The sequence below is a fragment of the Amblyomma americanum genome, chromosome 5 (genome assembly GCF_052857255.1).
Source record: "Amblyomma americanum isolate KBUSLIRL-KWMA chromosome 5, ASM5285725v1, whole genome shotgun sequence".
Taxonomy (NCBI): Eukaryota; Metazoa; Arthropoda; class Arachnida; order Ixodida; family Ixodidae; genus Amblyomma; species Amblyomma americanum.
The window spans coordinates 108,720,718-108,792,183 of record NC_135501.1 but is presented as its reverse complement, the minus strand read 5'-3'; the positions used below and the strand labels follow the sequence as shown (position 1 = coordinate 108,792,183).

General features: G+C 49.0%; 3 protein-coding genes and 3 pseudogenes across 3 annotated transcripts in view; 3 read left to right on the top strand and 3 right to left on the bottom strand.

Annotated features, from left to right (window-relative positions):
* LOC144134092 (uncharacterized) overlaps window positions 1-4,921 on the top strand; it is a 10,130-nt gene extending 5,209 nt beyond the window's left edge. The window contains exons 3-5 of the mRNA XM_077667077.1: window positions 1,938-2,063; window positions 4,532-4,761; window positions 4,913-4,921. Coding sequence (XP_077523203.1) covers window positions 1,938-2,063; window positions 4,532-4,761; window positions 4,913-4,921 — 365 coding nt within the window. The remainder of the gene's footprint in view (window positions 1-1,937; window positions 2,064-4,531; window positions 4,762-4,912) is intronic.
* Window positions 4,922-12,470: 7,549 nt separating this feature from the next.
* On the top strand, window positions 12,471-13,575 carry LOC144134091 (uncharacterized). Its single transcript, XM_077667076.1, has 2 exons — window positions 12,471-12,674; window positions 13,160-13,575. The coding sequence occupies exons 1-2, from the start codon at window positions 12,572-12,574 to the stop codon at window positions 13,573-13,575; spliced, it is 519 nt and encodes a 172-aa protein (XP_077523202.1). The 5' UTR covers window positions 12,471-12,571.
* Window positions 13,576-23,752: 10,177 nt separating this feature from the next.
* Window positions 23,753-23,849, top strand: LOC144135589 (U6 spliceosomal RNA; annotated as a pseudogene).
* Window positions 23,850-26,772: 2,923 nt separating this feature from the next.
* Window positions 26,773-26,870, bottom strand: LOC144135564 (U2 spliceosomal RNA; annotated as a pseudogene).
* A 12,086-nt stretch (window positions 26,871-38,956) lies between these two features.
* Window positions 38,957-48,408, bottom strand: LOC144134904 (uncharacterized). Its single transcript, XM_077667714.1, has 3 exons — window positions 47,256-48,408; window positions 43,668-43,859; window positions 38,957-39,155 (listed from the first exon to the last, which is right to left on the bottom strand). The coding sequence occupies exons 1-3, from the start codon at window positions 47,464-47,466 to the stop codon at window positions 38,977-38,979; spliced, it is 582 nt and encodes a 193-aa protein (XP_077523840.1). The 5' UTR covers window positions 47,467-48,408; the 3' UTR covers window positions 38,957-38,976.
* Window positions 44,309-44,451, bottom strand: LOC144135637 (U2 spliceosomal RNA; annotated as a pseudogene).
* Window positions 48,409-71,466: the final 23,058 nt, after the last annotated feature.

The window sequence follows — 71,466 nt, the reverse complement described above, 5'->3', positions numbered from 1 at the left end:
CCAAAACCATCTATACGGACAACAATCCCAAGGATAACAAAGAAAACGCACATTCCAACAGTCGGACTGAAACAGCTGGCGCTGTCATACATTACATCTATGTATACTAACACCCAGCATGTTTTCGTGGACGGATCCGTTACGACCACTTCTTCAGCTGCAGCGGTGATAGTGCCAGGAAATGCCTAATGTCACCGTTTCAGGCTCATGCACAAAACGTCCTCTACGGCAACCGAATTGGCAACCATACGAGAAGCCGTCCTTTATATTGGTCACCAGCCAGCGCAGCAATGGACTATATTCTGCGACTCGAGATCGGCATTACAGGTCGTACAAACTTATCTAAAACCAAGAGCATGCGAGCAGCTGGTCCAACAGATTGTGCTTTTGTTAGCCGAGGCTTTCCACCGCGGCCATATCATAAAGTTTCAATGGATACCGAGCCATTGCGGCATAGCGGGAAACGAGCGTGCTGACGCCGAGGCTCGGATGGCACATAGTGATGGTGCTTTCATTGAGATAGCCTTTTGAAGATCAGACATTGGAGCCTTGTTGGCGCATTTAATGCAGGCGGCAATGCAGTCGCACTGGCATGATCCGAGTCATCAACAGGACCGCGTGTGTAAGCTTGACGCTGGCTCACGATTACATATCCCATCTGTGGTGGTGCGACGTCATGGGACTTTACTCCACCGGCTACGGCTTGGCGTTGCCTACACCAAACACTATCTTCACAAGATCGGCATCAAAAGTAACCCAAATTGCGCACAGTGCAACACACCAGAGACTATTGGACACCTTCTTTGCGCGTGCCCGAAATATACTTCTGAAAGAACAACATTGGAGGCGACCGTGAAAAACCTGGACTCTCGCCCTCTCTCTGAGGAAACTCTTCTGGGCGCAAGGACGAGACGTTCTGATTGGTGGCGTGTGACAAAAGCCCTGCTCCACTTTTTGTGTGAAACAGGCCTGGATACTCGTTTGTGACCGCCTGTGCACAACCTACATGGTTAATGACATGTGTCGGTGTTGTGTTGCAGACACCAGTTTTGAGTTTTATGTGTGTCCAGTAACCGCGATGCGAGCGCCAGCCAGTGTTGTGTGTGTGTGCGTGTGCATAGACATCACCCGTGAAACTCATTGTATTATGCCATCATCAGCCTTCATTCACACTTTCCTTTTCCTCCTCTTCCCTTTCCCCTGTGTGGAGCAGCAGGCCAGGGCCCTGTTACCACCGGCCGACCTCTCCGCCTTTCTTTCATTAAAATTCCCTTTCTTCTCTTCTCTACGACTATAGTAGACCATAGTCCGGTTCCGGATTATAATCTAGTGATTGAACGTGTGTGTAGATGGTGCCTTCTGGAGTGGACTATTTTATACTGTGAGTGAGTGCGTACATGGATGGTGACTGCGGGAGTGGAATATGTACTATTATAAGTGACTGTGTGCATAGTGGGGAAGATCCGACAGGTTTTAGGTCGTTGTTAACATAAGTGACGCTACGGTGGATCAATTGCCCGCAGAATAAGCAAGGCTAATCCCACCTGTAGCATACAACTCAACTCTGCGGTTCTCTCATTCAAGTTGTTCTTGTGCTTTCAAATTTGCAGCATGATACCAGCTGGGGCAGCATACAGCTTCGTTAAGGCTTTTTGTGTTTTTGAGGGTCCGCCAGAATAAAGGAGCAGTTTAAATTACTAAATCTGGTAGAATGAGATGACACCCTGAACAAGCATGGTCTTAATGAATGGGAGCTCATAAATGCCTAATGCTAATTCTGTACGAGGCAGTTACGGTGTATATATATGTATCATTTCAGCAGAAGTGCTGATGTAGCATTTTGGCATTATCTGTGTAGCATTACCTGTGTTATACTGAGTAATTTTTCCGTTCTTCCTGCATCAACACTAATGCTTCATGTTCGTGTCCAACTTCAGCCCTGCTTAGCAGCCACTCAATGGAGGCGGCCACAACAGCTGGTGCAAATTGCACTGCGGGCTGCCCGGCTAGTTCGGCCTCCACTGCAGGTGACCTTGAGGATGTGGAGGAAGCGACTAGCGATCGTAAGGCTTTTCGCTTTATTTACTTGTATATGAAGAGCCTGAAAAGACGAGAATGCAGTGAGAGGATAGGATGAGAATCTATTTTTTTGAAGTATGAGCCTAAACAGGCCTTGGTAGAAGTTCTCTTTTGCCTTAAAGGAGACCTAGTTGGTGGATATTTCAAAACGTGTGCTTTGAAAATGACCACTGTTTGTATAAATATGCCTGCTGCAAGTAATTCTTAATAGAAGTACTGAACCTAAGCGGTGATAAAATTTGCTACTTGACACTTCCACAGCTCTATCTCATTCCTACTAACTAGTTGCAGTGTGTTTTCCCGGCGAGTAGCAGTTTGTTTCCTTTAATTTCTTTTTTTGGTTCTGGATTGTGGTTTTGGTTCTGTTATTGTTGTTTCCCTTGGCCTATGTCACTAGAAAGCCACAACCTTTTAAAGACGGACCAATAGAAATAAAACAAACATTACAGATTGTGGCTCAGGACTGCAAAGTGGTCACTGTACTCTATACAGTTTCTCTAGTTTTTGTGCATATATTTTTTATGTGCCCAGCCTGCTGTGCTTTCTCACTACCACTGGCAGCTGTTGTCACAATGGAAGAATACACTTATGGCTGTTTCCATCCTTGCCAGGATGTGACGGCAATCAAAATGGCAACCAAGCTGAATAGAAAACTGGTGGTACATAGAAGGTACAGTATTCAGAGCAGCTATTTTTAACTAAGGCATTGTCAGTGCATGGTGCATTTGTGATATATAGATCTGCAAGGGATAGAGCAGTTGTACCGAACAAATACCTTTGTGTTTAGCTGTGCCTTGTGGTGGAATCAATAGCAATTTAGTAGCTTAATGCAGAGCATGTTGACGCCCAGTGTTGGTTTACATTACCATCGTCGATGCTGCAGTCCCACAGGGTGTTAATTGTTCTGACGTCCAGTGAAATCTTCCACAGCAGTTCATCATCCTGCAGAATCTCGCACTTCACAAACAACCTCACCATGACATCGTGCAGAACAGCCACAAATATGTTCCCTCGAGGCATCCACCACATTTGCATTACCCGTCCTGATATGTCAAACTTGCGGCCAGGTGCGCAGTTGTTCTGTGAAGGATGACAGCCATCTTGAACATATTCGTGAAGAAGCACCGATTGCTTATAGAGCATTCACTCTTGGACACTCGGCGGAGAGAGCAAGCGAAATCCTCTGCCACCGAAAAAGCTGCATCGTTCACACTTCCCAACCACCTCGTCTGCGCACATCGTCTGTGTGTCGTCTGCTCAAGGCGTACACAGATATGGCAAGAGGTCAATCCATGCTGTCTACGTACGATAACTGTATGCACGCTTACTTACGCTAAATGCAGCTTTTTTGCCAGACATTACGCCATTTCTAGCATTGTCGCTTTTAAATACATAAGATTAGCCTAGTGGCGCCATCTGGTGGTTACTCTCAAGCCTTTTTTAAAAAAAGGAAAGGATCGTCACCTAAAATAAAAAAGAACACATTTATCACTCACACTTTTTTTATGGGTGAGATGAGACAAAGCGAAAGAGCGCTGGCGCTTTTATGGGCATTGAACGCGCTCAAACAGGCAGTAACAGCGACGAATTCAGTCCCAAACGAGGCGTCCCGCACCGAAGGGCGTCGCCATGTTTGGCTCCCTATTGGCTGACGGGATTCGGCGGATTTTTTTCCGGTGGCAGAATTCGGTCCTGGACCGATCAGGCTTACCGCTTGGTATTTCGGCGCAATCTCTGCCGCGGCAGCGGATTCCGCTCGATCTCTCTGCCGAATGTCCAAGTGTGAACGCGCCATTACTTGGCTCTGAGCACAATTGATGAAGCTCCGCATTACAAACTGGTAAAATATGTAGCCAGGAGACATTACATGCATCAAACAGCCACAGAGAAACTGTGTGCGTGGCATCAGCTCTTTTGTCAGCTCAGAAGAACCAAAACAGATTGAGCTGGTGCATCAGTGAAGAACCAAAAACAGCGCTCGCCCATCTTCTAGTCTGTCTTTATGGCGCTGTTTTTAGGTTTTCATCAGGTACCGGCACTCCCTGCAAGCGTTGCTGTTCTGAGTGGCAGTTCCACTGCAATTGGAACAGTGCCCCTTTCATCAACTATCAACACTCCCAAGATTGCTGAGCATACAGCTAAAAGTAGAAAGGTAAACGAAAAATCCTTCTCAAGAACCATGCAGAAAATCCTGGGCAGAGCTGTGGAGCAAACATAAAATTTCATTTACCGCATCATCCCTGATACTAGTTTGTCTCCCCTTTATTTATGGTGCCATGCTCTGATTTTCGATTGCAAGCCAACACCCGCATTTCGGATTTTCAAATTTGAAAACAATAGGTCGACTTGCAAGCGTGTAAATGCAGTATATTGCTCATACTGCGTCCTTGAGGTGTAAATATATACATCTGCTGTGAAAGCCTGCCCTCACTGGAAACCTTGCTCGTTTCAGCGACAATGCTCAAGGTGCTGCGGCTGCTGCTAGAAATACGGCAGCAGCAGCGGGAAATCCTGCAGAGGCTGAGCCGGCTGGAGCAAGCTCGGCAGGAGCCGAGGACACGGTCGCCGTCTCCTCCCGTGAGCTCCCTCCCGCCACTGTGCCCTCAGCTGCCAGCCTTCAGTATTGAAGATTTTCAGGCGGCAGAAGCTGCTGTCAGAGATGACCGAGGAGCAGCTGCCCTGGTAATTTAATTTTTCATTCAATGTTTTATTACAGTAGTCTGTTGGGTGCTTAATGTATATAGTTGAGATATTTATTGAAAAATCTGAGCCCCAGAAGTAGATGCTTGCCATGCCTAAGCCATAATCATGCTGTTCTTGTATAACTTTTCAGCTAATATAGTGAGAATGGATGAATTTTGAAAAGTCCGCACATATTAGGGTTACTGTGACATTGTTAATAGTCTGTTTTATTACAACTGAAAATTCCGGAAACACTCGCGCCCACTTATACCGAACATGACAGTTGCATAGATTACTTTATACTAAGTCTAATTCCTGTATTACAGTTAAAAATCCAAACTCCCGTACAGAATTAACATTTGTTTCTTTTTGATTCGAAATAAGTGCCCTAATTGTTTTTGCTTCTTCAACATTCGAAATGAATGCATTGTTTCTGTTCCTTCTGAAATCGGATTGAACGTTTCTTCAAAATAGACCGTATTTAATGCACTTTCTAAGCTCCCAAGCGCAGTCGTGTGCTCCTTATCAAGATCCTTGGCTATAAGCTGACTGCAGGCACTATGCAATTAATCCCCATTGCCGCTTTCACGGCAGCTAGTGGTAGGTCAGGCCTGTTGTCATTAGCTTTCTACTAGTTCAGTGCTTGTAGTTCACATGGCATATTCGTTTAAAAGCATCAACTATAGGGTTCATGACCTCTGCAACAAAGCACACAAGATGGTACAAAGGAAAGAAATTAACACGGACAGCACAGCTGTATCGGGGTATATAGCACAATTTCAGCTGATGGAAAAGGTGCTGTGACATTCCTTGTGTGCTACGAGGTGCATTCCTTGTGTGTGCTACGAGGTACATTCCTTGTGTGTGCTGCGAGGTTCCGCGTTCCACGGCGCGGCGTGGACGGGGACCCAGATGACAGCGGCGTCATCAATTGCCCAGCCATGCACTTTGAGTGACGACCGGAACGAAGGGGTTTAAGCCCAACCGGACCCAACCGGACCCGCCGCCGCCGCCGCGGGGAAACAGGCTTTATCCTCCCTAATTGGCGTGGCGGTTCCAGGTGCGGCCCTCCAGGGCACATTCCAGGACAGGGGAGCTGTCAGCGATCCAGAGCGCGCCTTGCCTTGAGGAGCGAGTGTCAGTTGATGGATGAAGAATGGAGGCCGGTGACCTGCGGGAACTGTCAGCGGGCCAGAGCGCGCCGTACCACAGCCGACGCTATGCGCTACCGCGAAGACAACGTTCTTTCCCTCGGACTCAACACGTGAGGGGGGCGAGACAATAAGTGCGGTGGTATGTTTGTGCGCCCAAGTGAAAGACCTAGCCCCCCCTCCTTCCCCTCCGGCGTGGGCGTCCTCACCCTAGGGGGTGTGGAGAAGAGGATATAAAAATCGAGAAGCAGTACGGAAGAGACGCTCAGGACGACATCGTTCGCCAAGAGGGCCTTCACCGCCGAATCCCGATGGCGTGCAGCTTCTGCCAGCAACCGCTCGAGCCCAACTCCGGAGCCACTCCATCGCCCCCATGAAGTCGTCGGCACGTAAGCTCGGACGCCCCAGCCTCTGATGTATAATCTTAATCATGCGTAATTATTGAATATACCTGTTTGTTTAAACTGAGCCATACGGTGTCTCTTTGCCTCTCCGTCCCGTGTGGACCTGCGCATTATGGGGGTCATCACACTGGTGTCAGAAGTGGGGTCTCAAAAGCAAATGTCCTCTGAATGCTGTGACATTCATGACTTCAAAATTGTAATCAAAAGAGAATCACGGGACTGATTGTGGGACTTTTACCCCCATTTGAGAGGCTTGAGGCACTGGAGGGCTTGAGAAAAAAAAATATCTGTATCTGAGGGAGCTCCCACTCCACAGCCGTCGCTCGGAGCAAGCATGCTGGCATTAGGAAGCGTCATTCCGACGTTTACAGGAGATAAGACAGGGGTTCCAATCTGCGATTTCTTTTCCATGCTAGAAGAGATTGGGCAAATGGGGGGATGGTCCGATGCTCAAATGCTGGGAATGGCGAGGTGTAAGATGGCAGGAGCTGCTCATGATTTTGCATGGCGAGACGGAAAAGTAAAATCCACAAAATCATTTGCGGAATTTAAGAAGCTCGCGTTTGAGCATTTCGACACTGAACCACGTCACGTGCGGGTACAGATGTTCCGTGACGCCGGACAGATGGTAGGGGGGGACGTGCGAACGTTTGCGTCGCGGCTTCAGCGCTTAGCGCGAGATACGTTAAGCAGGGAGGAGGAAGGAGACCAGCTAAAGAAGAAATACGCGGAGGATATACTTAAAGAGGAAATGACCGCTTTGTTCTTGGCTGGTCTGCAAGACCCCGTGCGCCGGTTCGTGCTCTCGCGCAAGCCGAGCAATTTCGACCAAGCCGTGGAGGCCGCATTGGATGAGGAACGAAATGAGGCGTTAACGACAGCCGCAGCGAGAGTACGCGTCATAGAGAGAGCGGTGCTCAACCCTGAGGTTGCTCTCTTGACAGAGCGATTAGATCGCTTAGAACAGCTGCTATCTCAGCAGGTAGAACGCCAGGTTGAAGCGCGCGCTCAACAGCGCTCATTCGCTGGAAACCGGAGACCGCCACAAAACTACAGGCGCGGTATGCGAGATTTGGAAGAAATCGTATGCTTCGCTTGCCAGGGTCGCGGACACATCGCCAGGTTCTGCCAAAACGTGCGCCGTGGGGAGCCACAAAGAGAAGCAGGCGAGACACGCCCTAAGCAAGCCTACAGCGGGGCTCCAGATACCGAGACAAAAAACTAGTTAGTCCTCCCCAGCCTGAGGAGCGTGGGGAGGGAGCAGTGGATGATGAGGTAGTGGTAGATTGTGTGGCCGACGAGGCATGCCCTGTTGTGCGTTGCAAGTTAAATGGTTGTTGCATGGAATTGTTGATAGATACGGGGTCAAAGGTGACATTGCTTAAGGAGAGCAGTTTTAACACGCTTCGAAGGAAGGGGGACCGCGAGGTGTTGGAAGCGTCTGGTGGTATGGCAACCAAATTTGTAGGCATAACGGGGGATCCTCTTGGCATAAGTGGACTCTACCGGTTACACTTCTCTCTCGGTGGAATTGCATTGGAGCACCCCTGCTACGTATGCCCGGACACGGTGTCTCTGCCAAACGGAGTGTCAGGTATATTAGGGCAGGATTTTTTGAGAAAAGGGAAGGTAGTAGTTTCATTCTCTGAGGAAGAGGTTAATGCGGGCGGATCAAAAGTTCCGTTTTTGAACAGGAGAGGGGCTGAGATTCGCATTACCGATATTGACACCCGTCAAACAGTGGGATCATTGGAGAAGGTATATTCGCGGGTTGCCGTCAGGCTGGTCGATGAGGCGGTCGTCCTTCCTTGGTCGGAGCACATTTTGTACGCGTTTGTGCCTTCAGATGTAGAAAGCGGCGCCGTGGGAGTGCTTGAGCCGGTCGACTCTCTCAGCAATGGCCTGAAGGCAGCCGCGTGCCTCGTGACAGTTAATGACGCCCACAGAGTGCCCCCACGGGTGGTTAACTTTAGCCAGCAGCCACTGAGCCTTCCTAAGAACAAAACATTGGCTTTCTTCACCTCTGCGATAGAGAAACGTGAGCCCACCGATACGGTACTCGCAACTGTAGAGCATGCTAGTCCTTCGGCTGCTCCAAAGGTGTCGTTCGATCTTTCTCACGTAAAATCCAGGGAGAGGGAGGCTCTGGCTGGTTTGCTGAACGACTACTCGGAGGTATTCGCCGCGTCCAACCTGGATTTGGGCTGCTGTGGCGTTATAAAGCACAGGATAGAAACCGGCACTTCATCGCCCGTTTACCAGCGTGCGTACAGGATTCCTTACTCCCAACGTGAGGAGATGGAGCGGCAGGTGCAGGACCTGATTGATCGCGGCATTGTCGAACACTCAAAGTCACCCTGGGGAGCACCAGCACTATTGGTGGAAAAGCCAGATGGCTCGTATCGATTGGTAGTGGACTACCGCAAACTAAATGCCGTAACTCGCATCGATCCATACCCCATCCCCAATATACAGGAGACGCTTTCTCAGCTGGGCTCTGCCAGGTACTTCACGGTAGTAAACATGGCGGCTGGATTCTGGCAGATAGCAATGGATCCGGCAGATGCCGAGAAAACGGCATTCAACACGCCCTCTGGGCACTATGAATGGAAAAGAATGCCGATGGGTCTGGCCAACAGCCCTGCTGTCTGGCAGAGAACCGCTGATGTTATCCTGGCAGGTCTTCTGGGGAGGCTGTGCATCGTGTATATGGATGACATTATCATATACAGTGACAGTTTTGATAACCATTTGCGCGATATTGAGCAGGTTTTGGTGCGACTAAGAGCAGCGGGTCTCAAGCTGAAGCCCTCTAAGTGCCAATTCCTCAAAAACGAGGTGAAATACCTCGGGCACGTTGTTTCAGCTGACGGCGTGCGACCGGACCCTGAGAAACTAAGGTGTGTCTCGGATTTTCCATCCCCGACTAGCGTCCGCCAGGTCCGGCAGTTTCTCGGCCTGATCGGTTACTACCGAAGGCACATAGAGGAGTTCGCCAAGCTCGCTAAGCCACTCACCGCCTTAACAGCCAAAAATGTCGCCTTTCGCTGGGACGGAAACGCGGAGAATGCTTTTGGGGCCCTGAAAAGGAAGCTAATGAGTGCACCGCTGTTGCGCCACCCGGATTTTAGTTTGCCCTTCGTTATGGCCACAGATGCGTCAAAGTTCGCAGTTGGTGCCGTGCTATCTCAGGTTATCGAGGGCAAAGAACATCCCGACAGCTGCTAGCCGACAGCTGAGCCCCACAGAGCAAAAGTACGGAGCTACGGAAAGGGAGTGCCTCGCCGTTGTCTGGGCAGTAAAGCACTTCAGATGCTACCTTTACGGCCGCAAATTCAAGCTAGTCACAGACTGCCATCCTCTGAAATGGGTGATGAGTGTCAGGGACCCTAGCTCGCGACTCGCTAGATGGAATCTACACCTGCAGGAATACTGCTTTGAAGTTGAGCACAAGTCAGGAAAGACACATCTGAATGCTGATGCACTCAGCCGCACAGCTGCCGTGGCAGCTATAGATGAGTTTGCCCCCGTAGTCGACCCCGCCGAATTACGCACAGAGCAGTGCAAAGATCCTGACCTGAAGCGAATAATCGAAAGCTTAGAGGGCGCACCGTCTCACCCCGAACAGCTAGGTTATTTTATTGACAAAGACGGCACCCTGTGTCGGCGCACGAGGCCAACCAGGAAAGGGAGACCAGAGAAAACCGCTTGGGAGAGAGTCGTCATACCTCGGTCGTGGACAGAAAGGGTTCTTCGCGCGTTTCACGATGCGCCATGCGCCGGTCATTTTGGCGTAGCGAAGACACGCAGGCGTGTGGAGCGTTTTTACTTTTGGAGTGGCATGCGACGGGATGTTAGAGACTACTGTGTGAAGTGTCATTCCTGTCTCGAAAGAAAAACACCCAAGGGACGAAGACCAGCTCCAATTCAGCCGTTCCCTGAGGTTTCGGCTCCCTTCGAGCGGACAGGTATGGACATAATGGGCCCATTGCCCACGACCACTTCCGGAAACAAGTACATTTTAGTATTTGTCGACCACCTTTCGTTATCTATATTTTTGTCTGTGCCGTGATTGTGCTAGAAGTGGGAGCTCCTTTGTAACTGTGGTAAATTTATGTCGTCCAGTTTGGACTAGAAAGGAGAGGCTTGGGTGCTGAGGTTCATGTTTATCTGTAAAAGAAGATCAGTGCTGCCCCTGGAGACGCCAGTTATGACAGCGGAGGCATATGGTGTTGTGCAGTGGTGTTGAGTGCAGCGAAAAGTGTTTTGTCGGACGCACTGTGCGAGGCGATTCAGAAAGACAAGGGGAGCTGCAGGGACTCAAATGTTCGGAGAACATTCTTCTGGAGGGTGAGCGAGTGTGACATTCCTTGTGTGCTACGAGGTGCATTCCTTGTGTGTGCTACGAGGTGCATTCCTTGTGTGTGCTACGAGGTACATTCCTTGTGTGTGCTGCGAGGTTTCGCGTTCCACGCGCGGCGTGGACGGGGACCCAGATGACAGCGGCGTCATCAATTGCCCAGCCATGCACTTTGAGTGACGACCGGAACGAAGGGGTTTAAGCCCAACCGGACCCAACCGGACCCGCCGCCACCGCCGCGGGGAAACAGGCTTTATCCTCCCTAATTGGCGTGGCGGTTCCAGGTGCGGCCCTCCCGGGCACATTCCAGGACAGGGGAGCTGTCAGCGATCCAGAGCGCGCCTTGCCTTGAGGAGCGAGTGTCAGTTGATGGATGAAGAATGGAGGCCGGTGACCTGCGGGAACTGTCAGCGGGCCAGAGCGCGCCGTACCACAGCCGACGCTATGCGCTACCGCGAAGACAACATTCTTTCCCTCGGACTCAACACGTGAGGGGGGCGAGACAATAAGTGCGGTGGTATGTTTGTGCGCCCAAGTGAAAGCCCTAGCCCCCCTCCTTCCCCTCCGGCGTGGGCGTCCTCACCCTAGGGGGTGTGGAGAAGAGGATATAAAAATCGAGAAGCAGTACGGAAGAGACGCTCAGGACGACATCGTTCGCCAAGAGGGCCTTCAGCGCCGAAGCCCGACGGCGTGCAGCTTCTGCCAGCAACCGCTCGAGCCCAACTCCGGAGCCACTCCATCGCCCCCATGAAGTCGTCGGCACGTAAGCTCGGACGCCCCAGCCTCTGATGTATAATCTTAATCATGTGTAATTATTGAATATACCTGTTTGTTTAAACTGAGCCATACGGTGTCTCTTTGCCTCTCCGTCCCGTGTGGACCTGCGCATTATGGGGGTCATCACAGTGCGAAGGAAACAGGGCGAGAATTAACAAGAGTAATTAACATTTTGATTAGTAATTATATGCTGTCATTAACATATAGCACATTCTTGGCCACATGAGCAAGTTCTTCACTGATACTGATGGGGTACTAAGGCAAGGTTTACCTGCTTGGATATATGAGGGTGCAACTCTGATGATTCAGACGAAAATCTGTTACCTTGAAGTTTGAATTACAGAGTACTGTATCTGTGCTGCTAACAATGCTTTCAGGAGATATTTTAAGGCTGTCTTGATTTATTTATTCACAGGACTATGTTATGCTCTACTATACTATTTGTGGCACATTCCATCAAAGTATTGAGCCTCATGAAGCTAGTGTAGTGTAATGTTAAGCCTATTTTTTGGTATGTATTTTGTTCACAAAGTTTGGCTGAGTTAAGGTGGCACACAAATTATTTTAATTATTGGTTTGAGACGATTGACTGGGAGTGCTGTCTCGGAGCTAATTTTTTACATTATTCGTTGTTTTCCAATTAAGGAGACAGCTTTGATCAGCCTCTTGCCTGGCTATTGCTTTTTATGCCTTTCATTAATTGAAGTGCAGTACTCCACTCCAACCAGGACAGTTTCAAGAACCATAGATGCTAATTTTAGTTGCATATTTTCCCTGTAGTGATGCATAAGACATGAATCACCGTGGAGTATTCCCCTACGAGTGCTAAACAATTTAATATTGAACTTCTTGATGCTGTTACGGTGGTCAAAATGTAAGAAGTGTTTCACATGAGGTGTAAAAAAACCACTATAATTGCTGCTGTGTTATAGCAGGTATACTACGATTACTTTCGAAGCCACACCGTTGTCTTTGCTATTGCGTTCTACAAGTTAAGTGGTTATAGAATGGGATTTTTCATGTGAAATAACCGTTGGGCAACTGCAAATTTTTCCTTTCAGAAGAAGCAGCTTCTCCGCCTAGGCGGAAACAATTTAAAGGAGGTGGCGGCGAATGTCATGGGTGCTGTGATGGGGGTGGCTGTGCAGAGACTATTCAGCCTGCGGGGGAGGAAAGGAAAACGGCCATTCGTTGGCACAAAGCTGTGCAGGGTGGCAACAGGTATACCTGATTTTGAATTGCTGTAGCTTTTAATTTAGAAATATTGAGATTCCTGTTTTTAAACATGTACAAGTTTTTCCAAGCTATTTTCTTGCTGTATCTTACTGTAATTTTTTATAACAGCTGATGAATATTCTGTTGCTGTGTTTATGTGATTAGTTTGGAGGTCTTAGTCATAAAACTCCATAAAGAAGCAGCAGATGCCCTCAATCAAACCAATCATTTCCATTTGTCATATTGTAATCCGTTGTCATGAACTTCCCTGCAATGGCCGCGTTGACGTTGACTGCAGTGTCTTCATGATAGCTCATTTTTTGCATTTCACTACTGTACAGTACTTGTGTTGTTTGTTGGGATACCTTGCGTGTCAGTAACGTGTGGTTTTTCTGTGTCAAATCATGAACTTGGATTTCCATATGCTTGCAGGAAGTGTATCGTTTTAAAAGTTGCATTTCTTGGTCTTAATGCACACTCACCTTGCACAGATGCCATCTGCGAGAGGCAGGGTGTCGACATCCTGGCAGCACAGGGTTTCATTGGCAGGTGGCTGCCCGGTGCGTGCGACCGATGGGGCGGCCGAAAGAGGCGCTATGCCCAAGCTTTAGAGCCTCCTGAGTCTCACGCTCAAGCGCCACCTGTTAACCCCTGTGCTGGGTCAGCACCCTGCCCAGGCGCGCCCTCAGCCTCCTGCCCTGCAACCCCTCCAGGCATGGCCATCATGTCCCCCTCAGGGGTCCACCCAAGCTCTGCCCCCCCCACAGCCTCCTCCTCACGCCCAGCCACCCTCCATCCAAGCTCTGCCCCTTCCCCTGCCCCACCCACAGCCTCCTCGTCACGCCCAGCCACCCCACGTAGCACCCTTGCCACATGGGTCATTGCCCCACGGGCACATGAGAAATAAAAAAACATTTTTCTGAAATTCCTGTTTGCTTGTTTCATTTGGTAGCTGCTGGACATTAAGTAAAAAATGTGCATGAAATATTGTTTGCAAATCAAAATACATATGCAATGAAAATACTGCATGCAGTTTTGAAATTTTAATGGGAGTTCGAACCAATTGCATATATAGCTAGAAGTCGCACGGTATTGAAAACCACGGACGGGACCTCTAAATGCATGCGATAATTCTGCACTGGTCTCGGAAAATACTGGAAATGCCTAGAGGTAGCCAAGATATGCCGGTATCCGAAAGGCCACTATTCGGCCATATTGGGGCCACTATTCGGCCATATTGAGGCCACTATTCGGCCATATTGGAGCCACTATTCGGCCATATTGGAGCCACTATTCGGCCATATTGGGCCCTATATTGGCAGTGATGTTTGGGCCATTCTTGGCATTCAGATTGGCTGAACATCAGCCCAATCTTGGCGGGAATGTTGGGCCATGCTTGGAAAGAGTTGCGATTTGCCTAAATGCCAACGAAGGGCCGATATTCGCGCCAATTTTCGCCAATGATATGCCAATGGTGGCCCGTTATTGGCGTGCTGCTTGGGCTAGGCGGTCAACGGACAATCCGTGACTGCCGCTGTTTCTGTGCATCCGAATACATCAGCTCTCTCAAACAGGGGTATCGAAAAAATGGCGGCCCTCCGCTATGCCTCGACTCTGCAAAGAACATTTCCCGATCGTCATCAATCCCAGAGGGACAACCTCCCTGATGACGGGTCTGCATAACTGTAAGCTTGGTGCTTTTCTCAGCCTACATAAATGCCGCTTCAGTGGACACACTTACTATCTGGCCCATCTGGGACCAAGATATCATCATCGCCACTACGCAACAAGTCAATGCTGCGAACGCACTTGCTCTTGAATTTACCCTTAATTCGTCCAATAGCTTCATTTCGATGGTCAGTCAAGCCAGAGTTGACGGGGAAGTCGACAAGGGGATTATTACGGTCCATAAAAGGAGACTTCTACCACCCTGAAATCTGGAGCCCAGCGGCGCAGATGAAAGATAGCTTTCATTCTCAAACTGGGGAAATCGACGATTGCCCTCGTCCCCTTCGTGTGGCATAGAGTACCACGTTACATTCGCAATAACAGTGTGGTGACTGTGGTGCGCGAATATAAGCGGACTATTCCCGCGTGTTTGCAATGCGGCACCTTCTCTCACCGCGTGGACTTATGCCCGAATCCTCAAGACAATCGCTGCGGACACTGCGGCCAAACGGTCGCAGTCCTCGAAAACGGCAACTTGGCATCTAACGAGTGCAAACCTTCCTGCACCGTTTGCGGTGGCGGCCAGCTTACGGGCTCGCAAAACTGCAAAGCCAAATTTCGACGCCTGCAACACGATCGGTAATAGAAAACAACCTCAGAGTGCCGTGGCACCACGTCCTGGCTCCTCTCCGAAAGTCCCCTCGCCTAGAAACAAGATAGAGCAAGGCACAATCACACAAGCGCCAAAGGCGGGCGCCTTGCCCGTGTGTGCCCCCAAGCTTCCTCGATCAACTAATCAGAAGGCGTCACGTGATCCAGACGCCCCCGCATTCCAAAACGGGTATTTTCCTGCTCTCATGCTCTCCTCCGCTTGGCGCGCCAAGATAGGCAGCTGAGATGGGCCTCCTCCGCCTCCCCATAACTCCCCTACATTCTGCTCTACTAAATCGTCCTCCTCCCCCCGCCCTTAACTCTGACGTCATGGACCCTCACCGCGAGCTCGAGACTCTTCAGGCACAAAATGCTCAACTCCACGCAAAACTCGGGGCGCTAGAAACGACTCGCCCCCCCCCCCCCCCCGCTCGCTGCCCAGGTAGCTCCGGAACCGACGCAAGAAGTCCCGGCGGACCAGACACCCTCTAGCTCTGACGTGCGTGTCAAAGCCGTCGAAAAATTCCTTGCCGAATTCACGGCTCAGATGTCCAATTTTGGCCAAATCCAAGACAATCTGCTCAAGGCAGCCGCGGCCGCAGTTGCGGCCATGTGAAAGCCAACATTAAGTCGTGGCTAGAGTCAAACCCTCGGATTGTCGGCCGAATGGGACCCCTCAAAGACGCGAGCCGCCCATTAATATTCAACCGACCCATTGGTCTAATCAAACTCTCGGACGAGCCGGAAACGCTCCCGCTGGAGGTGATAGAACCTGTTCCGGCTCTCCAAGGCAATCTTCCTTGAAGTCAACTTGGCTGCGTCTCCTCCCAACCAACCACCTAGAGGGCGCCCCCCCTCCCGCAAAACAGCAAGCTCTTTTCCTTGTACAGTGGAACTGTCGGGGTTTCAAAGACTGGACCAAGCGCGCCAACCTAAAGGTGTACATTGACAAATTCGATCCCTCCGCCGCAGTCCTTGCGTTGGTAGAAACCGGGGATGCTGTCAAGCTCTCGGGCTGTAGTACTTCCCAACGAGAACCGTTTACCTGTCTCCTAGTCAATAACGCCTACACAGCGCAGGAGGTTAACCACGACTTAAATCTGGAATATTCGTGATGGTCTTTGTCCTCCCTCTATGTCGAACAGATAGCCCCGCACACATCTTAATATCTGCGGCCCCCCCAAACTCAAAAACATCAGTTTTTCTAACATCCTTGGCACAGCGCTAAAGATCGCGGGTCACGACCTCATCATGATATTGGGCGATTTAAACGCCCCCTATCCCATGTGGGCCTGTCGCATGGAAGAGCCGCGTGGTCGTAACTTGGGAGAACATATCTATGCTGGGCATCACTCTTCTAATCTACCCTGCCCACTCGATACGTGTAGAGAATTCCGTCACTCGGGACACCTGCCCCGACCTTACCCTGAAGAAACACATCCGATACGCAGAGCGAATCAACACTGAGGACAATCTCGGTAGCGACCACTGCATACTGAACACTGTCATTTACACTCAATCCTTACATCACCTCCTTGCACAAGCCAAACTTTCCCACTGGAATGCTTTCCGCCAGGCCTTCTCAGTAACTTCTATCGAGGAGCAAGACTACTCCGCTTGGGCACACGGACTCATGCAAACACTCCGTTCACACGAAAAGCAGATCCAGCTTACGGAGCGTGCATCGGACGTGGCTAACCACCTGATGCGCCTCTGGGAAGACCGCCGCAGCCTCATTAAACGATGGCGGCGGCAGAAACACAATCGTAAGGTGCACGCTCGCATATCTGACCTCACCCAGCAAGCTGCCGTGTATGCTGCCCAGCTCACCGACAATAACTAGGTAGATAGATATAACAGCGCAGAAGGACAGATGTCGAGCCGCAACACTTGGCGGCTCTTTGGGAGTCTCATAGACCCCACGCAAACACGTGCGGAAACCCAGAAACACCTCACTCGCGCGATACACAATTTTCAAGGAAACACAGAGTAGCTCGCGAACGCCTTACGGTCACAATACCTCAATCAGGATCAAGATCCGTGCGGGCAGGATTGTTCGTATACAGGCAGCGATAATCTGGAACTGGATCAGCTTTTGCACCTTGACTACCTTCGCGCGGCTCTTACCAAAATGCGCAGGGGGAGGGCGCCCGGGATGGATAAGGTCACAAACTGTTTAGAAACCTTCCCGGTCGGCCATACGAAACCCTACTTGAATATATCAACGCCATTTGGAGCGGGGACACTTCATAGGCACCCGATTGGGAAACATCACTGGTAACCTTTATCTCGAAGGCGGGTAAGCCGGTAAACACAGACAACCTCCGGCCCGTCTCCCTCACTTCATGAGTAGGGAAACTGCTGGAAACGATGGTCCATGACCGCCTCTCCGAATATCACGAAAGCAGGAACACCTTCGCGGACACTATGTTCGGTTTCCGACCTCAGCAGTCCGCACAAGACATCCTTTTACAGCTGCGTCGCGATGTTCTCGAACCCATAAAAAACCCACAAAATGACAGGATAGTCCCAGTACTCGATCTGAAGGGCGCGTTTGACGGTGTTAAACACGGTGTCATATTAAAACATCTTAGAGAGACCAACTGCACTCCTTGTACATCCAACTACAACAAACATTTTTTAACAGACCGCTTGGCCTATATACGCATTCAAGAGACCGAGTACGGCCCGTTTGAGATGGGATTGCGGGGCACTCCACATGGCACTTTGTTGTCCCCGCTTCTCTTAATTATTGTCATGATGCACCTCCCGGCAGAGCTAGCAGGTGTCGACGGTGTTCAGCGTGCACTGCATGCATCTTGGCTGCCACGGGAACCAAAAAAGAGATGGAGCAATGCCTGCAAGCAGCGGCGGGCACAGTAGACCCCTATGCTATGTGCTCCAGCATCCAGTGCATTCTGTCCAAGTCTGAATTTGTGAATATTCGACATTCTCGGAAATGCAAAATCTCCGTTATGCTCTCTCACCAGCGGCCCCATCCGTGAAGCGCAGGAACTGCGAATACTCGGTCTCTTCATTCATCAGCATCGCAGGGCTGATACAACCTTTCCCAAACTCCGCAAAGTCGGCGACCAGGTGGGCCGAATTGTTCGCCACGTTTCCAACTAGAGAGGAGGGTTGCGAAGTAAAGATGCGGTGCAGCTTGCCCATGCCTTCGTAAGTATTCGAGTACTGTACTCGACTCCTTATCTCCGCTTACGGAAACATCAGGAAGATTGCTTGGAGGTTGTACTACGCGAACTTTTCAAAAGAACCCTCGATCTCCCGATCTCCTTTTCCAACGCGCGGCTACTGGCGTTTGGGTTGGTCAACACCTATCGGGAACTTCGCGAGGAGCATCTCGTTAACAAATACACGCCTCTCGCCCAGACAGTGTCCCGTCGCCGCCTCTTGGACCGGTTGCGTATCAAACATGACGATGGAACGGGTTCGAGTGCCCGAGCTGTGGAGATGTGCCCTCTACGGTCGACCCCTTCCGAAGATGAACAAGGAGGACCATAATTGCCGGTGCCTGGAGCGGCGAATGCCCTGCACCGCCACTACGGCTCAAAGAAACACGTCTTTTATGACGAATTTGCAGGCTCCTACCACTCCAGGGGGCATGGTACACGGCTGCAGTCATGCACGAGGGAAAACTGGTGGATGGCCTCTCGTTCAGAGCGCCCAGCTCAGCTCATGCGGAGGAGGCAGCGATCACCCTCGCAGCCTCTCATCCGGATTTTAAATTCATCCTCATAGACTCTCGCGGAGGCTGTAGTAACTTTTAGTTAGGTTGGATCACTCCACTTGCTCACCAGTTTTTTCACCAAAGTACTCGCGACTGCAACTCATTGCACAAACATATGGGTCCCCCAAGGCATGCAAGGCATGCACCAAGGCATGCAAGGCCTGCACCAAGGCACGAAGGCTTGCATGGCAAGGCTAACGAAGCCGGCCATGAGGCAGCTTACGCACCCACTTACCGGGCACCAGAAGTTTCTTGGGAGAACCTTAACCCAGATCACAGCCCTCTTATTTTTGTAAAGATATTACTGAGCACTATCGTGCCGAACACAGGAGCTACCAGATTCCTATGAAGGGACTGGGTAGAGCTGGCAAACGAACTCCTATTAGGCTCTTTACAAACACCTTGCTGTGCCCGGCGGTTCTCAAGCACTTTCACTCTTCTTTCGACGGCCGCTGCTCATTCTGTGGGGAGGTGGCCGACACCTTGCACATGGTATGGGCATACAGGCAAAATCCTTCTCGCCCCCCACCACCCCTTACTCTACTGGAGAGACCTGCCAGGAACTATAGGCCTAACAGGCCCTGGTTCGACCCACCTGCGCACCGGTCAGGACCAACGCGGTTGCGGAATGAGGGACTCAGCCTTCTATTGTAAGGGGCACGACACCGCATCAGGGGCCTCTCCCTGAGCACCTCTCTGTATATATAGATAAATGAACGCTTTTCATCACTATCATCAGCACTCGTCGCCTCTATTTCCTCCTATATGCCTCTATAGCCTATATTTGTCTGAGAATTTGAATGAATGAATGAAAAACTTTATTGTATTAGGGTTATTTTTCGCAGCGTAGGTGGAGCCCTCAGTCCAGGGCCCCAGCGGCCTTTGCAGTCTTGCGAGCCCTGTCGATCAGCTTGAGCTGCTCTTCAGGCTTCGAGCTGGACAGCGCAGCCTCCCACTGCTCCGGTGTAGGTGTGTTGTTTATCGGCGCTGCCTGCATTTTCTGACAGGCCCATGTAACGTGGTAAAGCGTTGCGTGTTCACCGCATAGCGGGCATTTGTTTTCATAAGTGGATGGATAGATTTTGCTGAGTAAACTCAGATTGGGGTATGTATTAGTCTGTAGTTGTCTCCAGGCAACCGACTGCTGTTTACTAAGGTCTTTGTGGGGAGGCGGGTAGGTCCTCCGGAGGGCTCGTTGGTGTTCTAAGATGGCTCCATACCGTCTAGTGACTGCGTCCAGTTCCCCTTCGGTGCGCGCCTCCCGGTTGGCGTATGCTCGGGCATTGGCGTCCGCACATTGGTTCCCTTTGACAGCCTCATGGCCTGGTGTCCACGTGATGAAGCATCTCGTAAAAGTGATTGTCCTCGCCTTGAGTATGTGAATGGCTGCAGTGGATATGCGTCCACTGCTGTATCTTCTGCACGCCTCTTGCGAGTCTGTAATGATGTGTGCATGGGGCTCGTCACTCTGCTGGGTGATGGCGAGTGCAATTGCTGCTTCCTCAGCCTCGAGTATGTTGTTGGTTTTTATCGAAGCGCAGTTGATTTCCCTGAGCTGGTGATCCACCACGCTGGCTACCGAGCCATATCGGTGTCTGCATGTTGTTGCGTCAACATATAATACGTCTTTTGACCCGGCGAAGCGTCTTGCATGGAATTCAGATCTCGCCTTTCTTCTCGCCTTATGTATATCTGGATGCATGTTTTTTGGAATCGGACTGATCTCAATGATCCTCCTGATTTCATTTGGAACGCTCGCTGTGCTATTGATTTCTTTCAAAGCGTCCCTCATGCCCAGCAACCGCAGCGTGTTTCTGCCTGTTGCGGACAGCATCAGTCTTGTTTTCTGCGCGATAAGGTGGGCCTCGATATGTTCTTGTACTGTGTTGTTTATGCCCAGTTTAAGGAATTTCTCCGTCGAAGTGCTGACCGGCAGTCCGAGAGCACATTTGTATGCTTTTCTAAGAATTGCCTCCAACTGCTCCTTTTCTTGCTCGAGCGGTGTTTGGTAGGGGACGCCGTATAAGATCCTACTGACCACGAGGGCCTGTACTAGCCTACATGTGTCTTCCTCCTTCATACCTCTTCTTCTGTTGGAAATTCTTGCAATCATCCTGGTGATCTGTGCTGTGGTATTTGCTAGCTGTCTGATCGTGTGATCAATACGACGGTTGCTTTGGACCCACATGCCGAGGATCCTAACTTTCGATACTTCTGGAACCTTCGTTGCCCCTATGTAGATATCTATGAAGTTTTGCAGGTCATACCCTTTTCTGTAGACTCTGAGCACCTCGGATTTTTCAGGGGAGCATGCAAGTCCACAGTGTCGGGCGTATGCGTTGACCGTGTCTGCCGCTCGCTGAAGAAGCTCTTGTTTTTCGCCTAAGGATCCCCTTGTCACCCAGATTGTGATATCATCTGCGTAGATGGCATGCCTGATTCCTTCAATTTCTTCGAGCGCCCTTGCTAAACCAATCATTGCAATATTAAAAAGCATAGGTGATAGCACAGAGCCTTGTGGTGTTCCTTTTTCTGGGGTGTTGAAGGTGTCAGTCCTGATGCCTCCTATTCCAATGGTAGCGGTTCGGTTAGTCAGAAAGGCTTTCACATAGTTGAATATTCTCTGCCCACAACCCAGTTTGCTGAGCCCCTCCAGCACAGCCCTGTGACTGACGTTGTCGAAGGCCGCTTGAAGATCGAGAGCGAGCAGGATGTTTTCTCCATATTTTGGAACGGAAGTAAGCACCTCCTCCTTGATCTGCAGGAGAACGTCCTGTGTCGATAGGTATTTTCGAAATCCAAACATAGTGTGCGGCATGAGTTCGTTGTCCTCAAGGTGGGTCTGCAACCTGTGATGCACAACTCTCTCGTACACTTTTCCCAAGCATGATGTTAAGGAAATGGGTCTAAGATTGTCCAGGTGTGGAGTCTTTCCGGACTTCGGAATCATTACTATTTCCGCGTGTCTCCAGTCGTCCGGGAGGGTCCCCTGTTCCCAGTGTTTATTGATGAACTCCGTGAATCTTTTGATTGAATTGTCATCCAGATTCCTTATCATGGCATTGGTGAAGCCATCCCTCCCTGGTGTTGTGTTCTTTGTGGCGGACATCACAGCGTGTCTGACTTCTTCTATCGTAAGGGGTTCGTCCAGAGCGGGATTCGTTTCGCCCGTGTATGCCAAGCTGCTGTCGGCGTATGTTGCATTGCCGATGTAACGCTGCTTGATGTACTGTAGCATTTCCTCGTCAGTGCCTTGGAACTGGTGCGCGATCCTTTGGGTCGTCTTACGGGTTTCGGATTTTGTGGTGGTTGAGTCTATGAGAGCCCTTAGCAAGGCCCATGTCTTGGCCCAACCTAGAGTCCCCTGAAGTTCGTTGCACTTTTGGTTCCAGTCGCGCCTCGAGAGCTCCGTCGCATATTCTTCAGCTTGTCTGGTGACCTCAGCGATCTTACGCTTGAGCCGCCTATTATGCTTTTGCCTTTTCCACCTTTTTAGTAGGCCCCGTCTGGCGTCCCAAAGGTGTAAGAGATGTTTGTCCACCTCGGGTGTGTTGGTAGTGAGGGCGACCTTTCGGGTTAGTTTTCGCCAGTCTGTCTTGATTCTTGCGACCCAGCCTTCTATGTCGGTGATCTCAGCGTCTTCATGCTGTGCCCTGGATTTCCTATAGGCTTCCCAGTTTGTCAGTCTAGCCTGGCCAAGTTGTCGCCTGATCGGGAGGGTTTCTATATGGATGCGCAGGATGCAGTGGTCACTGCCTAGAGTTTCGCCGTCGTTTTCCCATCTTGCGTGCCTTACCCCTTTGACAAATGATAAGTCTGGGCACGAATCTCGGTTGATGCTGTTCCCCACTCGCGTGGGTTGGGTGTGGTCAGTGATGAGGGTGAGGGGCAGGGGCAAAGCAAAGTCGCCACGCTGGTTGCAAAAGCAGTCACCGCAATCAGACACGACATTGACGGAACGGACATTGACCACGTCCTTATAGAAATCATTACCCAAAAGAGAAGCCAAGAAAGCACCTTCCTACTTAACGTGTACAGCCCGCCAAGCCAGAGGAAAGCCAATTTCAGCTACCTGCTAGGCAAAGCAGAAGAAGCAGCAGGCAAGAACGGTATCGTTATTCTGGGGGACTTTAATGCCTGGCATAAAAGTTGGGGCTACGTTCGGGAAACCCCGAAAGGCAGGGATCTAGCCAGGGAAGCTGAGAATTTGAGTAATTCGTCTAATTCGCACCACGCTTCGTTTTTAACCTTCAAATTTTGCGCCCGGCGTTGGCTACACCAGTAGTTCTAGTCACGTGGTACAACAAATTTGGTTTTTGAAATCTGGTGCCACTTTTGCCTTGGCCATGCCCACGTTTTTTTCACATTTTTGGCTCTGGTATTTAACTATTCAACCCATCGTCGGCAAATTTTTGCGCCGCATCCACTTTTTAGACGTCTACTCTTTCTAGTTCTGCACAGTGGCTGCGGACAAGTTTTGATGGCACGAAACCGCCGACATAGCCTAGTAAGGGCTTCGCTTTAATAAAAAGAAAATAAAAAATAAAAATTGGAGGACGCATAACCTCAGTATTTGAGTGTGGAACGCAGCAGCGTGGTGCAGCGTTGCTAAGAGGTCCACTGAACGCCATCGCCCGTTCGGAAAGGTGCGTTGGACAATTTATGGAAAGGCAATGACGCCTGTCTCGCATATCTCGGTGGACACCTGGACAGCGCCGTAAGGAAAAATGAAAATAATAATAACTGTTTTTTTGGAGGAAAGGAAATGGCGCAGTATCTGTCTCATATTTCGTTGGACACTTGAACCGCGCCTTAAGGGAAGGAATAAAGAAGGGAGTGAAAGAAGAAAGGAATAAGTGCCGGAGTGGAGGGCTCCGGAATAATTTCGACCACCTGGGGATCTTTAACGTGCACTGACATCGTACAGCACACGGGCGCATAAGCGTTTCTCCTCCATAAAATCGCAGCCACCGCGGTCGGGGGCGTTTTTATGGAGGAAAAACGCTAAAGCGTCCGTGTGCTCTACATACTTCTTAGCACACATGCAAAAATTTGAACGATACAGTGAAGAATAACATGGCCCCTGCGCAAGGAAAAAATGAAAATTGGTTTTTGGAGAAAAGAAATGGCGCAGTACCCGCCGCGGTGGCTCAGTGGTTAGGGCGCTCGACTACTGGTCTGGCGTTCCGGAGTTCGAACCCGACCGCGGCGGCTGCGTTTTTAAGGAGGAAAAACGCTAAGGCTCCCGTGTGCTGTGCGATGTCAGTGCACGTTAAAGATCCTCAGGTGGTCGAAATTATTCCGGAGTCCTCCACTAAGGCACCTCTTCTTCCTTTATTCTTTCACTCCCTCCTTTATCCCTTCCCTTACGGAGCTCCTGGAGCTCCTCGTGTATGATGGCGCTGGCCAACTGCTGGACAGCAATGAGGAGTGTGCCCCGCTTTCCCGAGATGCCGACGATCTCTCGCTGTACATCAGAGACAGCAGGCCAGGGCGCGCAGGAGCCGTAATGGGGTGCACCTTGAGTCAATTGTTGATACTCGACCATTGCCGCTCCCAGTCGTGAGCGCAGGCGCGAGCGCATAGGCTGCCGCTGCGAGTCGCCATCCGGTGCGCGGTGAATCCGGTCGATGAGATTCAGTGCCTTGCACGCTGCTTGGAGCTCAAGTGTCCACGCTCCGGCCTCTGGCAACATTGCGGCTCGGATGGTGTGCGTTTCGCGCCTGTTCGCTTTTATAGCGAAAGCTACACTAGGCTGGTCGGCGGTGTACTTCGGGTAAGCATCGCTAGTCACACTCGGCATGCGCCTCTAGTTGCACTGACAGACAGGTGCTCCGCCGCTGCGCCGCGCGTTTCTTCAGAATCCAATTTTCAGTTTTGAATTTTCGTTTTAACCCGCCACAGTGGCGCAGTGGTTGGGGCGCTCGGCTACTGATCCGGATTACCCGGGTTCGAACCCGACCACGGCGAAATGGAGGCGAAACGCAAAGGCGGCCGTGTGCTGTGCGATGTAAGTGCACGTTAAAGATCCCAAGGTGTGAAAAAAATCGACGCATTTTCGAAAAAATGGAGCAGCGCGTAAGCAAACGCGCCCGCACGCGGTAAAATAAAACAAAAAGTTCCGGGGAAGTTACCCCGGAGAGCGCGCAACTTTTCGTGCGTTGCTGCCCTTTCCACCCAGCTGGCCGACGCGGCGCCAAAGGAAACATGGCCGCGTGCGCCGTCAACTACTCTAGAACGTCGGTGTAGGTTCTACTCATTCTCGACGGAGAGGGGGTTACCTTGTCCGCGCTAATGTGATGCCATCTCCGCTTCGCTGTCGCGCCGGCGGCTTCGCATCGAGAGAACCCAGAATCTTCTGGAAGGCGGTTTCTGTGCTCAACCAAAGGGGTCGCGCGCCCGGCGCGGGAAGGAGGAGGAGTTTGTGCATTGTATACTGCGTGTATTGGTTGGTTTCTAACCAGTTTTCTTGGGGAAAGGAAATAGCGCAGTATCTGTCTCATATATCGTTGGACACCTGAACCGCGCCACAAGGGAAGGGATGAAGGAGGGAGTGAAAGAAGAAAGGAAAAGAGAGCTGCCATAGTGGAGGGCTTCGGAATACTTTCGACCACCTCGGGATCTTTAACGTGTACAGTCATCGCACAGCACTCGGGCGCCTTACCGTTTTTCCTCCATAAAAACGCAGCCGCCGTGGTCGGGTTCGAGCCCGGGAACTCCGGATCAGTAATTGAGCGCCCTAATCACTGAGCCACCCAGGCTGTTTATGTGCGCGTCTGCCTTGACGCAAAGAACAGACGCGGACTGCGCCTATAAATGATGGCTTTAACCGCTGTCTGTCACCCTGAGCCGCCGTTTAAGCTTCTAAGAAGCGCGCCCGCTCGACTCCCGGGAGAACACCACCACCCAGCCAAGCACCAGCGAGGCAGCGAGTGGCAGTCTGCGGGTCGGCCCCGTCGTGCACCTCAGGTCTTCGGACTGTCGCAGAGCCCTGTGAACAAATTGTGTTTTGTTTGTTTGTCTCATTCTGTGTTATTGCACTTTTGGTGCAGGAATTTTGATGAATTGCTCTCTCTTTATTGCAACTTCGCACGAGTTGCATTGTATTTGTAAATCTGTGTTTGTGCTGGTACGAGTGACTGTGACATCCCCTGTATCATCTCTTTGCTATATAAAGTTTTTTTTGTGAACATTTGGTTCTCAACCATTCTCTGGCTTGCGACCGGCGAAAGCTGGGCACCAAACGACCAACCCACTTGTCACTTGGTAGCTGGTCTCCGGCAGAGCTTGCCACGCTGAGTCGAGGGCATCTTCTTTGTGACCGAGGCCGCTACCCCCACATGCTCTACGGAGTCTGGGAGCGCACGCAAAATGGCGAGAAGTGTTGGCACCAACCAGGTGGTCGAAATTATTTCGGATCCCTACAATACGGCACCTCTTTGTTCCTTTCTTCTCTTAGTCCCTCCTTTATCCCTTCCCTTACGGCGCAGTTCAGGTGTTGGCCGATACGTGAGACAGGTACTGCGCAACTTCCTTTCGCCAAAAACTAATAGTTATTATCATTTCCTCTTTCCTTGTTCTCTCCCACCTACTTTATTGCTTCCCTTACGGCACAGTTGAGGTGTCTACGGAAATATATGAAAGAAAAAATAAATAATAATAATATTATTCATATTCGAACCTGAATACACCATCTTGAATGGCGACACGCAACATTTTTTTTGCGCAGAATTTTATGGCGCATTCAGCCCACCGAAACACACTTCGCAAAAAAAACGCGCACTAGCAGCATGGCGAGTAGATGTCAATTTCGCGTCATAGGTTTGAGCCTACCCGCCGCAGTGGTTTAGTAGTATAATACCCGGGTTTGAACCCGACCGCGGCGGCCGCTGCTGCTGCTGATGTTGCTGTCAGGAAGAATGAAAAAGAAAGTGCGCAGGCCTGCCCACTGGCTCATGATGAGCCACAATCACTACCACGTGGTGAAAGTAGTAGAGTTGAAAGATAGGATAGAAAAGACGTGCCCTATAATCTCCCAGGACGATCCCGGAGGCAGTGCAATACCGGTCCAACCTGTGGCGGAGGTGAAGCAAGCTTCAAGAACTTCGCCATATTTCAAAAGATAAGGTTAATATCTTGGGTAAATAGGATTCCGTTTCAGATAATAAATCAGATATCCTGCTTTGCACCTGCTTTCGATGGAGACGAAGTTCAAATGCGCCCATGTGCTGTGCGATGTTAGTACACGTTAGAGATCCCCAGGTGGTCGAAATTATTCCGGAGCCCTCCATTACAGCGCCGCTCTCTCCCTTTTTCTTTCAATCCCTCCTTTATCCCATCCCTTATGGCGCCGTTCGTGAGTCTACCGAGATATGTGACAATTACTGCGCCATTTCCTTTCCTGAAAACCCATTATCATTTCGAGCCTAGGCGTCCAGCAGGCCAGTCAGCGCAGTGAGCGATGTGGGCTGCATGCGTGGGCGTTGGTTGATGAATCGGGAGAAGTGGGGGAGCCGAGACATGGCGGACCGTCTCCCGCATTGTGGGCTAATTTTAGCGGGTTAAAGTCGACGTGGCCCAACCATTCTCCGTGTGCGAGGAAAGCAAGATATACAATTTATCTGGATACGAACTTCGAACCGGTAGGGCAATTTTGCGACATTTTTCGAGATGTAAAGTTCGCCAGTGACCACGCCGCATCTAAGCCTAACGAGACGAAAGACTCCGCTAGACTTCGGCGCTTGCAGCGAGACAGAAGCCGACGGAGGGATGCCCGCAAGCCGCAGCGGAAGCGGAAACGTTCCCCGGGGCTTGCAAAGCGAGGATTCGCACAGCGATGATTCCTACATGAAAGGCGAACATCCTGAGGACGAAAGTTCTACCGAAACGCATCGGGAACGCATGGGCGACACCAACCTGGATGCGGAGGAAAACGACAACGATGGCGGGGATAAATTGAGGTAAAGAAGTAGGTTAACTGGAGACCAGTTATGCGGGCCAGGGCGCGACGACAAAAAAAGCTGAAGAGAGCATAAGGAAACAAGAAAGCTAGAGCAGCAGCCAGGATGCTACAGATGCTAGCCGGACGGGACGCAGCGACCAATTGGGAGAAGACAAGCGGCAAAGCACCATTGCGGAGGAAGCCACCGCTACCCAAGACCGACAAGTAAGTCATCCCTAGACCTGAGCAAGGGACGCGACTGAAACATTTTACACAGTTTCTCATCTCTAAAGCAATCCAGGGGGCGACCGGTCACCACCCGGCATGCAGAGAGAACTTCATCGTCAGAATTCGACCTGAATTCAACATAATCATCGCGAGCACACCATCTGATGAGACGGCAGTACAAATCAAGGAAATAAGACAACTCAGCATAATGGGAGTCACCTTCGAGATGAACAAGTACAATGCGGCGCCACATAATATGATCCGGGGAGTAATCCACAGAATCGAGCCGGGATTCAAGACCGAAGAACTACAGGCGAAACACGGAGTCGAAATCGTCGGGGCGAGATTGCTGGGTAAATCTTCCCTCAGCAATGCTCCTCTTCGATGGCAAATTCCTTCCCATGCAAGTAATTTTTGCAGGGGCAGAGCACCACTGCTACCTGTTCCGAGTCCGATGGAAGGGCTGCCACACATGCATAAAGCCTGGACACAAAAAAGGCGTGTGCCCCCCCCCCCCTCCCCCATAGGCGAAGGTATGCAAATCATGAAGAAGCCGGGACCCCCAGGAAGACCATCAGTGCGAAAGAAGGAAATCTGCGCTCTGTGATGATGACAACACAAGTGGAGACGACGTCTGCGAGATGCGGTGGAAAAAGCCAAGTACCAAACGCCGCAACCGAAAGCGAATACCCCGCCAGGACAACGAACACAATGCAACGGGGACGCTACTAAACGCACGAGCAGATCTAGAAAAAAACAAGGGGCAGACGCGACAAGGCAACAGCTCAGCTCTGACAACAACGCAACACTCTACAGGAACGGCGACAAGCGCACGAGATCGAGGTCAAGATCAGCAATGCGATCGAGATCCACGTCGACAACCCGGGCAGAAAATAACGGGGTCTAGGAACGCAGAGGGCCTTCCTAAGTTTAGCGAGCGGAAACAAGAAGCAAGATCTCAACCAGCCACAGCAGAGACTGGAGAAGAAGGTGAGCTGGCCAATTGGATACAACTGTGCAACCACTGTGTCACACTCTAAGACAATGCAACTTGAGGACAGAATAGTAAAACTTGAATAGAGACTTGTTCAACGCGATTAAAGAGTCAAGTAGCTAGAGGAACAAAATACGAATCTTAAGGCAGAAATCGAAAGACAAAAAGCGCAACAATGTCCATCACGGAGGGCGAATAAGTCGACACGTACCAACTTAGGACAGAATCCGCAGAAGTGGCCGCCATAAGATCGGCACAAAACAAAACTAAACGAAATCAAAGAACTAGATCAGCAGATGGGCAGAGCAATTGTAATCGCAATAATAGAACACCATGTAAAAGTCAGCCATGACCTCGAGGAAATAGACGGAAAATACAACTACATCAAAGGGAAAGCTGTGACTACAACGAAGGAAGCATACAGCAAACGCATGATAGAGCAAACGATCTATAGGCCCGTCCATTCCAAAGAACAGGAAGCAATAACACAAAATGTCTAATGGCAAAGACACAAGGCTAAACACGAAAGGAAGCTTGAAAATATGGCAATGGAGCTGTAGAGGAATAAAGGGAAAACAAACTCACTTAATACAGCTCATAAAGAACCAAGAAAAATCGCCGGACATGATTGCTATCCAAGAATACGGGGCCAGGGCTAGAGCGAACCTAACAGGATACGAGATGTATGATGGAGACGGTATCGGCAAGGCCTTCAAGTCAGTACATAAATTATTTTCGACATTCTGCAAAGCCAACATAACGAATACGGACGTAACCGACATAGGACTAGAAATTGTACCCTAAAAACCAGCGGATTACAGCGCTTTCATCATAAAAGTGTACAGACCCCCCAGAAAAAGAACCCCAGAATAAATGAGCTGTTCAATAAAGCCAGCGACATGGCAGGGCAGAACCTACTGTTCATCCTAGGAGACTTTAATGTGGCAATCTCTTGTTGGGGGTACCAAAAATTAATGCCAAACAAAAAATCGTAGCAGAAAGCGCAGAGAAGCTAGCTAACTACCCCATAACAACGACAAGGATAGGCAGCAGGGTCTGCAAAGACATCACGCCTGACCCAGCCTTCTCGGAACACAACGGAATATCCAATACGAAAATAGAATGGAAACCTTAGGGAGCGAACACTTCATCCTTAGCTTAGAAATAGCCGCACCAGAAATAAAGAGATGTCTAGGGACTGCCAAAATCACAGACTGGGAAGCCTTCAGAAACTACTGCACGAAACCACAATACCGAACACTAAATTAGAAGAATGGTGCACGTAGCTTACGAATGCCACACAAAAGTGCACGAAGATAATTGCTCGCACGGAACAAAACCCAGACGTAGACAGCCACTTTCTTCACCAATGGAAGCACGAAGAAGCCTTACCAGGAGATGGATACAGCAAAAACACAACAGTAAACTGAAGCTGAAGATCGCCGAACTAACCAAGAAGGCATCAGAGCGCGCAGACAACATCGCCACGCAAAACTGGCATCAGTTCACGGAAACACTTAGAGGAACACTAGGTATGGATTGAAGTTGGAATATACTAACAGCCTTGATACACCCAACGAAAACCAAAACGGAATGCGGCAATTTCATGAAACGACTAATCCGCACCGTCCCCGGAACGGGAGACAAACTAATACAGGCACTGAGGGAGATATGCTATGGCACAACCACACACCCAAAATGAGATCAAGAATACACAGGAGAAGACAACCCCGAGATAGATAGGCCAATCATCGAGGAGGAAGTTAGGGCAGCCATAGGGGAAGACAAAAAGAATGCGGCAGCGGGACCTAATCAGCACAGGTAAATGGCCCAATATTGGAACCGTATTGACCCAGGCCGGCCCTACAAAGGACGAGGATGGAACCATCCTCTTGCAATATTGGGCTGATTGACTGTGCTGCTCGGGGCAAGGAGAGAATAAATAGCGCTGTCATTAGAAACATTACCGACACGGCCATCGCCAAACTTACCAAGTACCTAAATGAAATCTAGGGAAAAGGAATCGTGCCGCGGAATGGAAGCATGCAGAGGTAATTATGATATCCAATCCGGGCAAATGACTTCAAATAAAAAACTTAAGGCCAATCGCGCAGGAAGTAAATACGAGAGAGTGGTCAATGAAAGGATCACAAACTACATGGATGACAAGGGATATTACCCTGATGCCATGTTTCGCTTCAGAAGGGGGCTGTCCACGCAATACGTACTCTTACAATTAAAAGATAAAGTCCCCACTGAAATACCAAGTGGAGAACACATAGTACTAGCGCTAGACATAAAGGGAGCCTTCGGTAACGTGGGACATGCTGCCATCACGGAAGGTCTCGATAACATAAACTGAGAAAACAGGGCCTTCCGATATGTCAAAGCCGTCTTGACGGATCAAATGGCGACGATAGGCATTGGAAACATAAGATATGAGAGATTCACGATGCCAAGCAAGGGCACCCCTGAAGAATCAGTAATGTCACCGCTACTATTCAACGTAGCGACGATAGGACACACGAAAGCACTCTACGAAATAGAAAACATCAGCTACGCAATGTATGCAGATGACATAACAATATGAACAATCGCGAGCTTCATAGCAGAAAAAGAAGAGCGGCTACAAAAAGCGATCGATCATATTGAACAATACGCTAGGGCCAGAGGACTACCGTTCTCAGCAGAATCACCCTGAATCTGGGAAACGAGACAAAAGTTGTGAAAGCAGAAGTCAGAGTGCTTGGAATGTGGCTGCAAAACACAAGGCGATGTAGCAAAACCATCGCCTCTCATAAGAATACAACAGAGCAAGCCACCAGAATCGTGCGAAGAGTCACCAGTAAAAAGAAAGGGATGAGAGAACAGGGCACCCTAATATTCATAGACAGCCTCGCAACGAGCAGGGTAACATACAGTCTCCCCTGCCAAACTAATAAAATAGGAGACTCTACAAATCGACAATACACTGCGCAAAGCGTACAAAATGGCGCTCAGACTTCCAATGTCAACACCGAAAGAAAAGCTAATAGCACTGAGAGTATCGAACAGCTTCGGCGTAATACGAGGGGCACAACACAGTGCGCAACTAGAAATATTCGCTCAAACCAGAACGGGAAGACACCTAATGCTGAAATTAGGGCTACCCCAGGGCACACAAAAAGACAAGGAACAGATTAATAATGAAGACAGGAACAACATCCTGGTAAGATCCATGCACAGACACATGGACTCCAATATACACTGTGAAAGACGACAAGCCAGAGTCCGAGCACTCAGCAGGGACTTCAGCGACAATCCCAGCGTAGTCTACACAGACGCAGCAAAGTACCGATACCAACGCAAAACGATCACCGTTTTGCCAGACGAAGGAGGGAAATAAATAGCCAGCGCAACGATAAACAACCCAAGCTTAGAGGCAGCTAAAAAGGCCGGCGTTGCTCTGGCAAAATCGCATGGCAATGCAAAACAACAAAACTTCACTATAGTGACGGACTTCAAACAAGAATGCAGAGAGTACACAAAAGGGAGGATCGACAGCATTGCCAAGCATATTATACACACGACGAGAACACACATAAAAACTAAACGTAGTGCAGTATGTGTTCCGGGATATGATGGGATGAGGGGCAACGTGGCAGCAGACGAGTTAGCTCGAGGATACGTCAACGAAGCAGGTCAACACTTTGCAACACTTTGACCCTGCTGCCCCACGTACTCGGGCATACTCGATTAATACAGGGGTCAAGGGGAACGCTACCCAGTCCCACACAAAAGGCTAACAAAAGAGGAGGTGGTAGACTGGCGCAGACTACAAATAGGTACCTACACGCACCTGCACAAACTAGACAAGATTTTCCTTGCACAATATGTAGACGAATGTCCATGGTGCCAGGGTAGACCTACGCTCGAGCATGTCATATGGACCAGCCCTAAGGCAAAATAGAGCCTAGAATAGATCAGCCGAGCGTGACGCAGTGGGAAAACTTGCTGGCCAGCCAGGACGAGGAAGCGCAACGATTTCTCGTACGCCGATCCCCGATGGCAGCCGTCAAGTGCGGCATCCTGGATCAAGGATCGACTACAGCGCCCAGTGACCCCTAAGGGCCAAGAGCACTTTAAATTTTTCAAAAATAATGTTTTTTTCATCCGTCTATCTATCCAGCGAGCGGGACCAAAAGCTGGCTACGAGCTACCGCTGCCTCCTTTCGAGAGGGCCTCTTTTCAATTATGCTTGCCAAAATATTTTTGAAGAGTGGGCTTCAAAAATGTCACGTCACGCTCTTTACTGCTTTTTTAATCGCCCAGAATTATGAGGGCTATGCAGGCGAAAACTGTCCGACGGCGTCGGTGTCGGTGCCCTCCCCCGTCAGTTTCAGTTAACCGTCCTCCTTCCTACTTGCAGGCGAGAGGAGAGAGACACCGGACTAATAATGGCGCGGTAAACATGAAAATGGCTAAAAAGAGATGACTCATACAAAAGCAGGCCCACGTGCAAAATACAGCCTTCCAAGGAGCAATCTGTGCAAAAATGAGGCTTGCCGGAGCTGCGCGAATTAAAAAAGTTCTTGCTTGTATTGCTCTGGAAGGGCAGCCTGGGTCTCACAAGCCCCATCGGTGGCTGTTTCAAGCAGCCACCTGCCACTGCAGTGGTGCGTAGCTTAACCGCTGCTCGACTGCGCCGGTCATAGAGGTTTGTAAATATTACTTAGAGGGAAAGCTGGCGCCACCGTTTATGCGGGTTTCTTAAAGAGCACGTCATCCACCGAGTGAATGTTGGGAAGACAACATAGCGTACTTCACTTGAACATAAAACATAACTACGACTTCAGATAAACAAATTTGCGCAAATTTTATGTTACCATTAGGGAAGCGTGGTTTTGCATGAATATATGCTCTAATAAAATATCTTTACTGAACATTGTCAATAAATCGGCAGAAAAGAAGATAGGCGTTAATGATCACCGAATTTGCTCATGGCAAGAAAGGGCTTTCTCTTCATGCCACCTAATACAGCTAACCGTGGAAAATAACTTTTTTAATTTAACAGACACACTCTTCGAGCGAATATTCTTTCAAAAAATTGTTAGCGCTTAAAATACTGCGCTTTAGGAGGTTATGGTTGTGCATTGTGAAAAAGAAACGTTTCAATCCCGTGGTCCAACGTTGGTGTAGTCGGCTACTGCGGGACGCGCTCTAAGTCGGTGCATAGGCTACGTTCGGACCGTGAGAAGCTTGGCCGAGCCTCCGCTTTCCTGTGGGAAACTAGTTTGCGCGCACTAAGTGCTGGCTCTCCGCAAGTCGACGTGGCGCTGCGCTTACCAATTTGGCCAAGAGAAACATGAATTAAGATGCGCGAACCTCTCCTACCACAAGTAAGTGAGGGCCGTGTTCATGCTGTCAAGCGCAACATGCTGGTATTTGCTTGAATTAAGTCGAGAAGTGGAAGTCGTTTCTGCATGCAATGTGCGGGCACCGACAGTCTTCGAAATGAATCAAACACATTACTCGGTGAGTACGGTTAGCATAAGTTGCGACTGTCAAAGTTCTTTGCACATTTAAACTTTCTCCGAGACTCCTACGAGCATTGTGCAGAGTGGCCACGGCAGCAGACTGCCGAATTCTCAGTTCACGAGAAACCTGGTTGCTTCTTTCACATTTCAATGCACAGGTAGCACAGGTTGCCGCTGAGCAAAACCCAGCTTGCTGCGTAAATGGCTGCCACCGAAAGGGCAAGCGGACGTTCGGCCTAGCAGCCACCAGACTCTGTTCACTTCGAGTCAAGCGCCGTCTGATGTTTCGGATCTCAAATGAACTGCGTGCTTACCTGCACTAGACAACCTCAAAGCGCACAAAACATCAGAAAAACTGCAATGATGAAAGCGAAATTGAAGAACCAAAATTTTATACCGTAGCACAGTCAACCAGCCACTAGTCGTCAATTCGGTGTGCTGTCTTCCCAGCATGCTTTGGGCGTCCATGTTGGATGAAGTGAAAGGCCGGCAGCTTTCCCTCTAGTGTACAGTAAGAAACTCTATTGCGCCGGTTGTGGTATGAGGACTCACCACGATCTATGTACGTGACAAACTTTACGTAATTACGTAGTTGGAACTAGAACAGAATCAGAAATGAAATAAATTGGGGAAAGAAAGGCAACGAACTCAGAGTTAGAATAGAATTAAAACTTCAATAGAATGAAGAGTGAAGAAATCAAGATATTGCTTTTTCCCTGATCAATCTAATTCATCGCCGCTAAGTTTTTCCTCCATGATCCGAGGCAGGTGCTCTGTGGATGTCGACACTGGACGCCGACTACGTGTAACTGAGGATCAAACTAAGAAAGGATAACGCTTTAAAGTGTAACACAGGTTTAACCTTCATTGACAAGTAAACTGCGTTCGCCAGCACCAATGTTTGGGTACGCAATCTATTGGCTAGGTTATCACCATTCACCAAAAGTCATTGGCAGCCAGTTCTTTTCGATGTAGACGTCAAGAATCGGTACGTAGCAGCGAGAAAATTTTAAATTCAATTTTTTAAGCTACAAAGGTGTCTTTTCCTCCCTGAAAAATGTCGACATACCCGAAAGCAGGCCCCCGCCGCGGTGGCTCAGCTCAGTGGTTAGGGCGCTCGACTACTAATCCGGAGTTCCCGGGTTCGAACCCGACCGCGGCGGCTGCGTTTTTATGGAGGAAAAACGCTAAGGCGCTCGTGTGCTGTGCGATGTCAGCGCACGTTAAAGATCCCCAGGTGGTCGAAATTATTCCGGAGCCCTCCACTACGGCACCTCTTCCTTCCTTTCTTCTTTCACTCCCTCCTTTATCCCTTCCCTTACGGCGCGGTTCAGGTGTCCAAAGATATATGAGACAGATACAACGCCATTTCTTTTCCCCAAAAACCAATTATTATTATTATTATTACCCGAAAACAGTCAGATAATCAATATCTGAGGAAAGAAATGCATGAAATATCGCTACATGCGCCTTCAAATTTCGGGGTTCGACGAAAACCTGTCATGTTAAGGAAATTTATATGGTCTGTGGGAAAATAAGTCGCTAAGAAAATCGAACAAAATTAAGGATAACTACAATGACGCTGATGCGCCGATGCGGGTCGCTTGTTTACATCGAAAAAAGAACTGATGGGTCATTTCTCAATAACAATGGCGCACAGAGCTTTTTTAGTTGCTCGGCCACATTATCCTATGTCATACTTATGACTTTCGTTGTCGCTTACTTGTGAATGGCTTCAATATGCCAACGCGTAGATAAGTGTATGTTTCGCAACATGACCAATGTTAATTTCAAGCTCTGATAGCGCGTTGGAAGCCCCACTGCCTTTCTTGACATCATAGCGATGTTGGTGCGAAGGTCCACATCTTATGCTGTGTTATCCTGTTTGAGCTACATTAGTAGATTACGAAAGGGAAGCTTCTTAGATTCATTGGGTCCTTCACACATACAAGTTCGTCCTTTGGGTTACTAATGAGATCCTGCGGCATTTGAAGATCTAACTCATCAAATGTACTGAACAGTCTTCACCTGACACTAAGGGTAAAATGAGTGACTACGCTAGATTTCACTTCCGCATTTGCTTGAAAAAGAAAAGCTGCAGTGCGTTACTGTGCGCCGCTCATTAGGTCACAGCATCTATCTTTGGTGCCCATTCCATGCGATGCACTTTTTTACAAGCCGTATTTTGTGCGTTTTCTTTTGTGTCGTTTGTGCACATTGCTGGCACTGATTATTGTTTACATAATCGTATGTATGGCAAACGAAAACTAGAATTTCGCTGTTCTGTCTTGAGGCAAGAGACATCGTTCGAAAAAAAAGTTGCAGCTTCTTCTTTGAGTGACCGGTTCACGCAGAGCTGTGCATCACGCTTTTTACATTAGCCTCGTCCCGTCACTTTTCTAGAGGTTATTTTTGTTTACATCTACAGGTTCTGGAGATTCAACTTGAGCTCCCGTAAAACAAAAATAAAGAAAAAAAACTTTAAGAAAAATTATCACGCCTTCATTTCATGTCCACGATTCTAGGGCAAATATTTTGAAAAGAAATTTGTATGATACTATTGTTGAATTAGGGGCGGTAATGATTCATTCTTCTGATATTTAGAAAAATATTTCTTTTAAAGTGCTTCCATTAATCGCACCGAACAGTGAAGAATGTCATAGCAAACCAACGGGGAAATCTCGGGAATAGCAAAATATATGCAACAGATATAGCAAAAATTGAAATAGAAAAAATGCAAGTCTGCCGTCGAGTGATCTAGGGATATATTGATTGTTATAGTGAAACCTTGCATTATTTGTAAAAACTGCGTTCATAAATGATTTGTCGCTCAAAAATTGTTTTATTCAGAATTGTTTAGTACTATTACTCCATGCCTTTTCCGTGGTTCATTCAGGCCGCATTGCCCTTTACCCGTGAACGTGCTCGTCGCCTATCGATTTGTCGTGTTTTTTAAGCCAGCGCATATATAGGACGTTGTTTTAGTCGGTTACCTCACTAAAATGATCGCTCTGTCTGCACACTGCGCTTGAAAAACTCTTCTTTAATACATCTTATCTCCTCAATTAAAGTTCCACTCCCCTGGTGTGCACGGGGAGGGGGGGGGGATAATATCCAACGTGAACGAAGAGGAAGAACAGACCATCTGGGGACCTATCGCTACGCTGGTTACGAGACTTCAAAGACCCCGCCTGACGTGTCTCGTCTATTCGTGAACAGATCAGCCACTACCCAAGGCAAGCAAGGCTGACATCTCTGTGCATCTTCCTCGAGATACGTGAACCAACGTTCTGCGCAAAATGAGCTCTATGTGTTTATTGAAATGTTTCTGCCCAATGTGGCTGTGTCGCTGCTGGCTGCAGTACGAGAAGTCAGTTGATGACCAGCAGTCTCCCATCGACATCAGGCGGAAAACCGTCCTGCAAGATCCATAGTTAAACAAGACCAACTTGCAATGGTCCAACACGGGTCTCAGGTGCACTCATATCCTGAGCACGGGTCTAGGCTGGGAGGTCAGCGTCGCTGCGCCGGGACCAAACCTTCGCGGAAGACCTCTGGCTTACAACTACCAGCTGGCCCAGTTCCACGGCCACTGGAGCTACTCCATCGCCCACGGCAGCGAACACACTGTGGACGGAGAGCACTAGGCAGGCGAGCTGCATCTGGTTCACTACAATGCTGACCGGCATAAAAGTTTAGCCGAGGCCACCTTCGCTGAGGAGGGGTTGCAGGTGGTGGGTGTCTTTTTGAAAGAGGGCAGCCTTCATCCAGAAGTGGGCAAGATCGTCGATTGCTTGTCTAATGTGGTCTACAAAGAACAGAAGTGCGCTGTGGAGCATCATCTGGACGTCACCTGGTTTATTCCTGATAGGAGCTCATATTGAACATACGAGGGATCTCAAGACGAGCTCACCGTGAAGAGAGAACGTGACTTGGATTGTGTCCAAGGAAGCTGTCGAAGTGTCTTTGCAGCCGCTGCAAGCATTCCAGAAACTGACGTCACACAGTGAAACCATCCTGGTGCCCCGCGACGGTTTTATTGCCAAAAACACTCGAGCTAAGCAGCCCCTGAGGGGTCCTGTTGTACGAGAGCCTTTGGACGATCTCGCTCCCTTCTAGAAAACAAGATTCTTCTCGATAGAATTGTGATGAACAGCCACAACTCAACAGCTCTGTCATTCAGCGGGAGATTGTGTGCTTCTTCTTTTAATTTATTAGATAAATACATCCGAAATTCGATCCTCTGTGTAGAAATGGCCACACGATGTTTATTTCTGAGTAAATATGTAGCATGTTTGTGCATACCGGCATAATGGCCGCATGTCTATTACGGATCATTGCGCTAATAAATGTTGTGCACTAGCTCCTTGCAAATTTTTACGCTGCTGATATCGGAAATTAAGCAAATCTTAAGGAATCTTAAGGAAATTGCTAAGTTAAATTATGAGCTGGAAACATCAAAACCGCAAGTGGCCAAATGGCGATAAAACATGCGGGTGCCTACACCATCCGCATATTTTTATTTGATATGAATATAGGCACTTATCGCTGTCTTCCAGAGACTATAACACAAAAGTAAACAAAACATGTATATTCATCTCGAGATCATTATAAAAAAAAGAAAACTTCCATGTAGTCAGTCCCTGAGAAAAGTCCTCAGAGGGATTCCTTGATTCCAGAACTTCCGCCTCCAGACGCAGGATGCATCGCGTGGTCATCTGGAGCAGGTTTTTCTTCTGGGCTGTAAGGATAGCACACGGAAGAATCAATGAAATAAAATTGCAAGGAATACTTAAGCTCCGCCTTAAGGATGTGACGCGATAGCGATAATGAGTTAATACCCACATATGTGGATATGGTTATTCTCAACTTTACAACCATAGGTCCCTGGAAGCCCTCACACCATTCCTTCTACAATGGTGCAGCGGTTAAGGGATGCACCATTGCTCTGCGACGGTGGGCGCTGCCACCGGTGGGGCTTGTGCGACACAAGTTGCTCTTTCCGAGCGGCCCCTCACGACGAATCATTAATTTAACAGTCGCCTGTCACGCTGCTCAGTTTTCGCACAATCCGGTGTGTTGGCTGTGATGATGCCACAATGTAATGTGACCTACGAGGCCCACTTAGCCTGTTTATCCGGCAGGTGGCAACCTGGGCCTCCCTACGCCACCCTATTTATCACTCATGACGCCGACAACGCAAACGCCCAATTTTCTGGGTAAAGAGGCCTTTAACAATATCGAAGTGAAACAAAACGTTAGGTCATGTAAACTGAGGATTAGTAGCGCATAACAAGCGAGGGCTGTGGTGGCAAGAACAAGCAACTTTTGTCTATATAGTCTGGTTTTGAGCTCTGCTTCAGTAATGCAGCCGTTATTGTCTGTGTAGTTTACAAATGGCTGTAACTTCTTTATTAGTTGTTATAATTTCTCATCCAATTGTTCGCAGCGGCTCAGAGCTTGTCAAGTTCAGCTGATGAGTACAAGTTGGTGGGCTCTGTGCAAACTGTCGGGGCAGTCTCCTAGCTGCATTTTATGCAGGCAGAACGCTAAGGCGCCCGTGTGCTGTGCGATGTCAGTGCACGTTAATGATCACCAAGTGGCTGAAATTAATCCGGAGCCCTCCACTACGGCATCTCTTTCTTCCTTTCTTCTTTCACTCCCTCCTTTATCCATTCCCTTATGGTGCAGTTCTGATGTCGGCCAATATATGAGACAGATACTGTGCCATTTCCTTCCGCAGAAAAACCTTTTATTAATATGCCTGCAGAGATTTCGGTGCACTTTCAACCTGCAATTATGCAATTCGGTTTAATCTTGACCCATATCCTCTAATGCATTGTTCATCGTAGGACAGTGTTACCTTGGCACAGAAGTTTAAATCTTGAATTGGCCTCTCGTAATATATACGCACTGCATAAGAAACGTTAAAGGTTCCGGAGAATTCTCTGAGGTGGCAATGCCGCTAATGGTGCTAAGCAGGGCTAGCATGAGCTTCACGGGAGAGGGTTTTTCTCTGCGGAAAATGTGGCGTGCTGGATGATGATGGGCTTTAAAAAGTTAGCTCAGAATCAAAAGAATGTATCTGTTTCTTTAGCACGGCATCCTCAATAACTTCCAGTTTTGCTCCATATTGTCACGCTCATTGCATGAAATATTTACCTCGCAAAGTCTGAAAGTGTAATCCTCATTCGCTACTACGTAAGTGATGCGAAAGATGTCTCTTACAATAAGGTAGCGGTTTGGGGTTGTTGGTAGTGCATGACGTATAAAATAGCACAACATCAGACAAGGACATGAAAGAACACACACGAGCGCTAACTTGCCACAGTTTATTGCGGAAGAGATCCTTTAGATATTTATGACATGGCGATACATTGCGCAAGCACGGCAGACAGTCAATTGTTAGTGGCTTCTGAGGTAATCTAATTCCTTACGAGATAGCCCAACAGAGGGTTTCGCTATGCAGTTAATCTAATTCCTTACGAGATAGCCCAACAGAGGGTTTCGCTATGCAGTTATCACCTAAGCTATGTATCATTTCTGCTTCGATTATTTCTCGCGTGAGTTTGCAAGTGTTTTTGGCAATGACCGTGCATGCTTGAAAAAGAGGTTCACACTTGAACTCACATTTTCTGCAGTGCGCATCTAAAAAACACCTTTCTTTTCTTTTACATTTAACGATGTTCACGAAGGCGCTAGTTTAATCAACTTCCACTTTGACCTACATACTTCTTTCCACATGTCAATGATATGCTGTACACAATGGATTCCGTAGCTTTAACGAACTTAGTTTGATGAATTTTTGCACCCACTCTTTGTAACAGGGCCTGGTCTTGTCAATGTGCAAAGTTTCTGCAGCTTCTCTGGAGATGAAAAAATGGCTTTCACTTTTGTCTGTTGTCCAATTTTCTTCAAGCAGTGGGACAAGCCGTGAGTGTACGGAATCACAGCCAGTTTCTGTTTGTTTAGTGAATGGGACGGTGGTAGAGCATGAGGGTAACAGATCTCCTTTAGGAGCCTTTAAGAAACGCTTACAAGGATATGCATAGGAAAACCGGCTTTAATTAGCCTCTGTACTTGTTGAGCAAAGCTTTCGGTCATTAGCGGAGGGCAGGATTTTTTATGTTTCTTCATGCTCACCGCGACCATACAGCGACAGTGACCATCATCACCAGCGCGGTCTGCAAAGCCAAGTGCCTTGCCTTCTTTGTGCGCAACAAGTTTCTACCAGACGACGTCCGAGGCCTGTTTGGTGGCTTACTTCCTTCCAACGCCCATGGGTTTCGTATTTGCAAGATTCAAAAATCTGAATGGCTCTTGCTTTCTCGGTTGCATAGGAAACTACTGGAATTACAAGTCTGTTCCTCCGCAGTACCTATCACCGCCAAGAGACGGCTTCAAGAGCGGTCATCTCTGCCTGACCGCACCACAGAGTTCTTCTGGCAGCTTCAACTCAAGCAGCTTCGCGACCGTCTTCCTCAAAAGCATCCCGCTACCAAAAGCCCTGTCTACCTCCTAGAACGTGTAAGCTTACCAGAGGACGTGCACCATGCGCTGGAAAGGGGGACCAATGTTTGCCATTGACAAGAACAGGACCGCTGCGGAAATTCTTTCCCTTGTACGACAGGTATCTCGACGTGCCTCTGCGGATGACACTTCGCGCTGTGTATTGGAGGGTGTGGACGCCTTGAATCACAGAAAACCCCCTGCGCCGAAGGTATCTGTCAAACGCGTTTTGTCATTCTTGAGGGACCACGATCTTTGCGTGTTGTCTGCGGACAAGGAGGGCGGTTTTGCAGTTATGTCACATGGGCTGTTCAATGCAAAAGCCTTGGAAGCTGTCCCCAATGCCTTTGATCCTCTGCGGAAACGAACGACATCTAAGTTGAAAGCAGAAACCAAAAATCTGTGCAATAGGCTGCAGCTGGACAGGCTCTCTAAAGGCATAGAAACATCAAAGCATGATCCCCTTGATGTCTTTTCAGTGAAAAAACGCACAATGTGGGCGCTCCGGTCAGGGTGATTGTTTCTCAAAATGATACGCGGGATTGTTTCTCAAAATGATACGCGGCAAAAATCTATTGCTGTGTTTCTCCAAGAAAAGCTCAACCTATTGCAAATATATGATCCCTTCCTTGTAACGGATGCCTATGCTGTCATAGATTACATAAAGTCTTCATCGCACAAGCGCTTGAGAGGTTTCTCTATAGATATTAAGGATTTGTTTTATTCGTTACCGCAAGCTAGTCTGCTTTCTTGTGTTCAGAACTGTATTGACAAGTTCGGAGTCATTCCTTTTCAGAATGCTTCGGTTACATCGAGCAGTGGCTTCCTAGCACTTTTAAGCCTTTACCTTCGGTCCACTTTTATTCAATGGGACGGACAGCCATTTTTGCAGAAACTGGGTATATGCATAGGGTCGTGCATTGCACCCGTCCTTAGTGATTTATTTCTAGCCGAACTTGACAGAGGCCTTTGTAGCCGCCTTGCTAACTTAAAAGTAACAAAAGCGTTTAGATATGTTGACGATTCTTTAATATTCCTTGACTGTGATTCTGGGTCCTTCGAATCACTTGTAACTAACACACTAAACGTAGTACGTGCAGACTTATCGCCTCTTATCATTACCCACGAATTGCCATCAGAGGGCTGCCTTCGCTTCCTTGATATCAGGCTTTTATTTCAAGACGATCAGATTTACTGGAAATACAAACCACATGCCAACAAGCCACTGCTCTCGTATGAATCTCGCACTCCAAACTTGTCAAGAGGGGCATTACCAAGTTATGCTTCACAAACGCCATAAAAAAATCCTGCCCTAAGCTAATGACCGAAAAGGAGCGAGCGTTGCCACTGCAAGACGCCACTCCTTGCGTTTATTTAAACTAACAAGGAATATACTGACTGATTGGTACTTAGAGGGAAACTGAGAGCTCGAGGCCACCGCGTTTTGCGAAGCGCTGCCGTTGACAGCCAGGGAGAATCGGCAGCAATGGCGCATGTGCAATAAGCAGTCATAACTTCTCTCAACGTATGCACCTAATGCCCCCCATGGCCTTAAACCTTCGAGACGTTGCATATGTTTTCTTATGCACAGGATGTTAGTTGTACTGTAATTTTTGTCAGCTGTGAAAACGAGTAAGCTGTGCCACTGCAAGACACCTGCCACTCCTTGCGTATATCTAAATTATTAACAAAGAAATGTACTGGCCGTTTGGTACCTCTGAAACAGCCTGTACTATTCGCTCACCTTTTGACTGCGTCTTTAGATTCGCCCCCGTTTTCTGCCCTGTCGCCGGCGGGCAGTTGCAGACGTAGGCCTCTTTCCTGGGATTATTTGCTCCGGCGACCGTGGAGGGGCGCACTTGATGGCACTTGCAGCCCTCCTCTCGCGCTAGGCGAGCTGCTTCCTCGCGGTTCAACAGAGTCACTTTGTCACCACCTGCATCCAGAACACAATTACTTCACGTGTACATCTGGTCCTTTTGAAGTACTGCAGCTGACTTTGGCTTCAGCTGTAATATGCTTTGTTTTATTTGATAGTGACGTCAGTTATAGTATGCTAAGAGGGAAGGCCAACGCACAGTTTGTGTAGCGAGATGTAACAAGTGCCGGAAAAATCTCGCCAGCTGCGTCAAACCATTCGCGGTGCTCCACCATTCGCCGGCGCGGGTCTCCCAATGGAGCACGGATGTAGGGCATATTAAAGCGAGTAAGTGGCGTCATAGCAATCATCGTGGCCTCATCGGTCTGTCTGTTGTTGGCAGCAAGAAAGAAAAGAAAAATGCACAGGCCTACTCGCTGGCTGCAGCCGAGCCACAATCGCTACCACGTGCAGATAGTTGGAGAGTTGAAAGATGGGAAAGAAGGACAAGATATTAAAAACGCGCGAAAGACAAGGCCGATCCCGGAGGCAGTGCAATACCGGGCCAACTGGTGGCAGAAGTGAAGCAACCTTCAAACTTTCCGCCACATTTCCAAAAATAAGTTCAATTGGACCCGTAAAAGATACTCTACAGGATCCGGACATCTACCCTGGCCTCATCACTCGCGGCCAAAATCACTAGGAACAGTGAACAATTGAAAAGGACCAATATGACTGTATTAAACAATCTGCGGATAATGGACAATTTGTTGGCTCTGTATTCTTAGACTTTACTAAAGCCTACGACACGAACAGTTAATACAAATTGTTTACTCAACTTGAAGCGCAGTGCTTAACTGGTCCTGAACTAACCTTTATGAAAATTTATTTACTTGACCATTAGGATGCGGCGTTTGTGGTGGGCTCAATTTCTAACTGGTACCGAGATAATTCATTCTCGGTGGTGGTAGTGGTTTTATTAAAAATAATAGTAAAAAGGAAGGAAAAGATTTTTCCTAGCCCCGGCATCTGCCATCGATACTGAAGCACCTGAGCTGGGGCAGCGGAAATAAAGGACAGCAGGCAGAATGAAGAAATGAAATGAAAGAGGTGAGGGGACAGGAATAGAGGACAGCGGGAGAAGTAATATGTACAAACTATTTACACAATAAGAAATGTGTCCAGGTTGTGCGCGTGATTAGTTCATTTTAGAGGAATTAAAGCACACACGCGCACAGCACTGTGTAGGTTACAACTGGAGTGGGGCGTCCAGTTATTAATCGTTCAAGGTAGAACTCGCGGAGCGTTCGGTCACTGCGTGTAACTACCTGACGGAGAACAGACGGGACGTCAAGCCCGTGTGTTCGAGGAATGCACAGAGGCTCACCAAAGTTCGCTCACGAGTGCGCACACTGCCCTGCGGCCACAATAGCGTCTTGATGGAGTCTGATAGTATGCCCTGCGCCCTATAGACCGCGAGCATATCGCGACGAGCATCGGCGAACGCGGAGCAGCGAAGGAGCAGATGTTCTAGTGTTTTCACTGCACGCGATTTGCTTCTTGGAATTGAAATTATCTTCCAGACTACCTCGCAGACATTCATTGTATACTGTATGCGGCTGACACAATTTTTTCTTCTGATAAACGTTTGAAAAGTTAAATGCCGCACTAGCTAACCTTTAGACGCGAAGCCACGATAACGACCTAATTATCAACTCCATAGAGCCAAGTTCATGTTTTTCGGAGCCAAAACGCTAAGGCGCCAGTGTGCTGTACGATGTCAGTGCAGGTTAAGGATCCCCAGGTGGTCGGAATTATTCCGAAGCCCTCCACTACGGCATCAATTTCTGCCTTTCTTCTTTGACTTCCTCCTTCCTCTCTTACGGCTTCCTCTCTTACGGCGCGGTTCAGGTCTCCAACGATATATGAGACAGATGCTGCGCAATTTTCTTTGCCCAAAAACCAATTATTAATAAATAAATATTAATTTTGATCAAGTCCTAACCTTACAAGTCGCTTGCTTCTCATTTGTTCATAGTTCCAATTACGCAAGTGACAGCGTTACTTTTCTTGGCTTTCAACTTGATGCCGACCTCAAATTTCATCATCATAACACCTTAAAAAACGCATTTTAAATCCCTCCACTATTGAAAGCTCGTCCTTTTTCCTCCGTCCGCGCTTTTTCATTTTTCGTTGCATTTATTCACATATTAACTATATTCGTAGCAAATGGAAACACCACTGTCATTTACGCTCATACGAACACATTCAAAATCAGGTTAGACACACAATTTCAACGGTTGATATATTCTGAATGCTAGAGCCTCGCTGCGTGATAATAATATCATGGCTTATTCAGTAGTTCGTGCAATCTAGCTACCTTATTTTTCAGGTTAGTCCACAACAAATCTTTTCATTTTCTCGACGATAGTTTTTAGGAGTATAGTTACCGGACTAGGTTTGCACTCCATAAATATTTTGCTGCCCCATGTTCTCACTAAATATAAAAACAGGAGGTTTCATTTCTTCTCCACTTCATTATGAAACTATTTACACCTGAGTTTAAAATCGCCCCTTTCCCTGCCTGTGTTAAAGTCAACTTTAAAATTTATTCTTTTCTAACAATAGAAGGCTTAAGAACTTTTTCCTAACTTTTTCATAAATATCTAGGAAATTTCTGTTAGCAAATATATCCTTTGGCGAACCTAAACTTAAAATTCTTGCTTGAATTGTCCTTTTCTCTATGCGCGTCGTATTAAAGAATATTTAAATCGCGTGCACAGCGCTGTATCTTTTTTTCCTTCTTTACTTCATGCAATGCCTTGTATAACGATATGTATTTTAGTTCGGCCTTTTTGTTTTTCGTCATACAATATATTAAGATGTTTTGTTTGCATCGCAAATAAAATATTTCAATGTTTATTAGCTATATCATAATTACGCAATTACCTGTCTGCATTGCCACCTCTTTATTTGTAAGTTCGTTTAGCATTAACTTACCGATGGTCCCGTCAGAGCCTCTAGACTAGGGACCGTGGCCTCTATATTGATATTTCTCATCTCTCATGTACGCTCTCGTTTCAAACTACACAAAACACAACGAAATGCGGCCACTACTTGAGCATACTCACGTCAGTTACTACCGCAGTGTAATGCAGCCTTTGGGGCCATCAGCGAGAGTGCCTTGATGAGCTGCCTACTGTTTAGAGTCAATGTCAGAGTGACACTAACAGTCCGGTGAGCCACCAAGGGGTGCTCCAACGTTACGATTCAATGACCACGGGTCGCATTCGCGTTCGATGGAGTCGAAATGTCAACGGTTCTTATGATCACAATTAAAGGCCTCACACAGCCGAAAGTAATCCAAGCCATTGCATACAACTCAGCTCAAATCTTGGATACAGCCCTGAGCCGATCTAAATGCAGCCACATTATTTAGTTACAGCTAGTAGGGATGCAAGTACAGGCACTTACCAAACCAGTCCAAAACCATGCAAGCAGCCTGCGCCACGAAGATGGCCCCACCGAAGAAGCCGATGGTGGTGAGAATGCTTTTGCGGTCCCATATCATCGGCCTGCGCCGTGGTGAGAATCGTTTCTGTGAAAGACTGCGCCGCACATCGAACTGAGTCTGTGCCACGAGGAGTACAATATCGCTGCGATTCGATAGAGTACGTGGATGCATCGTAAGAGCGAGTGGATTTCCGCCATGGATTTGATGTTGGGTGCTATGTATCCACAGCGGCACACTTTAAGCCTTCGCGTGTCAATGAGCGATGCTTAGGCATCGTTCGCTTTTTAACGTCCGCTTTTGTGATTTCGTGCTTACAAGATGGCTCCACGTAGCGCATTTCGTTACCAGCTACAACGTCACCGGTTTGACTGACATCCACTAATAATGCGTTCTGCAATGAAGTATATTGAGGTGCTCTCTCGTGGATATATGGCCACATACCATGTAGCCGAGAAAACTCTTGCTGTCAACTATTTAGTCCGAATGTCTTTATTTTTAGTAAGGCCAGGTAGTAGCCGCTAGCGGCTAATTTCCCAGCGATGTCATGCATGCGGCAGGTTAACGTTATCGCTCTGTACCTTCTTTTATTTATCCCTTATGCAGAAAGGCGGGCATCCATCAAGGCGAATTCCGAAATCAATTTCTCTGGTAATGAATATGCACAGTGAACCACCAATGGTTAACAAGCTAAACAGGTTTCTTTAGAGCGCCATAGACTACATACGGGATATGTTTTTTCAACTCATTAGACAGTAATGCCAGAATAAGTTAAGCCTGTTCAAAGCCGCGAAAAATAAATTTACGTTGTTCATGAGTCATCGGGGCTTAAATGCAAAAGCGGGTTCGATAAAAACTCCAGAACTAGAGTTCTTGCATTGTTATCACAAAATGGTGCCAATACATAGATTACTTGGGTCTCAATGAAACAGCGTACACTAAAAATGAGGCTGGTGGTAAATACTTACAAATCATCGAACGCTAGAAATTAAAAAAACGGGTTATCTATGAGATGGAGATAAAGACCATGCATTGTTCACCCTAGTCTTTAAAACGCAAAAACAAGTAAAGGACAAAAAGCGACAAACGCCAATTACACCAATGCAACGTAGGGGCCAAAAAAATTCTGAGCGCACTTAAGCCAGCTTACTGAAGAAATGCGAAAACTTGTTATGTGCAGAGAAAAGGCTCAGATCTCGACATCTCGGCGGAAAACTCAACCACGCCTTAAAGCATACAACTGAAGGTGTATATGTCATCTGTCCGAACCCCTGTCGACCCGCAGCGGTGGCTCAGAGGTTAGGGCGCTCGGCCATTTATCAGGAGCACCCGGTTGGATCCCGACCTCAGCCATAGCGTTTCGATGGAGGCGAAACGCAAAAGGCGCCCCTGTGCTGTGCGACGTCAGTGCACGTTAAAGTAGTAGTAGCAGCTGTAGTAAGAGGTATTTATTCAAATAACAATGAAAAGGAAAGAAAAGATTTTTGCTAGCCCCAACATCTGCCGTCGATACTGAAGCACCTGAGCGGGGCAGCGGAAATAAAGGATAGTAGGCAGAATAGAGATGTGAAATGAAAGAGGTTTCTCCATTCTGCCCGCTATCCTTTATTTCCCTTTATTTAAAGGGAAATTTTATTAGTTCCTGTTATCTTTTATTTAAAAATGCCCAGGTGGTCGAATTTATTCCGGAGCCCTCCACTACGGCACCTCTTTTTCTTTTCTTATTTCACTCCCTCCTTTATCTCTTCCCTAACGGCGCCGTTCAGGTGTCAGCCGAGATGCGAGAGAGATATTGCGCCATTTCCTTTCCCCAAACAACAATTTTCAGTTTTTCGAACCCCTGTCGCAACTTAACACGTGACTTCACAAGATAGAGACCGCTAGGGGGCCGGCGTCTGCGAACGCGCTTCGCATCGGCTCTGTACAAGCACGGCGATTTCGTCCGGATTTCAACCCACGCAGTGCTCATCTCTTCACTGCACCGTTCGTAAAGCTGCCGCACTAGGCCTCGCGTCACTTTGCGCTAAGCCTAAGCTGCTTCGACCTCCCCTACATCGACAGTATGGAGGTCCACGTGATCGGAGAGACAATCAACCCGGACTACGATCCCAGAGACTGGAACCATATCCTGAGCTTACCCGCTCCTCAGAAAGGAGCACTGAAAATCCAGGACCAGGCGAACGCCACCACCGGCTCACGACCTGAAGGTTCAGTACACCAAGCGTCCCAGCGGCGAAAAGGTCGCAACGCCAGCCGCGGTTGCCTGATGATGACTCCAAAATCGTGTTTCGTTCCAACGGGGGACTTAAACGACCTTCAACAACGCCAGCTTCGCCTGGCCCTGATAACTGCAGCCAAGGACCTCCAAGACCCGGACGCTACCAACATGCGTATCCACCCCCTAAACAACACCTGCACGATGAGTACCCCGCATCAAGCCGACGCGCTACGCCTGGTCGCCATCAAACAACCGCCTTCATCGCCCCCCCCCCGGATGGTGCAGTAAGAGGAGTAGTCACTACGCCTACTGAAAAGAAACCCCAGCACAGATTCTTGATGACCTCATCACGGGCAACCTTGGCGTCCCCATCATTGATGCACGCCGCATGGGAGAGACCCGTTCGATCCTCATCACCTTCCGGGCGGGTCCGATGCCCCGAAACATCTCCTACAGAGGCGGACTCCACAACTGCACTTTAATAGAGGACACCTGGACGCTTGCACAAACTGTAGAAAACCAGGGGATCGCGCGGATGTGTGCACCCTTTAGCGTACGCACAACTGTTCAAGATGCGGTATCACGCACCCCCGAGAGGACACCCCGACATGCACCCCAGCCTGCATACTCTGTGCAGGCGACCAAATGAACGGTACTAAAGGTTTCAAAGCGAGGGGACGGCGCTCACCGCCCACTTCACCGCAATCGCACACCTTCCGCACACCGGAGCGAGATGCGGACCGCTCAAGCGTTCGTCGCTCTAGCAAATCTCGCTCATCGTCTCGTCGCCGCCAGGACCAACAACCTCCACAACTTTCCTGGGCAGACAGAGTAGCAGGCAACAGGCTCAAAGCTAACAGTAAGCCCTCAGCCCCCCCGCCCACACAGGTGGACCCCCGTGACCGGGAGCTACAGGCCCTGAGAGAGGAGGTGAGTCGTCTTACCTCAAGACCCCCACCTCTACCCCTCTACCGCTTCCGCCAATAGTCCCTCCCACGCAACCAACGCTACTACCTCAAACATTCACTGAAAACATGAAACAATCGGACTCCCAAACACCCACCTTACCCCCACCCAAGAAAAAACGTACACCAGAGCAACTACCCATCACCAAAACCGACCTTGAATTCCAAGAAGCCCGCATGGACGCTAAACTTGCCGAAATGATCGCGCGTCTGGAGGCAAAATTTCATCACCTCATCGACCACCTGTTTCAACGCTTCGAACAACAAATTGAAGCGGCATTTACGCGCATGGTACATACCCTTGAGATGAGCCTCGCATGGTAAACACATGCCTCCAAACGAAAGAGCAGGTCCGTCCCTCGCTGCACCTACCAAATTCCCCCCATCAATCCCGCCCACCTACCCAACAGAAGCCCTTACCCAACCCACATACCCTCACCCCACCCAAGCTACAGCATGGCGGGGCGACCCCCTAATTCCTTATCAATTCTGCAATGGAACTGCCGCCGCTTCCGGGGCAAATGCGCACCCCACCAACTCCTCCTCCCCACACTTCCCACGCCCCACATCCTCCTCCTTCAGGACACACATGCCCCTGCAACACTTCACAGCTACACATCCACTCACTCGGATGCAACGAATACACCCAGGGCTTCCGCACTCACACATCGCTCCATTACACACCAAACGCATCATATCACCTCCGAGACGCCCTGCGTGATCACATAACTCATACCAGATTCACACTCCACACCATCTATTTTTATTGCAAATATATATCACACACCGTCTCATCCGATGGCTTCATTGGAAAAGCTACTGCGCGATCTCCATCGTATTGCAGGCAAGCAGCCATTGATTATCGGAGGGGACTTCAACAGTCAGCATACTGACTGGGGCTACCGCACCACCACGGGACGAGGAAGACGACTCTGGTCCTTGGTACAACAGCTCCGCCTCACTATACGCAACAACTTTAACACTCCCACGAGAATTGGCAACAGTGTCAGTGCTGACACCAGCCCGGTCTTGACACTGAGCCGCAACCTTGCGGGTATTACGTGGAACACAACACATCACACATTAGGGAGCGATCATTACATCCTCTCCATTACAATACCGTACAAACAAAGAACCACCCTTCACCTAACACACAAACTCACCAACTGGGATGCGGTCCGCGCCGTACGGGCGGCCCTTCCTGACGCCCCCATATCAGACATCGACCAGTGAGTGGCATCACTCATGAACGATGTCTCCATATATACTCGAACGCTTGACACCACACCATATACGCCCACCCTCGACACTCGCCTGGTCCACCTATGGGAGGCCCACTATAGCATCCCAGAGCGCTGGAAAGGGCAAAAGCTCAACCGGACCCTTAAAAAGCGGCTAGCCGCACTGCAAACACAAATTAGTGAGCACTCCTAGGAGCTCTGCCGATCCAACTGGGGACAGATTTGCGACAATATGGCTGGCAATCTGCCCTCCAAAAGCAGTTTCCAACTCCTCCGTCACTTATTTGACAACACGCAATCCAATACAGCCACACAACACCACGTCACACGCCTTATACACAGGGCCGACCTTTCTCCCGAAGCACTCATCGATATACTTAGGAATACACATACAACTCCCGGTACCTCAATCCCCCTGCCGCCCTATGCCGGCATCCCGAATGCCAATCTCGACGCGGAGATTACGGAAGCAGGAGTTAGAGCGGAGATTCAGGAGGGCATCAGGAATGCCAATCTCGACGCGGAGATTACAGAAGCACAAGTCAGAGCGGCCCTCCTGACTCTCCGCTCTAACTCCACTCCACGAGTTGACCGTATCTCATATAGAATGGTCCGTAATTTGGACGATCAATCGATTGCCCAGCTCACGGGGTACCTCTACACATGGCGGCAGGAGGGCATCCTTCCGCAATCCTGACGTCACGCAGAAATCTTATTCATACCCAAGCCCCCCATACACCTTACAGCTCCAAATCTTCGTCCCATCTCACTAACATCATGCCTGGGCAAGCTTTTGGAGCATGTCGCACTCGCTTGACTCACCGAACACATGACGGAGCAAGGCCTCTATCCGCACAGCATGGTGGGCTTCCGTCCCCAGCTGTCGGCCCAGGACGCCATGCTCCAGCTCACAGAGGATATTTTTGACCTCCTCATACTGGGCCACACAAAAGCTGTCCTCGCCTTGGATCTCTCCAAGGTCTTTGATCGCATAGACCATAAAGCGATCATGGCGGCGCTCTCCCCTTTGAACATAGGTGAACGTATGTGCACCTATATTCAAGCATTCCTTACTAACCGCACGGCCGAAATTCACTTCGGTCCCCACACATCCCATTCATACAACCTTAGTGGCGTTGGCACCCCCAGGGATCTGTCCTCTCCCCTTTCCTCTTTAATGTCACACTCATTCCCCTTGCACGCAAACTACAAACTATCCCCCACCTTCGGCATACACTCTATGCTGATATCACTCTATGGACCACCCATGTCAGTGATTGAGACATAGAGAATACTCTTCAGTCGGCAGCTACCCTCACCCAAACACATGCGCGGAGTATCGCACTCTTCATGCTCTCCGGAGAAGTCGGAGCTCCTCATACTCCGCCCCACAACCCGAAACTGCCCCACAGCCCCCATAACATTGAAACTGGAAAACCGGTACGTCCCGCAGGTACACACTCTCCTGGTATTGGGCCTCCACATCCACAACAACGGGAAAAATACTCACCATCCAGAAACTAAAGCAGACGGCGGTGTCGATATCCCACCTAATCCGCAGTTTCTGGACACCACCGGGGCATGAAGAAGCATGACCTATTGTCTCATTCATGCCTTCGTCCTCAGCCGCTTTCTCTTCACACTCACCTACCTGAAAGTCCAGGCCACAGAAATCTCCACCCTGGATGCCATGATCCGTACAGCATTTAAGACAGCCCTACACCTACCCCTAAATACCTTAACCAAAAAATTCCTCCAGCTAGGCCTACACAACACGATAAGCGAACTTATCGAGACCCACCGACAGACAAAATACATACGTCTCGCGAGAACCACCACCGGCAGACACATCCTACACACCCTCGGCATCAGGATACCAGCCACGTATCCCACACAGCTCCCGGTCCCCTATCACATTCACCACGAACTACTTATTAAACTTCTCCCTAAAGATATGCACCCCACCTACCACGAACCCCGTCACAGAGTTCGCGCACGGGCGCTCCACAAACACTATAGCATGGAACCGGATGCCGTTTGGGTGGATGCCGCCTGCACGGGCGAGGACGCGGTTGTAGCCATCACGAACCCCTCCCCACAACCGATTGCTATCCTTCACATATCTCCCACTGCCACTTCGGAGGAGGCTGAAGAGGCCGCTATTGCCCTAGACATCACGCACACGGAGGCCCGGTATATACTATCGGACTCTAAAACTGCCATACTAAATTTCGCCCGCGGGAGAGTTCACGTCCCTGCATTTCGCATATTGAACTCCCTCGCCGCACACCCGCCCCGCCACATGGAGCTCATAAGGGTGTGTGCCCACTCCGGGAAACCGGGAAACAAGGCTGCCAATGCTTTAGCCGGAGGTTCTCTCAACCGGGCACCGGCGGCCTCCGATCTGGGGCTCTCACGGGAGCGCATGCATTCATTCAGTGAACTGACGTAGGCCTGCAAAGCCGAGCGTCAGCTGTACCTTCCACCCCATCCCTCTCTCGACAATTATCATCAGACACTTTTTAGGCGGCTCCAAACAGGCACCTACCCTCCCCTTATATACACTCGCCCTATCACCTAGTCCACAGAAACCCCTCCTGTACCCTCTGCCACCACCCAAAAGCCACTCTCGATCATATCCTTTTCCTCTGCCCTGCGGATCTTCCCCCGTGGAGCCTGAAGCAATTTACCACTTGGGAGGCTTGGGAGACCCTACTGCGCTCCGAGGACCCGGCCAAGCAAGCCATCGCCACAGGAAGGGCTTCAGCGTTATGAGCCTCTGGGAGATGAACGTTTGAGTGCAGTGGGGCTGAGCGGGGGCCCAAGGATCTGCGCGTCCTAAACTGCCCTGTATGTAATAAAGTTTCAACCACCACCTGACTTCACAATTGCATTAATTAAATTAACTTAATAAGGTACTAACCATAATATCTGTAGTGACTGCAAGGCTTTGACACAAGTGCTGAAAAACGAATGCGGCAACGACGACAGCACGTTGACCCTGGAGCGTAGTGACTATGTGGCGGTCACGTGATGATTAAGCAGACCGAACAAAGTACGGAAAGCAGTAGTTAAGCCTTCGCCTGAAAAGAAAATGCTATTGCTGGGGTCTTCGTGTTCACGTCGATAACCGGAAGCAGTTGAACGTGTATATAAATCTCGGACTACGATTTTTGCTTTCTCACTCTCTAAGTTCCGTTCCTCCAAAATATTATCGGCGCAGTCTGGGTCAGACCCTCAGAGGCGTGGTCCGCAGCACAACGCACAGCACATGATTTGCCTAGGAGGGTAGAAAAACCGCAACATTCTCCTTCCTTTTCTGCAGCAGAAAACGTAAGGAGCAAAAAGACTGCCACTTTCTCTGCTTGCCTCACCTTCTCAATAGATAGCCAAACGAAAACAGCCGCAGCCGGCTTCTTTCAGGCCAGCTTTTTAAAATAAAACGTGCTACGACACAACTTCAAAAAGTGTATGGATTTCCTCACTGGCAGCTCAAACGAAGTTCCGAAACTGTTACAGTGTGGACGACATAGTAGAACAGCTTGTGAGGACCTACAGCTAGAAGACTGCCCTTGCTGCCATTTGAAGACAAGGCGCCAAAGAATGGTTTTCAAGTTGAATAAAACAGCTTGAGAGCTACTTTGACAGTAAACACCATCAAGACTGCGCAGCGCAGACGCGACATAGACATGGGGAAGAACTCATGTGTATCTCGATCCCCTAAGTCTTCGTCTGCCATACGTAAACCACGGATGCAAGCAGATGGATTATGCTGGGCAGTTTTTAGGCTGTCTCTTTCTTGAACTGTAGATGCAAGTGGGATGTTGGTAAACACGAACTGTTGGTTCACGCGGGCTAATCATGAGCCCTCGAACATGCAACGTCACTAGGTGTGCATTGGGCACCTCGAGAAACGTACCCGAAATTGGCTCGACATAGAAACTTAGCTTACATTTCTCTTCCCGCGCGGTCTCTCTTCTGAAGCCCCATGGTGCCATCGCTGTAGCCTCTTGTTCCTGTTGCAACGGTGACCTCTTACGAAGACGCTGTCTCACTGTGAAGCTGACACCAGATATAAAAACGAAGAAACGAGAAGGAAGTTCAAAGGCAGAGCTACCCAGAGGCCGAGCAAGAAAAAAGGAAACTTTCTTCGATAACAGAATATGTTGAGTACATTGCGTTCGCAGCTTTTGTACCAATATTTTTAGTCAGTGCGTGCCTGTAATGCTTCATCTCAATATTTCGCTAAACTGAAAGGGCCTAATAAAGCTGTGGTTTAAGTCACCCACAAAGGCAGTCATCCATGCTCAGACCAGAACAAAGAAGGAAGAAGACTTGAAATTATGGGTGCCCAGACATTTTTCTGATGGTGCCGATGGATGCATTTTCCGCTTTTATTTTGTGTGTTGAAAACCAAGGAATGCGTAGGCATCTGGACGTAGCACGTAGAAGCATGCGTTGGGTGCTCTGACAATAAAGGAGTTTAGCATACTGGATACTCAGTAGCGTATATTATTACCGTTTATCGGAAACCGCCTGCGCACGCGCAGTGGTTTGGGCCAGTGGCGTGTGCAGGTTGAATCTGTTATCCTGATATACGTCTTCACTAGTACGTCTTCGGTATGCTAAAGTCTAATATTAGATTGTCAGAAACTAATATATTTACAGTGGTTCGCATTCTGTGTTGCTTAATGAAAAATTATTGTGAACCAGACAAAACTCAAAGGAGTATTTTTCCAACCTGACCTCGCGCGATGACAAAACAAATTGGCAAAATTTGTTCTTGTTAGTTGTTCCCTCAAAGTTCTTGTGTCGTACAGTTCCCTTGCTCTTATTGGGTCGCTTAAGAGTGAAACAACCCAGAAAGAAAAGGCGGACGTTCCGTCCAGCGATTTCAACAGCCTACCTACGCGTAATTGTGAATTTTTTATAGCATTGCTTTTTAAACTTAGAGCATTCTTATAAACTGTATGGTTCTCTCCGGTTCTTTAAAGTTGCGATATTGCGATTCATTAACAAAAGTGCCATATTCGCTTCAGCTAATCACTGCTGTACGACGTGGAACGCGCAGCAGGACAGTTGTTTGTGATCATTTGACAATATCATGCGAATGTTCCAAGTGAATAGTGGAAAAAAACAATGCAGGCTCGAAGGAGAAACCCCTATCTCGAAATGCGTCAGACGTGTGCTAGGCGTTGCTCGCAAGCTCTGCAAGGAATAATAAGAGAACCAGAAATGACGCATGCATGCTTCTTATTAAAACTTTGCAACGCAGCTGCGGTCATATAAGTGAAAATAAAATACGAAGTAGCAACAAAGCAGCGGAACAAATTTTAGAGGATACGTAATTACTAACATCTGTGAGAAGGCGATACCAAAAGAACCTCATTGTGAGCTGTCATGCACACTCACGCATACCTCCAGGCCGGCAACGAGGCAGACCTATTCTGTTCCATTAAAGTCCTTCTCCTCCTCCCTCCCACAGATACCATATTAGCAGGGAGAAAAATTTTTTTCTTTCCACATTGCGTGGATTTTGGCACTTTGCAGTTAGCTCTTCTGTTTGGGAAATCTTCACCGATGAAACACTTGTTCCCGTGGCAAAATATCAAATAGTGCTAGGACATGCAGGTGTCGATGGATAACTAGGGTCGACGCCCTTGGTCGAGAATATACATTCCAAGCAGGGCACACCGAATCTACCGTCTATCTTTTCACAAGAAATGTTTGAACCAGTATAGAGGCCCTCCGCCTAGATAGGCGTCTCTACGCCCCGCCACGTATGCAGCTTTCACTGGAGGACTCCTACCATCTCAGACGCATGCACATGCTCTCTTTCCCCAATGTCCACATCGGGGAAGTCTTGCACTTAGTATCTGTCGTTGGGAAGCGTTTCTAAGACGACAAATAGACCTTTGATTTTTGGCAGAGTTTGCACAACCACCTCATTGCAGCAGCTGGCTATCTCTCTAACCACATCATGTAGCCTGGTTGGTAGCTCAGCACTGGCTTTGTTCGCCTATTGAAGTTTCTTCTCTGGTTTGCTTGATCCTGGCGTACGTTTTCGGTGGCCTTTTCCCTTAGTTTAAGCACGCCGGCGTCAAGCTCCCGCGCCTTAGCGTTTCAACTGTGCCCCTGTCTGGTTCGGCGGACGAAAGTGTAAAAGCAGACGCAGTGAAGTCGCTTTCGTAGCTCGGGTTAAAGTGGACTATGAAGTTTTGCGGCGAGAGCGCATCTATGGCCAAAGAGCGCCATTGCACAAGGAATTTCCAGCTTCTTAAGGTGGGTTCAAACACCTATTTTAAAAGTATTTCCCATTACATAAGGCGAGCATCAGACCAGGGGAAATCTTATGATTATTGTAATACCGGTGGGTACCCGGTGAGTACCCGGTGGGTGCCCTGGGTGCACTGGGGATCGAGCCCAGCACGTCTCGCATGCGAGGCGGAGGCTCAACCACTTGGCCACCAATGCGTAAGGGGGTTTTAGTGTTGCTGATTCCCCATTGCACTTGCGTGAGAGTTTCGTCCCAGCACTTCCCATCGTTTCGTTCCAATAGTCAGAGGATGGCGGGTGTAATCATTCTGTTGTAGTTCCCAATTTCTTCGTTAGCGCGAGACGTCCAAGTTAGTTTTTCAGGTAGATTACGTTGGACATTTTGCAGTAGTGATTGAACTGTCGGCTATGTGTAGTGGTGTCTATATCGGTAATCAGTCACCGTGGGGCCCCGAAGATAGCAACGAGGTCCCTGATAAAACTTTCTACATAGCCCTACGCGGTTCTTTTCATCGCCCGAATGAACACAAACTCAAGGAAACCGTTCAATGCCACAATGGCATGTGTATTTTCGCCCTTCCGGCGGAAAAATGGGCCCATGTGACCCACATGAGTGTTGTCGAACAACGCGGCCGCTTTTTCGATGCTGGCCAGCATGCCAGGTTTTTTCCCGGTGCAAACGTTGGATAAAAACACACTAAGCAGCCTTAGATGTGTCGCTTCATTTAGTGGCGCTCTCTTGGCAACCAATACTTGCTTTCAAGCAAGGTTATGGTTCTGCCAACTGTGAAGTAACCTACATCGTCGTGGCACCTTCTCAAGAGCTGCCAACGTGCTGCTCGTGGCACCACCGATAGCAGGTGCTCTCGCCGTTGTTGCATCTTCTCCTCAAAAGCCTGTTTTCGACCAGGACACAATCTTTTGTGATGCGCTCTGCTTCCATTGTCTTCGACGACCCATTAAGGGAGGCTATGATTGACTAAAAAGTCCGTCTTCTGTGCTAGCGTCAAGCAGTCGTTGGTGGCGAGCTCTGTCAAAAAGACAATAATGCTATTTGCAACATCAACCTCTTCGGCTTCGGACTCGGGAGCCCTGCTGAGGGCGTCAACATGGCTCGTTTTACCTCCCGGCGTGTGGTCTACAACAAACGCATATTCTTGAAACTTCTGATACCACCTGTCAACACGTGGCACCAGATCTTTCCTTGACTGGGCAGTCCTCCAAGACTTACAGCCTGTAACAACGAGGAACTCCTTTCCGCATAGGTGTGGTCTAGGCTTATGACTTGTTCACGCAAGAGTTATCTCAAGTTTGTAGGAATGTTACCGTTCCTTGTATCGCGTAGTGCCACGGCTAACGTAAATACATAACGGCATGCATGGTGCCGGCTGGTTCCTCTTACAACAGCAGTCCCGAGGCAGACCTTGCAAGCGGTGATATTCATTTCCCTTTGCCATCCACGTGCGCAAAATGCCAGCGTTGGCTAGCCCGTCAGGTGCCTTTGGAGTTCCCAAAATGGTGGTACATAAGTGCACTAGTAGTACACAACATCACCTTCCATTTCAGACGCAAATTTCTTCAAAATTGCGGCGAAGCAATCAAAAGTTTTCAGCACGTGCCCGAGGTAACAAAGTCTATTGTAGACGGAGAGACTTTGCAAAATGCCTTCAAAATGTCTCGTAGAGTTGAAAAAGTAGAACCATTAGCTAGGCTTGAGGATGGCTACAAGATGTACTAAAATATTTAGTCTGTCTGTTGTCTATCTGTTGTTTGCAGGTAGAAAGAAAAGGAAAGTGCACAGGCGTGCTCACTGGCTCAAGACGAGCCAAAATCGCTACCACGTGCAGATAGTAGGAGAGTTGAAAGTTGGGATAGAAAGACAGGATAGCAAAAACGCGCTAAAGACAAGGCCGATCCCGGAGGCAGTGCAATACCGGGCCAACCGGTGGCGGGAGTGAAGCATCCTTCAAACTCTCCGCCACATTTCCAAAAATAAGTCCTATTGGACCCGTAACAGATACTCTACGGGGTCCGGACATTTTTAGAAATGTCTTGCAAGCAGTCTACAAGATGTCACGCACATCTTGTCAAGACATCTGATATACCTTTAGTAACTCTCATAGGGGCCTGCGTGCGCTTGCTTACTTTGTATAGACTTCATTTTCCTGCTTCTCTCTTTTCTCCTTCATCTTTTTATTCTCTCATCCCGTTCCCCCGCCCATGGTAGCAAACCGGTTTCTTCTTCTGGTTAAACTCCCTGTCTTTCTTTATCCTCCTCCTGATCCGCCACGGTGGCTCAGTGATAAAGCGCTTGGCTAAGATGTCTAGAAGACGCCGTGTTTTTCTTTGTGTGATGGCCTATAGCTATCCAGTAGACGAGCATTTGTTTAGCTGGATGTGATTAAAGCCACGCCGTTTTGGCTTCTCGCTGCGTGGGTTTAAAAGTTGTAAGACAAAATTTATGCGTGTACCTTGAAGCCAAAACCGTGGTAAAATATCGTCTATTCTAAAAACTGTTTTTGTCTCCGCAATTTGTAATTTCGGGTGCCTGCGACAAATGTACATCTATAATTCCCTAGAATCTAAGTCAGGAACAAGATGAACCTGGTGCAAACGATGCCACTGAAAGCAACAAAACCACCCCAGCCGTTTCGGCCACGTTTCGATGGAAATTTGGTTTTGGGGGAAAAGAAATGGCGCAGTATCTGTCTTGCATATCGGCGGACACCGGAACCGCGCCGTAAGAAAAGCAATAAAGGAGGGACTATGACAAGAAAGGAAGAAAAAGGTGGCGTAGTGAAGGGCCGAACGCACTGTGCTGATGCTCACGACAATGAAAACGTTTAATCAAAAAGTGGAGGCTGAATCAAGGGATGCTTTTGGGTGCTCAGTGCAGTATTCCGTTCGCAAAGGCTGCTGTCGGTGCTCTCTTGAGGGGGCTTGTTGTTCCTCGAGGTCTTAGCGGGACAGTGCTGCCGCCCATGCTCTGCGCGTTCCCTTTTCTGCTAAATCTTTAGACCTATTAGTATGGAAGACGAATACCATGCGACCTTCAGTCGTGCTAAGATAAACAGCTGAAAGCGACTGCTTTTCTATCCGAGTAATAGAGAAAAATTTGTGATTTTGAGGGAAAAAAGTGGTACAGTAAATCTCTCAATTCTTGATGCATACCTCAACCGCGCCCTGAAGAGAAAAAGGAAGGCGTAACTTAAAGCAGAAATAGAGATTGGCTGGCTGGTTTATGAGACTGAAGATTCAAGAGCGCTTCAGGCTATGAGGGAAACCGCAGTGGAGGGCTCCGGAGTAATCCGACCACCTAGTGGCTCGATGGACAAGGCGCTCGTCTACCGAGCCGTAGTGCCCGTATTTCAACCCGACCGTGGCGGCCATTTTCAGATAGCGGCGAACGCGAAAGGCGCCAGTGTGCTCTAGGATGTCAGGGCACGTTAAATATCCCGCGCCGCCCTCAGCCGCCTGAAATCTATTGGCCGCGGAACACACTAGTGCGGGAAATTCGCTGGCGCATCGAGCGCCTCGCGCAGAGAGGACGTGCCGTACGTGCACAGTGGGTGCCCGGTCACGGCGGCATCGCCGGCAACGAAGAAGCTGACGACCTCGCGACCGCTGCACACCAATTACCTGCCAGTGATCTGCCACTTGCGCTGAAGGACGTGCGTGCGGCAATCCCCGACCATCTCCGAAAACAGCACCCCGACCCACGCATCGGAGGAGGCGAGCGCATCGACAGTATCACCGGCTGTCGCGCACTTACACGGTCACAAAATGTAATGATCCACCGCGCGCGCATTGGCTGCATGTGGCCCGGGGAACGAAGGGAGCGTCACGAAATCGCGACGAGTGATGTGTTTGACGGATGCGGTGCAGTGGAAACACTAGAACACCTGCTCCTTTACTGTGCCGCGTTCGCCGATTATCGTCGCGATATGCTTGTGGCCTATAGGAGGCAGGGGATACTTCGGACTCCATCAAGACGCTATTGTGGCCGCAGAGCAGTGCGCGCACTTGTGAGCGAACTTTGGTGAGCCTCTGTGCATTCCTCGAACACACGGGCTTGACGTCCCGTCTGTTCTCCGTCAGGTAGTTACACACAGTGACCGAACGCTCCGCGAGTTCCACCTTTACCGATTAATAACTGGACGCCCCACTCCAGTTGTAACCAACACAGTGCTGTGCGCATGAGTGATTTAATTCCTCTAAAATGAACTAATAACGAGCACAACCTGGACACATTTCTTATTGTGTCAATAGTTTGAATATATTACTTCTCCTCCTATCCTCTCTTCCTGTCCCCTCACCTCTTTCATTTAATTTCTCCATTCTGCCTGCTATCCTTTATTTGCGCTGCCCCAGCTCATTTGCTTCAGTATTGATGGCAGATGTCGGGGCTAGCAAAAATCTTTTTTGTCCTTTTTACTAATATTTTAATAAAACACTACCACCAACACCACCTGGTCGAAATTATTCCGTATACCTCCGCTATGGAACCTCTTTCTTCCTTTCTTCTTTCACTCTCTCCTTTATTCATTTCCTTGCGGCGGCGCGGTTCGGCTGTCCAACGAGATATGTGAGACAGTTACTGCGCCTTTTCTTTCCCTCAAAAGCCCATTTTTTTCGTTTTTCTAAAACTGATGATAATGTAAAACAACGATTTGTAGGTTTCGATGTATGCGAAACGCTAAGGTGCCCATGTGCTGTGCGATGTCAATGCACGTTCAAGATCCCCAAGTGGTCGAAATTATTCCGGATGCTCCCCCCCGACGGCACCTCTTTCTTTCTTCCTTTCTTCTTTTACTTCCTTCTTTATCCCTTTCCTTACAGCGCGGTTGAGGTGTACGCCGATATGTGAGACAGATACTGCGCCATTTCCTTTCCCGAAGAATCAATTTCAACTTCAATTTTTCAATGGCTACAGGTCTGTAAAGTTTTCGAATTGTTACTATGAGATTCTCGCTGAAGTGCTCGCAAATCGCATCATGCACTTCATTGATAACGCTTAGCACATCATTCATATACTCACGATTCATATAGCTTCGTTTTCAGCTACTTGAGACTATTGCCTCTGGTTCTGTTGATGCGCAGCTTTAATCATGCATGCCTCATATACTTTCTTTTGGTTTTGTATAACTTTTTGTGCAGTTCCCCTATTTTTGTGACATGATCCATAGTTGTTTTTACTTTTATCACTTTTTCTGAATTATGTTATTTTATCTGATCTCCCTTGTTTAATGCTTTTTTGTACTTTTATTATGTTTTTTCTTTCTAACCTATTTTGCAAAACTTCTGTGTTTGATCCCTCTACACAATTCTTCTCCGGAGGCATGTACCGTATATGTAAATGAATAAATAAATAAATAAATCGAATACAGCTCGCAACCTCTACTTTGTTTGGACCTCATCAAGAATGCGTCTTGAAAGGACATTCATTACAATCTAATCTGCATGTTGCGTACAGAGTTGCAGTACTGCTGTGACACTTATGAACAGCTAGTGTGTCATTCATTGCCATTCATTTTTTTCTCTTTTTATTGGTTAACTTCTTTCTTCTGGAATACGCCTTTTATTACAAAGACTGTCCCACGCGCTGGATTTTAAGTGGCTGTCTCTCAGAACCAGAGAGGGGCATCGTGAGGACGAGGGTGAGGAAGGAAAGACATGGTGAGGTGAGGGCGAAGAACGGAAGACATGAGCAGGTAAGGGTGAGGGAGAGGAACATGCACGGTCTGAGGGCGAGGTTGATGCCTCTAACCGTACTCCGGGCTAACGCTATGCTATGTGCAGGAAGTTATGAATTTCTCTCTTAGAGCGCCAGTCCATAGGAGGAAGGTTAGCGGGGAAGACGCAGTTTCTGCAGCCTGGAGGCGCACGAGGCGAATAAGAAAGGCGGGAAGCCGCTCAGCTCCAGAACGTCGCCGCAATGAACTACTCCGCTGACAATGCTATGCCGAAAAAGGCGCTCTTTAACTAAAAAGGTCTATTTTTAAAAATTGTGTAAATTATTAGTAGAAACACCCATCATTGTGCGCTAACAAGGAGGCGCTGGTCGGGCCGTGTGGATAGTCGCTGGTCCAACGGGAACCGTGGTGCCGCAGCTAGCATTTTAATTATCAGCACCGAGTCTGTCAGATCATCACAGTGCAGAGTAAAGCACGAAGAAATTATAGTTCGTAATGCTACTGAATTCCCAAATTCTAAGCTTTGCTTCCAGGAACGATGTTTGATTTGAGCTTAAAGAGGTTTCAAACATCTGCTGCAGCACAAAAATACTTCTACGAAACTGCACTGTCAAATCCAGCCTGTTGGCGGTGTTGATGTCGAAAATGTTCACTCACACTGTGAGAAGTTCAGTACAGTCGTATCTTTCGATTTTCGCTGTAATTGCTGTATTATAATCGGTGCCGCAGTGTGGTGGGCAAAGGCAACCACTGTAGCCTTACCATAGAAAAAAAGCAATAGCCTAATCACGTTGGTCTGAATCATCGCTCTGTCGGCCTCGCATTGTACGGGATGCTAAAAAATTGCCGATGATTACGTTACTTCCTAATGCGAAATTTGATCGCAGCTCATCAGCTGTTCCAGCTTTTCGGTAGATTGATGCATAGAATTCAAGCAAGACACATATGTACAATTACAGACCTGTTATTTTTCACACATAATCTTTTTCGATGAAGCACTCCACTAACAGTTTTCGAGTGTCACGAAGGAAGCTTTGTGGTCGGAGAAATAAATGGATACGTGCTCGACTTGCTGCCCCAATGCCTGGTTCTCAAGGACGAGGTCTATGCAAGTGTTTCGCGAGGATGTCACAGCCGTGGGGGGCGTTACGAATGAGAGGAACGGGATGTTCTCGCGCATAAGTGGTAAGAAATTCCTGTTTGTCTTCATATCTACATTAAAGTACCGGCGGCCTCCGCTTCGGCGCCGCGAACGGCAGGGTCTTCTCGGTAGCGCCGCTTAGCCATTGCTACAGCGAAGCGCACACCTGGATTATCACCACTCGCACACTGGATCACTGTGAACCACTCTGCGCACTCTAGATCGTCGCCTTTCGAAGTGACGAATGGCGGCGCCTATGCGTTCCGGCTTGGGCATGCGGGTGAAATGTCGCCAGGAGCGCGCGCATCTAGAGCAGTGCGCTGTCATGTCTGCGGAGCTGGTTACGAGGGGCAACGGCGATGCCGGGAAACGGAGGAGCGGTCGCCAAAGAGCTGCGCTCTAAAAGAGGAAGTTGTACTGCTTACCAAATAACAAGAATACACCTCTTGGTTTATTTCTGTCCCTGGTGAGACGTGTGCCCACGTAATCGCGCCTGATTTTATGAAGCATATTTCTTGCAGGCATGGCAGAGAATTGACACTCAGCGTTTGGGTAACGCTATACGTGCAAGCAAAAAAATAACAGGCGGCTTAGTTTGGCGATAACCCCAAATTATCTTGCGATAGCATCATTAGCCTTGGATTTGCATGGTTTATCTTCACTTTTGATGCGTTTGCTTGACCGGAGCTGGCTTCATTCGGTTCATATACTTATAGTGTAAGTTTGCGTGATATTGCATCTTTTTACATTTGTGCTGTGGTTGAATTGGTTCATTATTTGCATTCATACGTCCATGGGAGTCCTGATTCCGCTCCTGGCACAAAGGGACAGTGATTAAACATCGCGCCACTGCCCTGCGATGGCAGGTGTTGCCATTGGCGGCGCTTGTGAGACCCATGATGTTCCTGAGGAATCTCTAGCGCCTAATCAATAATTGAACTACCACGGTGGGAAGCTTCCCCATAATCCGTTGGGCAGCTTGTCATGATGTCAGAAAGTCACGTTACTAAGATGGCCCACGTGCTAGAAGCAGGCTTCGGGCAGAAAATGAAAATTCGTTTTTCGGGATGGGAAATGGCGCAGTATCTGTCTCACACATCTCGGCGGACACCTGAACATTGCCATAAGGGACGGGATAAAGGAGGGAGTGAAAGAAGAAAGAGGTGCCGTACATGAGTGCTCCGGAATAATTTCGACCACCTGGGAATCTTTAACGTGCACTGGCGTTGCACAGCACACGGGCGCCTCAGCGTTCCGTTTCCATAGAAACGCAACTGCCGCGGTCGGGTTCGAGCCCGGGAACTCCGGATCATTAGCTGAGCACTCTAATTTATGAGCCATCGCGGCAGGTGACCTCTTCGTGCAGACAACCGTTTTAAGCGCAGTGGAAGCGCTAGGAAACTAGATTGGCAACCACAGGAATTCGTTTACTCTAGACTCGGGGGTTAGTGATGATCGTTATTCAGTCCAAATGCTGCACTTCAGTGATTTGTTTGAATTTTAAGTGGTTTCCAAATTTTTTTTTTATTTTAAGCGACCGCTCAAGAGCCTCACTGCAGCGGAGAGCGGGCATCACAGTGGGGGAAGACAATAAAAATTAAAAAATCTTCACAGCTTTTGACGGGATCCGAACCTACGGCGGTGGTAAAAAACCAATTCCGCTAGCCACTGCTTCAGACCACTATGCCATCGCCACAGCTTTTTTAAATCATATATTTATTACACTGAAATTATATTCTATTTACGTGGTGCCAGTGCAAACCTAGTCTAGAGCATGTCACATGGACACGCCCTAAGGTAGACTTAGCCTAGAATAGACCACCGAGTGTGACGCAGGGGAGCACTTGATGGCCAGCCAGGATGAGCAAGCGCAACAATTTCTCTCAACGATTCGAAGCCCCCATGGGCCGTTTTCGGTTATAGAATATCTGATACGGTTCCCATTTGAACCCAACATATTTTTGGAAATGTGGCGGTGTGCTTGAAGGTTGCTTCACTTCCGCCACCGGTTGGCCCGGTATTGCACTGCCTCTGGGATTAGCCTGAGACATTATAGCGCGCTTCTTTTCTATCCTATCCTATCCTATCTTTAACCTCTCGTACTTTCTGTACGTGGTAGCGATTGTGGCTCAGCTTGAGCCAGTGTGCAGGCATGTGCACTTTCCTTTTCATTTTTCTTGGCAACAACAGAAGAAGAAGCCGAGCCACGATGGCAGCAGTCAAGTGCGGCGTCCTAGACTAAAGATTGACCTCGGCGACCAGTTACCCGTTAGGGTGAAGAGTACTTTAAATTTTGTGGTGGTGGTAGAGTGGTTTTATAATAATAATAGTAAAAAGGAAGGAAAAGATTTTTGCGAGCCCCGGCATCTGCCATCGATACTGAAGCACCTGAGCTTGGGCAGCGGAAATAAAGGATTACCGGCAGAATGAAGAAATGAAATAAAAGAGGTTAGGGGACAGGAAGAGAAGATAGCGGGAGAAGTAATATGTACAAACTATTTACACAATAAGAAATGTGCTCAGGTTTTGCGCGTGATTAGTTCATTTTAGAGGAATCAAATCACGCACGCGCACAGCACTCTGTTGGCTACGACTGGAGTGGGGCGTCCAGTTATTAATCTTTCAAGGTAGAACTCGCGGAGCATTCAGTCACTGCGTGTAACTACCTGACGGAGAACAGACGGGACGTCAACCCCGTGTGTTCGAGGAATGCACAGAGGCTCACCAAAGTTCGCTCACGAGTGCGCGCACTGCCCTGCGGCCACAATAGCGTCTTGATGAAGTCTGGTAGTATGCCCTGCGCCTTATAAGCCGCGAGCATATCGCGGCGATAATCGGCAAACGCCGCACAGTGAAGCAGCAGGTGTTCTAGTGTTTCTGCTGCACCGCATCCGTGACACACATCACTCGTCGCGATTCCATGACGCACCCTTCGTTCCCCAGGCCACACGCAGCCAATGAGCGCGCGGAGGATCATTGCACGTTGTGACAGGTAAGTGCGCGACAGCCGGTGACACTGTCGATGCGCTCACCTGCCGCGATGCGTGGGTCGGGGTGCTGCTTTTGGAGATGGTCGTGGATGGCCGCACGCACGTCCTCCAGCGCAAGGGGCAGATCGCTGGTAGGTAGTTGGCCTGCAGCGGTAGCGAGGTCGTCAGCTTCTTCGTTGCCTGCGATGCCGCAGTGACCGGGCACCCACTTTGCACACACGGCACAACCTCTCTGCGCGAGGCGCTCGATGCGCGAGTGAATTTCCCGCAGTAGTGAGGTACCGCAGCCGTTAGATTGCAGGCGGCTGAGAGCGGCGCGGGAGTCGCACAGCAGAGCACTCCTGGGCGGCGGAGGGCCGAGTTCACGTGAGCAGCAGGTCTAGCCCGAGCCGGATCCCCATCAGCTCCACCGTGGTGGAGGAGCTCAGGAAGGCTACGTGTTGCTGGCTGTGAAGTCGCAGGGCGGGGATGGTGGCCGCCGTTGCAAGCGAGCAGCTGTCGCCGGCCACTGAGCTGTCAGTGCACACGAGGAGATGGTCCTGGAGCTCCTCGTGTATGACGGCTCTGGCCAGCTGCTGCACAGCACAGAGGGGTGTGCTCCGCTTTCCCGCAATGCCGACGATCTCTCGCTGTACCTCCGAGGCCGCAGGCCAGGGCGCGCAGGAGCCGTAGGGGGGTGGGCCTTGTGTCAATTGCTCATACTCGAGCAGCGCCGCACCCATTCGTGAGCGCGGGTGCGAGCGCATACGCTGCAGCAGCGAGCCGCCGTCCGGTGCGCGGTGAAGCCGGTCGATGTGATTCAATGCCCTGCGCGCTGCTTGGACCTCAAGTGGCCATGCTCCTGCCTCGGCCAACGTTGCGGCGCAATTTGTCGCAGTCTTTTTTATCCATACATCCTTTACGGTGCGTATCAGATGTCCATCGGGATAAGAGAGACGGATGCTGCACCCTTCTCTTTCCTGAAAAACCAATTTAAAATAATTTTCACCGCTCAGGATTCATGTATCTACCGTGGGTTTCTTTGCAATGTGCTACTGCTGCTATATTTGACTAAATTTGGTGAATGGTAGTACAAATATTCAAATAAAAGTTTTCCGTTTTCCAGAACTCGAATCAGTATACTCAATGTGCACTTATTCGCTAGAAAAGGGGCGAAAGAGACAAAAATGCAATCAGGAAAAATCCAGTGCTCTTTCCAGCGTTTCATGCAATGGCATAGAGAGTATGCAAGGCAAGAGTATCTCCCTCCATTAGCATTTAAATCAAGGTTGTTCACATCCTCTTGGGAAGCATTTAGGGCGCATTGTGCTACACGGAAAAGAAATTAATGTGGATTATCCCAGCTAATCCAGGATACACTAAGCGAAAGCGAGATTGGGATCTCCCCTGACACACGAAGCCGGTTGTGCCGCTTTTCGTTCGTGAAAATGAAGTTGTGTGCAAAGTTTTTAACCTTAATGAACTCTATGATAAACACCGTCGGATCACTTAGTTTATTTGGTGTTTGAGGAAAGTAAATGGCAAAGTAACTGTCTCACATATCTCGGTGGACACCCCAACCATGTCGTAAAGGATTAGATAAAAGAGGGAGAAAAGAGGAAAGAGAAAACAGAAAACTGAAAATGAGATTTTGAGGAAAGGCGCGGCACTGCGCAGCGTCGGAACATCTCGGGCTCGGTGCTACTAGTTGCGCATGAGCAGTAGTGACTAGGGAGCGAGAGAGAGTGGAAAAACCGGCAGTGTCGTAGCTCGACTGTGCCAGGATATACGTAGCGAATGCTAAGGCATAGAATAGTTAGCCTTGGCTATTTTTGATTGCTAGTCCGCGTTAGCCTGGTTGTCTAGCTATGTTGTCGCATTAAAGACGACAGAAGTGTGGTTGCTGGGCACGCGAGCTCTCCTTTTCAATCCTCCGACATGTTATCAGGCGTGCGGCGCAGCTGGCGAATGGAGCGGAGGCGACGCAACGACGACGAACGCGGTGTGACATCACACCAAACGGCGGCGGTGGCGAGCAGCGCGGTGTGACGTCATGCCAGATGGCGCGGCGAGCGCGCAAAGCAGAGTAACTGTCTAACATATCTCGGTGGATGCCCGACCAGCGCCGTAAAGGAAAGGATAAAGGAGGGAGAGAAAGAAGGAACTTGAATTTTGAGGAAAGGCGCGGCGCTGCGCAGCGGCGGAACACCTGTGGCTCGGTACACTAGTGGCGCACGCGTAGATGAGACTAGAGAGCAAGAGAGAGAAATGCGCCGTGCGTCGTCACTGCTCCTCGCGCATGCGCAGCACGGCTCTCCAGGAGTCACGCTGAACTGTTCAACCTGCGCCCAGTAATGCGTTCGCTTTAAAATTATGGGATCAGCCCACCGCGGTGGCTCAGTGGTTAGCGCACTCGGCTACTGATCCGGAGTACCCGTGCTTGAACTCGACCGCGGCAGCCGCGTTTCACCTCCGTCGAAGCGCAGCCACCGGGGTGGGGTTCGATCTCGGGTACTCCGGATCAGTACTTACCTCCATTGGCAGTCAGCTTACGGTTCGGTCACATCCTCTTGTGAGCTATTTAGAACGGCTTGTACTTTACGTAAAAAAATTAGAGGACGCTTAAGCTTCACCTTTAAGAGTGGAACGCCACAGCGTATTGCAGCGCTGTCAGGGAGTCCACGGAACGCTATCGCACATCGTTCTCGATACACCCGATGCCACAAACGCCAGCACAGCTTCAGTGCCAAACGAACGGGCAGCAAGCGACAAGCTTCGTGGTGAACGCGCTTTGGATGTGCGCTGAGTTGTTCGCCGCTCACCAAGCGATTCCTGCGTGCCCGCACGGACCCACTGCACCTGAACGAGAAGGGCGGGAGGCGCTGCCGTCGAGCGCCATCTGTTGGAGCAGTGGCGTACATTGCGAAGAGGAGGAGGAGGGAGGGAGGAATTTTTCGCTCATGGCCAACAACCACCGATGCCGACGACAGCGGCTTTTCTGTGACACGGGGCCCTTAACGCTGTCGCATTAAAATAATGAGATCAACCCTTTGCGGTGGACCCGCCGTGTTGGCTCAGTGGTTAGGGCGCTCGACTACTGATTCGAAGTTCCCGGGTTCGAACCCGACCGCGGCGGCTGCTTTTTTATGGAGGAAAAACGCTAAGGCGCCCGTGTACTGTGCGATATCAGCGCACGTTACAGATCCCCAGGTGGTCGAAATTATTCCGGAGCCATCCACTACGGCACCTCTCTCTTCCTTTCTTCTTTAACCCCCTCCTTTATCTCTTCCCTTACGGCGCGGTTGAGGTGTCCAACGATATATGAGACAGATACTGCGCCATTTCCTTTCCCCAAAAACAAAATATTGCTATTTTTATTAAGATTATTATTATTATCATTACCGGACAAGAATGTTTCAGTGCAGTACGGCCGTGCGGCGGAACAAGGACCGATGCGTCATAAACTCCCCTGTGTCTAATAAAGTTTCCATCATCACCACCCCTACCAGAGAGGACTGGGAGGCGGCTCTGCTCGGCTGCCAGCAACTATCGGCCCAACAGGCCCTGGTTCGGCGGACCTGCGCAGCGGTTAGGACCAACGGTGTGACAGAATGAGTCTCCGCCTTGTATTGTAAGGCACGAGACCCTCTAGGGGCCTTTCTGTCCCTGAG

What these genes read in the sequence shown, in the direction of transcription:
- LOC144134091 (XM_077667076.1), top strand. Translation starts at nt 12,572, where the DNA reads ATGGGTGCTGTGATGGGGGTGGCTGTGCAGAGACTATTCAGCCTGCGG. An exon ending in GCTGTGCAGGGTGGCAACAG is followed by an intron (nt 12,675 to 13,159) that starts GTATACCTGATT and finishes CACCTTGCACAG; the next exon opens with ATGCCATCTGCGAGAGGCAG.
- LOC144134904 (XM_077667714.1), bottom strand. Translation starts at nt 47,466, where the DNA reads ATGCATCCACGTACTCTATCGAATCGCAGCGATATTGTACTCCTCGTG. An exon ending in CATGGTTTTGGACTGGTTTG is followed by an intron (nt 43,860 to 47,255) that starts GTAAGTGCCTGT and finishes TTCTGGATGCAG; the next exon opens with GTGGTGACAAAGTGACTCTG. An exon ending in TCTAAAGACGCAGTCAAAAG is followed by an intron (nt 39,156 to 43,667) that starts GTGAGCGAATAG and finishes CTATCCTTACAG; the next exon opens with CCCAGAAGAAAAACCTGCTC.